Below are 72089 nucleotides of genomic sequence, written 5' to 3'. Positions count from 1 at the left end.
CTTGTCAGGCTTGAACTTGTGACTAATGGGCTCTAAGCTGTTAGCAGCCCACATTATAAATAAGTTATTGTAGTACAGAAATTACACAACAGAGGTCATAATTTTCGAACACTAGGGTTTTTGAGACCTAGAGTGGCCGCCCCCCTCTGTGTTTTCTCTCTGAAAATTCCAGCCTGTGAATTTTGAATTTGCAGTCTGGTTTAACGGATCAAATTCGTTAATTCTCTTCGTAAAAACTTCTGATAGATTTTCTAGTGTAATCTATCAGAGGGATTAAACTTCTGTTCGTGGACCTGATTGAAGAATTGTTCGTCCATCAGTTCCTGGGATATACAACAAGAGCAGAGTTATCTGTTGGTGTCCATAATCTCGTTTCGAGATTCAAGGTAAAAATTTAATTGTTATTTAATTTTTACACGCACAATTTAATCGTAAAGTTTTGATACCCATGATATGGAATCGTTCCATATAAAATTTTTAAACTTCCGCTGCACCGGGTATCAATTCTGATTGATCTGAACACCGTTTTCCAACAAAACATCTCGAAACAAACTGATAAACACTGCGTTTCATTCCCTTCCACCAGAAACGAGTACGTAGATCCTTGTACATCTTGTTGCTCCCAGGATGAATACTCAACTTAGTGCGATGCGCCTGAGACAAAATCTCCTCTCGCAACTCTTCATCCTGCGGAATCACAAGCCTACCAGACAAACACAGAAAGTCATCTGACTGATAATGAACTCCAGACGAGCTACCTCGTTAGCTAGACGAGCTAAACGCTGGATCTTTGAATCAGACATCTGATCATCTCGAATCCGTAAATACAAAGCTGGCTCAGATAATATCGCAAACATCTGGATACTTTGCATACCTTTCTTATGCTTGAAGGTATATCCTGAAGTACAACAGTCACTGATCGCACTAGACATCGAACAAGTCTGAAGTGCGGATAGTCGCACCTTGCGACTCAAAGCATCAGCGGTGAGATTAGCAGCTCCCGGATGGTAATTAATCTCACAATCATAGTCCTTAAGCAAGTCCATCCAACGTCTCTGCCTCATGTTCAACTCTGCCTGAGTGAAAAAATACTTGAGACTCTTATGGTCGGTAAAGATCTCAAATTTCTCGCCATATAGATAATGACGCCAGATCTTCAAAGCGAACACAATGATTGCTAACTTCAAATCATGGACTGGGTAGTTGTCCTCGTGAAGCTTCAGCTGTCTAGAAGCGTATGCGATCACATGCCCATTCTGAGTCAGGACACAACCTAACCCCTGAAGAGAAGCATCAGTGTACACCACATACCCTCCAGATCCTGACGGTAATGCCAACACTGGCGCAGAAGTCAACCGCCGTCGAAGCTCACAAAAATTCTCCTCACACTCGGAGGACCACTCGAAATCCACACCCTTGCGAGTAAGCTGCGTCAAAGGTCGAGCTAGCTGAGAGAAATTCAAAATAAAGCGACGATAATATCCTGCTAGACCCAGAAAGCTACGGATCTCAGCAACCGTCGTCGGACGCGACCAATTAAGCACCGCCTCAATCTTGCTTGGATCAACATAAATCCCCTCCCTGGATATGATATGGCCAAGAAAGACCACTCGATCCATCCAGAACTCACACTTGTTCAGCTTGGCGTACAACTGTTCATCTCGAAGAGTCTACAGTACCAACCGCAAGTGAGAAACATGATCTTCCGTATTACGCGAATACACCAAGATGTCGTCAATGAAGACCTCGACAAACTTGTCTAAATACTCCCTGAAGACACGGTTCATCAGATCCATGAACATAGCCGGCGCATTAGTCAAACCAAATGGCATCACTAGGAACTCGTAATGCCCATAGCGAGTACGAAATGCAGTCTTGGCTTTGTCCTGATCACGGACTCTCAACTGATGATACCCAGATCTCAAGTCAATCTTGGAGTAAACTGACGTGTCCTGCAGCTGATCAAACAAGTCATCAATACGAGGCAACAGATACTTGTTCTTCATTGTGACTCGATTCAGCTGCCGATATTCAATGCACAGCCGCATCGACCCATCCTTCTTCTTTACAAAAAGAACAGGAGCTCCCCAAGGAGATACACTAGGATGAATGTACCCCTTGTCCAAAAGATCCTGTAGCTGATTCTTCAATTCACGCATCTCTGACGGAGCCAGATGATACGGTGCTCGATAAATAGGTGAAGTACCTGGCATCAACTCTATGCCAAACTCGACTTCCCTAGCAGGAGGAAAACCCGGAATCTCATCAGGAAAAACATCTGGGAATTCATCTACAACAGGAATACTCTCTATCCCAATGCTCTCAGTGGACAAATCAACTGCATAGATAAGGTAGCCTTCCCCGCCAGACTCTAGAGCTCGACAGGCTCTCAAAGCTGATACCAAAGGCATCGGGGGTTGCGCTCCCTCACCATAGAAAAACTAGCTATCACTCCCCTCCGGATGAAAGCGTACTAATCTCTTATAGCAGTCCACTGAAGCTTGATAGGTAGTCAACATATCTATTCCCAGAATGCAATCAAAGTCATCCATTGCCAGGACCATGAGATTCGCTAACAAAATGTTCCCTTCGAACTCTAAAGGGCAACCCATCACTAGACTCTTAGCCAAAGCAGATTGGCCCGTCGGAGTAGAAACAGACATCACTACGTCTAGTGCAATGCATGGTAAATTATGCCTCTTAACAAAACATGCAGAAATGAAGGAATGAGATGCACCAGTGTCAATAAGTACAAGAGCAGGTATACCATAAAGCATAAATGTACCTGCGATAAATTTCTCATTCTCCTCCACTGCCTGATCATGTCTCAGGGTAAACACCTGGCCAGAAGCTCGTGGCCTCAAATGAGAACTCCCAGCAGGCTGTCCCTGCGTTCTCTGCTGAACGGTAGCCTGAGAACCAGATCCTGAACCAGAACCAGAACCTCCTCCCCCAGATAGTGGACAATCCCTCCGGATATGACTAGTCTCTCCACAACGGAAACAAGCTCCAGAAGCTCTATGGCAACGGTCGGTCGGATGGTTTTTCCCACAATGATCACACTTGTCCTTCTTACCAAAATGGACAACACCTCCAGAACCAGAGGAAGAAGTAGATCCAGACTTCTTGAAAGATTGGGCACGGGGACCCAAAGAACTAGCAGGCCTCGACTGAGGGAAAGACCTGTTCCGTCGAATGCTGTCCTCCGCCTGGTGACAACGGCTCACCAAACCCTTGTAGGACATGTCGTCGCCAACCGCCACACAGTCATGGATCTCAGGGTTAAGGCCCTGAAGGACAATAGATTATACTTCATCCCAGAGCTGTCAGCAATCTCGGGGCAATAGGATAGCAGTTCAAAGAACTTCTGCTGATACTCATCAATAGACATGGCCCCCTGTCGCAGACTCAGTAGCTCGCCCGCCTTCGACTGACGGAGTGCAGGAGGAAAATACAGCTTCTGAAAAGCTGTGTGGAACTCGACCCAGGTGGCCACTCCTCTCGTCGTAATAAAGGGTAAATAAGTAAAACCTCCACCACCTACGGGCTCGCCCATCCAGAAGATAGCCAAGGGTCTCCATCTTCTGCTCCTCGGTGCATTGGAAAGTCTGAAAAGTCGTCTCCATGTGGTCTAACCAGTTCTCCGCATCCTCCGGAAACTCACCTCCAACCAAGGGCTTAGGCCCTGTCTGCAAGAATCGACGTATACTGAAACTGTCCTCATCTCGATGACGATGGCGGCGTTCCCGACGAGGCTCCCGGTCGGCATCACCCCAACGCCCACCAATACTGCCATGAGAACTCTGGACGTCACGATCTGCCATCTACAAAATTAATGTAGAATCTAAATCCCAAGAATACTTTGCACGCTCTGATACCATAAATGTAGTGACCCTTACCTGGATCACCTACTAAACAGAACTTAGGCATGCAATTAACTTATTTAAACGGATATCAGAATAAACTGCGGAAATCATAAACATTATACAATCCCAAGTAAAGGAATCTGTAAATACCCAAATATTATACAACCAGATCGAACAACTGTATCATAACAACAGAAATAAAAACCTAGGCGAAGCTCCAGCTGACCAACCACTGCCTAGCCTCTCTTGGATCCACCCGCCTCATCTAATCACAAACCTGCCCCATGGAATAGGGTGTCCAGAAATATAGGGTACGAGACGTGAGCATAAAACGTTCAGTACGAGAGTATGAGTATACATGCATGCAAAGTGAACTCCCTATAAACTCGAGGTCAAGGATCAGATAACAGAGACAGACCGGGCCCTGGTATGTAGCACGCTGTGCCGTCGCTTCAGGAGGTGGCTACCATACCATAATACCAGTGGATATGCCGGACCCAAATCGGTGGAAGTCCAACCACTAACAGGATAAGGAAAAACCCTACTAACAGACATCTCGAAGGAGATAGCTCAGTATGCAAATGAATGCAGCATAAATCAATGACATATAAACCATGCAGTCACATAATACATGCATACTCAGTCAGGATATCTCGAACAGTACTTTCGTACCTCAAATCAGTGCAAGCTCTACCAACTCTAGGTCCACGCCTATAGTCTGCTCTACACTGCCAAATGATACTACTATCATTAAAGTGCTCTAAAAGCCTTAACTAAGCTATTGCATACTCCTAAATATTTATAGGAAGCAAAAGCTATACCTTCGTCCGTCGTTAGCCCTTTGATGTCGATGCCTCCAGAACTTGGGCACAACTCCGCTACGACTATCGAATGCCTCGACGACTCTCGGGTCAAGCCTAGGAAGGCTAGAACAACTCGAATACGACTAGAGTAGAGAGGAAATCTGGAATTGGCAATTGAAAATGAATTCTCGGCCTTCTATTTATAGACAACAATCGGAGCCTTCGATCCTCGATCGAAATGTCCAAACCTCGATCGGAACGTCCGATCCTGCCATCGGAGCTTCCGAAGATCCTGATCTGCCACGTATCAAAATATCACTTGTTGACTTCGTATAGGGGTGATCGGAGCTTCTGATCCTGATCGAAGCTTCCGATCCAACCACACGTCATGCCTGACGTAATACCATCGGAGCTTCCGATCCTGTTCGGAGCTTCCGAACTCACCTTCGGAGCTTCCGAACTCTTCCCAAGAATAATGATTAATTCCTTAATTACTGATTTTGGCTACGGGCTACTACATTCTCCCCCACTTAAGATATTTCGTCCTCGAAATCAGATCTTAAGTACTGAATGTAATACAGAAATCAGAAACATTCTTTATTCCAGTTAAACGCTTACAGAGTTTACAACTGAATACAACTTAAGAATGAAATCAAAACAACTCAGGATGGTCTTCACACATCCTGTCCTCAAGCTCCCAAGTAGCTTTCTCAGTGCCTCGGCGTTGCCACTGAACTAAAACCAGAGGAATGACTTTGTTCCGCAAAACCTTATCCTTATAATCTAGGATACGAATAGGTTTCTCAACATAAGTCAAATCCTTGCTTACCTGAACCTCAGACCGCTGCAGAATATGAGACTCATCCACCACATACTGTCGCAACAGAGATACGTGGAACACGTCGTGAATATTGGAAATATGCGGTGGAAAAGCTAGTCGATAAGCCAAATCACCAATGCTCTCCAAGATCTCAAACGGACCGATAAACCTGGGAGACAACTTGCCCTTAAGGCCAAATCTGAGAATCTTGAGGAAAGGTGACACTCTCAGAAACACTTTCTCCCCGACATCGAACTGCAAAGGCCTACGCTTAGTGTTAGCATAGCTGGCCTGACGATACTGTGCAATCTTAATCCGTTTCTTGATCTGATCAACAATGTCTATCGCATGTTGGATAAACTCCGGTCCCTCAGCCTGTCTCTCCCCCACTTCTTCCCAGAAGAGTGGAGTACGACAACGTCGCCCGTACAACGCCTCAAAAGGTTCCATCCCAATACTAGTATGATAGTTGTTGTTGTACGCAAACTCGATCAATGGCAAATGATCCTGCCAGGCTGAACCAAAATCCATGACGCACGCTCTAAGCATATCTTCCAAAGTACGGATAGTGCGCTCTGACTGACCATCAGTCTCCGGATGATAGGCAGTACTCAAACTGAGAGTAGTACCCATCGCACGCTGAACACTCCCCCAGAATCTAGAAGTAAACCTGGGGTCCCGATCGCTGACAATGCTCACAGGCACTCCATGAAGTCGAACGATCTCCTGAATGTACAATCGAGCCATACGATCCACATTGTACTCCCGGCTATAGGCAATGAAATGCGCTAACTTGGTGAGTCGGTCCACCATAACCCAGATAGCATCACAGTTCATCGGGGATAACGGCAAATGGGTCATAAAGTCCATTGTGATAAACTCCCATTTCCATTCAGGAATAGGCAGACTGTTGATAAGTGCATTTTGTATGCATTATTTCATGTTATTTTTATGTCAATTTTGTGTGCATTCATATTATTTTTATGTGTTTTTATGTGTTTTAGTGCATGTGTGTGTATTTCACTCCTTGGGTTAATTTTGTAGGAAAATGAATTTTTGAAGAGTGAATTACGGAGCAGCCTTGATCTAAAAATCATATTTAATTTTAGATAGATTGAAATCCAATCTCCACCGTTCAAATTAAAGTTAAAGATGTTTTGAAGTTGCTGTCCAAATTTCGGCTCAATCCTACGGCTAGATCTCAAGAGAGGAATTTTTGAAAATTATCGCTCGGCAAAGATTTTTTGTACTGCGCGCGCACGAGAATCAAGCTCGCGCGCGTCCGAGTCCGACGTACAGGCCTCTGTTTTTATGTGCTGCGCGCATGCGCGCGCATGTTCGGGGGTCATATGTGTTCCGAAAAATCCTTGTTTTGAGAGGAAATTAACTGATAGGCGTTCCGGACCATATATATACAAGATATAACATATTTTTGAGGGTTCGGAGGCTCCAGAGCGCAGACAACGCAAGAGGAGGCGGCTACAAGGCTTGGGAGAGAAGATTTTTCTTTTCTTTTCTTTTCTTCTTCTTATTTTTATTTTTGAATTATTATTTTTAATTATTGAGTAGTTTATTTTCAACCAAGACGGCGTGATTGGGCCGAACAAATTCATGTAGAAAACTTGGATGTTTGTTTGGGATTTTTTAGAGTTGATTTTATTTTATTGATTGTCAGATTTATATTTGTCTTGTGAATAGTCTGATCAACTGTTTGCTTGCATGTTAATCAATTCCAAATCGACAGAGGAGGTTTTGATTTTGATCACTCTGATAATTAACATATTGTAAAACCGACTAGAAATAGAATTCGGTTTCAGTGCGCGGTTTAGGTGTAAACTGAATTTTCACAAATATTTAATGCATTCAAATTTGATTAGAATTACAATATTTGAATAGGTTTGATTGTTCTAGAAATAGACCTTTGAACAAATTAGGAGAATTCCCGTGAATTAAAATTAAATCTGAGTCCTGAATCGACTATATGTTACGTGATTTGTTCGGTACCTACGTGTGTCTTGGTTGTCTTTAGTTTAATTATTTTTATCTTTAGTTATTTTTATTCTTATTTCTTAATCAGTTTTTATTTTATATTCTTATCTTATTTAATTCAAAATCCTTCTATTATTTTGTCTAGATTAAGTAAAATAATTAATTCTTGAGAATTGACTGCAGTCCCTGTGAGATCGATACTTGGACTCTCTGTCCACTTTACTATTACTTGACCTGGTACGCTTGCCAGTAGATTTATATCACACCGATTTAGCCGGTCAACTGTGAAGCAATCCTCCAAGTCATTGGTGCTCTGCCTTGACCTGTTGACACACCAAACATCTCGAAACAAACTGATAAACACTGCGTTTCATTCCCTTCCACCAGAAACGAGTACGTAAATCATTGTACATCTTGTTGCTCCCAGGATGAATACTCAACTTAGTGCGATGCGCCTGAGACAAAATCTCCTCTCGCAACTCTTCATCCTGCGGAATCACAAGCCTACCAGACAAACACAGAAAGCCATCTGACTGATAATGAAATCCAGACGAGCTACCCTCGTTAGCTAGACGAGCTAAACGCTGGGTCTTTGAATCAGACATCTGAGCATCTTGATTCCGTGAATACAAAGCTGGCTCAGATAATATCGCAAACATCTGGATACTCTGCATACCTTTCTTATGCTTGAAGGTATATCCTGAAGTACAACAGTCACTGATTGCACTAGACATCGAACAAGTCTGAAGTGCGGATAGTCGCACCTTGCGACTCAAAGCATCAGCGGTGAGATTAGAAGCTCCCGGATGGTACTTAATCTCGCAATCATAGTCCTTAAGCAAGTCCATCCAACGTCTCTGCCTCATGTTCTACTCCGCCTGAGTGAACAAATAATTGAGACTCTTATGGTCGGTGAAGATCTCAAATTTCTCGCCATACAGATAATGACGCCACATCTTCAAAGCGAACACAATGGCTACTACCTCCAAATCATGGACTGGGTAGTTGTCCTCGTGAAGCTTCAGCTGTCTAGAAGCGTATGCGATCACATGCCCATTCTGAGTCAGGACACAACCTAACCCCTGAAGAGAAGCATCAGTGTACACCACATACCCTCCAGATCCTGACGGTAATGCCAACACTGGTGCAAAAGTCAACCGCCGTCTAAGCTCACAAAAATTCTCCTCACACTCGGAGGACCACTCGAAATCCACACCCTTGCGGGTAAGCTGCGTCAAAGGTCGAGCTAGCTGAGAGAAATTCAAAATGAAGCGACGATAATATCCTGCTAGACCCAGATAGCTACGGATCTCAGCAACCGTCGTCGGACGCGACCAATTAAGCACCGCCTCAATCTTGCTTGGATCAACAGAAATCCCCTCCCTGGATATGATATGGCCAAGAAAGACCACTCGATCCATCCAGAACTCACACTTGCTCAGCTTGGCGTACAACTGCTCATCTCGAAGAGTCTGCAGTACCAACCGCAAGTGAGAAACATGCTCTTCCGTATTACGCGAATACACCAAGATGTCGTCAATGAAGACCACGACAAACTTGTCCAAATACTCCCTGAAGACACGGTTCATCAGATCCATGAACATAGCCGGCGCATTAGTCAAACCAAATGGCATCACTAGGAACTCGTAATGCCCATAGCGAGTACGGAATGCAGTCTTGGCTATGTCCTAATCACGGACTCTCAATTGATGATACCCAGATCTCAAGTCAATCTTGGAGTAAACTGGCGTGCCCTGCAGCTGATCAAACAAGTCATCAATACGAGGCAACGGATACTTGTTCTTCACAGTGACTCGATTCAGCTGCCGATAGATAATGCACAGCCGCATCGACCCATCCTTCTTCTTTACAAAAAGAACGGGAGCTCCCCAAGGAGATACACTAGGACGAATGTACCCCTTTTCCAAAAGATCCTGTAGCTGATTCTTCAATTCACGCATCTCTGACGGAGCCAGACGATACGGTGCTCAAGAAATAGGTGAAGTACCCGACATCAACTCTATGCCAAACTTGACTTCCCTAGCAGGAGGAAAACCCAGAATCTCATCAAGAAAAACATCTGAGAATTCATCTACAACAGGAATACTCTCTATCCCAATGCTCTCAGCGGACAAATCAACTGCATAGATAAGGTAGCCTTCCCCGCCAGACTCTAGAGCTCGACAGGCTCTCAAAGCTGATACCAAAGGCATCGGGGGTCGCGCTCCCTCACCATAGAAAAACAAGCTATCACTCCCCTCCGGATGAAAGCGTACTAATCTTTGATAGCAGTCCACTGAATCTCGATAGGTAGTCAACATATATTCCCAGAATGCAATCAAAGTCGTCCATCGCCAGGACCATGAGATTCGCTAACAGAATGTTCCCTTCGAACTCTAAAGGGCAACCCATCGCTAGACGCTTAGCCAAAGCAGATTGTCCCATCGGAGTAGAAACAGACATCACTACGTCTAGTGCAATGCATGGTAACTTATGTCTCTTATCAAAACGTGCAGAAATAAAGGAATGAGATGCACCAGTGTCAATAAGTACAAGAGCAGGTATACCATAAAGCAGAAATGTACATGCGATGACTTTCTCATTCTCCTCCACTGCCTGATCATGTCTCAGGGCAAACACCTGGCCAGAAGCTTGTGGCCTCAAATGTGAACTCCCAGCAGGCTGTCCCTGCGTCCTCTGCTGAACGGTAGCCTGAGAACCAGATCCTGAACCAGAACCAGAACCTCCTCCCCCAGATAGTGGACAATCCCTCCGGATATGACCAGTATCTCCACAACGAAAACAAGCTCCAGAAGCTCTACGACAACGGTCGGTCGGATGGTTCTTCCCACAATGATCACACTTGTCCTTCTTACCAAAATGGACAATACCTCCAGAACCAGAGGAAGAAGTAGATCCAGACTTCTTGAAAGATTGGGCACGGGGACCCAAAGAACTAGCAGGCCTCGACTGAGGGAAAGACCTGTTCCGCCGAATGCTGTCCTCTGCCTGGTGACAATGGCTCACCAAACCCTCGTAGGACATGTCGTCGCCAACCACCACACGGTCATGGATCTCAGGGTTAAGGCCCTGAAGGAACAGATTATACTTCATCCCAGAGCTGTCAGCAATCTCGGGGCAATAGGATAGTAGATCAAAGAACTTCTGCTGATACTCATAGATAGACATGGCCCCCTGTCGAAGACTCAGTAGCTCGCCCGCCTTCGACTGATGGAGTGCAAGAGGAAAATACAGCTTCTGTAAATCTGTGCGGAACTCGGCCCAGGTGGCCACTCCTCTCGTCGCAATAAAGGGTGCAGAAGTAAACCTCCACCACCTACGGGCTCGCCCATCCAGAAGATAGCCAAGGGTCTCCATCTTCTGCTCCTCGGTGCATTGGAAAGTCTGAAAAGTCGTCTCCATGCGGTCTAACCAGTTCTCCGCATCCTCTGGAGACTCACCTCCAACCAAGGGCTTAGGCCCTGTCTGCAAGAATCGACGTATACTGAAACGGTCCTCATCTCGATGATGGCGGCATTCCCGACGAGGCTCCCGGTCGGCATCACCCCAACGCCCACCAATACTGCCATGAGAATTCTGGTCGTCACGATCTGCCATCTACAAAATTAATGTAGAATCTAAATCCCAAGAATACTTTGCATGCACTGATACCATAAATGTAGTGACCCTTACCTGGATCACCTACTAAACAGAACTTAGGCATGCAATTAACTTATTTAAATGGATATCAGAATAAACTGCGGAAATCATAAACATTATACAATCCCAAGTAAAGGAATCTGTAGATACCCAAATATTATACAACCAGATCGAACAACTGTATCATAACAACAGAAATAAAAACCTAGGCGAAGCTCCAGCTGACCAACCACTGCCTAGCCTCTCTTGGATCCACCCGCCTTATCTAATCACAAACCTGCCCCATGGAATAGGGTGTCCAGAAATATAGGGTACGAGACGTGAGCATAAAACGCTCAGTACGAGAGTATGAGTATACATGCATGCAAAGTGAACTCCCTATAAACTCGAGGTCAAGGATCAAATAACAAAGACAGACCAGGCCCTGGTATGTAGCACGCTATGTCGTCGCTTCAGGAGGTGGCTACCATACCATAATACCAGTGGATATGCCGGACCCAAATCGATGGAAGTCCAACCACTAACAAGATAGGGAAAAACCCTACTAACAGACATCTCGAAGGAGATAGCTCAGTATGCAAATGAATGCAGCATAAATCAATGACATATAAACCATGCAGTCACATAATACATGCATACTCAGTCAGGATATCTCGAACAGTACTTTCGTACCTCAAATCAGTGCAAGCTCTTCCAACTCTAGGTCCACGCCTATAGTCTGCTCTACTCTGCCAAATGATACTACTATCATTAAAGTGCTCTAAAAGCCTTAACTAAGCTATTGCATACTCCTAAATATTTATAGGAAGCAAAAGCTATACCTTCGTCCGTCGTTAGCCCTTTGATGTCGATGCCTCCAGAACTTGGGCACAACTCCGCTACGACTATCGAACGCCTCGACGACTCCCGGGTCAAGCCTAGGAAGGCTAGAACAACTCGAATACGACTAGAGTAGAGAGGAAATCCGGAATTGGCAATTGAAAATGAATTCTCAGCCTTCTATTTATAGACAACGATCGGAGCCTCCAATCCTCGATCGGAACGTCCGAACATCTATCGGAACGTCCGATCCTGCCATCAGAGCTTCTGAAGATCTTGATCTGCCACGTGTCAAAATATCAATTGTTGACTTCGGATAGGGGTGATCGGAGCTTCCGATCCAACCACACGTCATGCCTGACGTAATACCATCGGAGCTTCCGATCCTGCATCGGAGCTTCCGATCCTGTTCGGAGCTTCCGAACTCACCTTCGGAGCTTCCGAACTCTTCCCAAGAATAATGATTAATTCTTTAATTACTGATTTTGGTTACGGGCTACAACATTTTAGTTGAATAACTTATCTCTTGTTTAAAGAAATGATTTATATATTATCAATTTTGTTGATCAAATATTTTATCCTAACAACTTTTGTGTTTGAATTTTTTGGTAGGATTTCTAAAAAGATCTATTTAAGAAGACTATCCTACAGAACGAGAGGGTGGGCAACGAAGCGAGATAAACACAGAGAGAATAGTTCAGAATATATTTGAGAGTTGATCGAGATTTTTTTTTTCTGAAGAAACTTTATTGCCGATCGTTGCCGAATAACCGTGTTGCTGTAAAGTGTTGGAAACACTTGAAGAATCACGCGAGTGAAGTGTTGATTAGAAAGTGGTTCCTTGGTTTTTGTTTTTCGGCACATGCGCTAAACATCATATTGGTTTTTATATTCTAGTTTCTACTAGTTTTTATGATGTTCTTTATTTTCTCAATTTTTTGAGAAAAGTAGGTTTTCATATATGTTCACTAGTTGGTTTTTGTAAATTGGTTTGCTTTTCTAGTGATCATTTTGTCATGAGGCACCGCACAAGTATTAATTACTTATGCATAAATATCTGTGTTGTTTATTTAATGTTTAATTATTCCGCTGCATAAGTGTTTTTTGAAGTGTTGACAACACTAAAATAACACTACCTCTGAAATTTTATATCTGGTATTTCGGTAATTGAAACGTCAAATCCTTTCAAGTGGTATCAGAGACCAACACTTGAAGATACTAAGTGAGATTCTGGTTTTTGTGTTTGATTCAGTTTATTATGGAAATACCATATTCCGGCACTACTCAACGACCACCAACCTTGGATGGATCCAATTATGCTATTTGAAAAGTTAGGATGCGAGTCTACATAAAATCCATTGATGAAAAAGCTTGGCACCGAGTGCTACAAGGCTGGAGTCCACCCAGAAGAACTGATGGAGAATGAGATTTTCTCCTCAAACCAGAAATAGATTGGAATGCTGAAGAAACAGTAGCTTCAAACATGAATAACAAAGCCCTTAATTCTATATTTACTTCTCTTGATTCTAATATGTTTGCACTAGTGACTAACTGTGTTTGTGCTAAACAGGCTTGGGAAAAACTTCAAATGCACCGTGAAGGATTTGAAAGTGTGCACCGAACCAAAAGAAGGATTCTCACTACTCAGTTTGAAAATTTGAGAATGGAGGAAAGTGAGACAATTGATGAATATGAACGCCGCTTGAGGAAGATTGAAAATGAGGAAATCGATCTAGGAGATGCTATATCAAATGAACGCCTTGTAAGCAAAGTGTTGCGATCACTGCCCGAAAGATTTCAAATGAAGATATGTGCTATTGATGAATCTAAGGATACATCAATTCTGAGTTTGGATGAATTGATGAGTTCACTGCGAACGTATGAGTTAGATATGAATATGGGGAGAAAGGACAAAGGTAAGTCTATTGCTCTACAAGTTTCTAACGACTCATACAATGATTTTGTTGATCTGACGCAGGAAGTAAATGAGTCTGACTTAGGAGATGAATCCATTGACTTGCTTACCAAACAATTTGGTAACTACTTAAAGAGAATGAGGGACTCAAAGAAACCTGGACAGAAATCTAAAGCTCCAATCACTCCTGCTGTTGGAAGACCCTTAAGAATTGGTGGACCAGAACAGAACACCACCCCATCTAAGAGTCAATTTTGAACACACAGTGAAGGAAAAACGTTGGCTATATCAAAGAGGATTGATTCTGTGAAGTGTCATGTATGCACAGGTTTTGGTCACTATGCGAATGAGTGTCCAACCAGAATGCGAATGAGTGTCCAACCAGAATTCGAAGAGGAATGAATGATTCCTTAAGCGATGATGAAGTTGAAGAGGGTATAGAACTAAAGAAACTCAAAATGCACAAACTGTTCTGATGCAAAAGAAAAGCAGTGTTGTTGCCAGTGTTGCAACACTTAGCCACAACACTCACAGAAAATAGAAGTGCTGGAATGCATCGGTAACTGAAGAATTGAATAATCAAGATGCTGATGAGGATGAGCTTTCTCTATAAAATGTCCAGAAGATGTATGAAGAATTGTTTGCTAATTGGGTGACAAGGAACAAGTCAAATTCTGCTCTATCAAAGGAGAACAGTGAACTGAAAGCAGCAGTGGCTAGACTTGAAGTTTTTCTAAGCAATAAAGATTTGGAGTTGTACAGAATAAAAGAGGAACTTGGAAAAGTTACAGCTACACTTGTCATGTTCAACTCAAGCAAAGTCAAACTGAAATCAATGCTAATGATAGGACAGAATGATAGAACTGGACTAGGATTTGAGAACAACAAGTTTGAAGTGGGAGAGTCATCGAAAACTGTGTTTGTCAAGGAGAACAATAGCTCTGCTAGTATTCCAAGTGAATCTCCTAAGCCAAAACCAATTCCATTGAAAGTATAAGTTCCTGCTCAGAGGACCAAGCATAGGAAGCATCGGTACATCTGTCACTACTGTCAAAAACCAAGTCACATAAAACCTTACTGTTTTAAGCTCAGGTATGATTATATGTACTCGAATACCAGGCAAGTGTTGTCACCAGTGTTGCCAACACTGCACCAGAACACTGCCAGGAAGAAAAATACGGAGAAAAATATTTGGGTTCCAAAAGCTAAATCTAATTGTAATGTTGTTTATGCTACCTTGAAAACTAATGTTGCAGGGTATTGGTATTTTGACAATGGGAGTTTGTTGGAGAACGCGGCGATCAGATCAATCAGAATTGATACCCGGTGCAGCGGAAGTTTAAAAATTTTATATGGAACGATTCCATAATGGGTATCAAAACTTAACGATTAAATTGTGTGTGTAAAAATTAAATAACAATTATAAATTTTTACCTCCAATCTCGAATCGAGATTATGGACACCAACAGATTGCTCTGCTCTTGTTGTATATCCCTGGAACTGATGGACGAACTGTTCTTCAATCAGGTCCACGAACGGATATTTAATCCCTCTGATAGATTGCACTAGAAAATCTATCAGAAGTTTCTACGAAGAGAATTAACGAATTTGATCCGTTAAACCAGACTGTAATTCAAAATTCACAGACTGGATTTTACCGAGCAGAGGGGAGGGGGGCGGCCACTGTCAGAGAAAAATACTAGGTTTTTCGAAAATTTGTGACCTGTTGTGTCTAACTTCTGTACTGCAATAACTTATTTATAATGTAGGCCGCTAACAGCTTAGGGCCAATTAGTCATAAGTTCAAGCCCGACAAGCAAAGCCCGCATGTTCAGAAATTAATATAAAATTCATCATGACTCCGATTGATAAACCGATTTCACCAATGTGCACAAAAACCATTTCTGCACCCTTTAAAGTCAAGATAAATTTTTCTGAATCCGAATTCAGTGATTTCCAAAAATGCACATCCCTATGTCATTTTAGGAAATCTTACTCCTCTACTCTTAAATAAGAATTTCAACTTCTTTGTTCATTAAATTTAACTCTTTAAATTTAACTATCTCAACGGGGATTAAAAATCCATTACTCTGTGTGACCCTCAATGGTTCAGGGATACAGCTAGCCGTGGGCTCACAACTCCTTGTGACTCGGAAAAACAATTTCCGACTTGCCCATCGAATCATGGTAAGAGCGCCTAGCAACATCGCCCCATGATTCCCTAGGTATCACTGATAGTGCCTGCAAGAACCAATAGATTTTGGTTAGCGTACAGTACGTTCCCTTCATCCATATATCCCGATCGAATCAACAACCATTGGTAAATCGAGAGTCGTTCGAGATTCGATAAATATGCAATACATCTTGAAGATCAAATAGTGACATCGCATGTGTTACTAAGAAACCATTTCTTAAAACACATCATGTACTCTGGCCAGAGATTCGTCACACTAATATCTCCTCAGATCGCATAGGATATCCACACTCGCAAGTATGTGGTGAATCCTTGACAACAAAGCATCGACTCCTATATGTGTTGTAACTGTACCCAATCCCGACACCTGATGACCTCAATAGAGTCGGTAAACGAGTCAAAGCACAGTACTAGCATATAGAGTCTCAATGATGTTTCAAGTAGTAAGGACTAATGGTGTACAACCAAAACCGCGGACTTTATCCACTCGATAAGTGATAACCACTTGGAAAGTCCGGATAGGGTAGTTCGATCATTCATCATATGAATATCCATTTGCATGCTTCGAACATCTCTATGTTCCCTACCAATGAAACGTGGTACTCTGCATCGCAAATGCTAGTCTCAAACTCGAGCGATCCTTATCCTTATTATCGGACGGCTCAATCGACTAGGAACAGTTTAGAATATACAGTGACTATAAGATGTGTTTCATGATAGACATCCCCATGTTCAACCACATCTTACATACACTATAGTATATTCAAGGTCTTTATCAAAACAACAATAGTATATCACAATATAACAATATGAAGAAAGATAAAGTCATTGCCATTAATAAAAGTGTAAATTATCTTAAACAAAAGATTGTTTATACAAAGAGTCATCAAAGCCCTTAACCACAAGTTGGCTCACCGGGCACCTACTCTTTCAATCTCCCACTTGCCCTAAAGCCAACTAGTCATACTACGTAGACCCATTGCTTCGCGATGTTTGTCAAATAATGGTCCTGGCAAGGGCTTAGTAAGTGGATCAGCGATATTGTCTGCAGAGGCCACTCTTTCGACAGTGATGTCTCCTCTTTCTACAATCTCCCGGATGATATGGTATTTCCTCAGTACGTGTTTGGATCTTTGATGAGACCTTGGTTCCTTTGCCTGAGCAACGGCACCCGTGTTGTCACAGTACACCGGGACTGGACCAACAACTTCAGGAATGACGCCCAACTCTTGGACGAAATTCCTCATCCAAACGGCCTCTTTAGCAGCAGCTGATGCTGCAATGTATTCTGCCTCAGTGGTGGAATCCGCTGTGGTGTCCTGCTTGGAACTCTTCCAAGAGACAGCACCGCCATTGAGCATGAACACAAATCCATAGGTTGACTTCGAGTCATCCACGTCACTTTGGAAGCTAGAGTCGGTATAGCCTTCCAATTTTAGTTCTCTTCCTCCATATACCATGAACATATTCTTAGTCCTTCGTAAGTACTTAAGAATGTCCTTCACGGCTTTCCAATGCATTTGACCGGGATTAGCTTGATATCTGCTCGTGACACTCAGAGCAAATGCTACATCCGGTCTGGTAGATATCATCCCATATATGATACTACCTATGGCTGATGCATATGGTACATGTGTCATTTTCTCTATCTCTTCATCAGTCTTGGGACACATAGACTTGGATAGAGAAACTCCATGACACATGGGTAGATGTCCTCTATTGGACCCATCCATTGAAAACCGTTTCAATATGGTGTCGATGTAGGTTGATTGAGTGAGTCCTATCATTCTCTTAGATCTATCTCTATAGATCTGTATCCCTAGAATATAGGATGTCTCACCCAAATCCTTCATCGAGAATCTACCTGATAACCATATCTTTGTTGACTGCAACATCCCTACGTCATTCCCAATGAGTAGGATGTCATCAACATAAAGTACTAAGAATGTCACAGCATCCTTAACTACTTTCTTGTACACGCATGGTTCCTCCGGGTTCTTGATGAAACCAAAATCCTTTATTTTTTCATCAAATTTCTGGTTCCAACTTCTTGATGCTTGTTTTAGACCATAAATTGATCTCTGAAGTTTGCATACCTTATGCTCGCTTCCCATGGATGTGTACCCCTCAGGCTGCTTCATATAGATTTCTTCCTTAATGTCTCCATTAAGAAAAGCAGTCTTCACATCCATTTGCCATATCTCATAGTCATACCAAGCAGCTATGGCAATAAGGATTCTTATGGACTTGAACATTGCAACTGGTGAAAAGGTTTCATCATAGTCAACTTCTTGTCTTTGAGTATAACCTTTCGCCACCAATCGCGCCTTGTAGGTCAATACCTTACCATCAGGCCCAAGCTTTCTCTTGTAGATCCATTTACACCCTATTGGAACAATTCCATCGGGAGGATCTACTAAAGACCAAACTTGGTTTGTATGCATCGAATCTATTTCCGACTGCATAGCTTCAAGCCATAAATTTGAATCCGCATCAGAAATTGCTTCCTTGAAGTTTCTTGGATCACATCCAACATCGGGTTCATCTTGATCCACTTCAAGAAGAAGACCATATCGAATAGGAGGTCTAGAAGTCCTCTCGGATCTTCTAGGTACAGGCGTGTCTATCAATGGTTCCTGAGGTGTAGGATCGTTATTTTGTATTTCGGGTTTTTCTCGAATTTCTTCGAGTTCCATGATCTCGCCTTTCTTATCCAATAAGAACTCCTTCTCCAAGAAGGTGGCATTCCTTGAAACAAACACCTTTGTTTCAGCAGGATAATAGAAATAATATCCGATTGAATTCTTCGGATACCCTACAAAATAACATAAGGTGGATCGACTATCCAACTTATCTCCCACTGTCTGCTTCACGTAAGCAGGACATCCCCAAATCCTCAAGTACGAATACTTAGGAGCTTTGCCATTCCATAACTCGTATGGTGTTTTGTCCACTGCTTTAGTGTGGACGTTGTTCAACAACAATACCGCCGTTTCAAGCGCATAGCCCCAAAACGAAGGTGGAAGCTTAGTGAAGCTCATCATGGATCGAACCATGTCCAACAAAGTTCGATTACGACGCTCCGATACACCATTCAGCTGTGGTGTCATAGCATGAGTCCACTGAGAGAGAATCCCATTCTCTTTCAGATAGTCCAAAAACTCGGTACTTAAGTATTCTCCACCTCGATCCGATCGAAGTGCTTTAATACTTTTACCTAGCTTGTTTTCTACTTCAGCCTTGAATTCTTTGAACTTTTCAAATGCTTCAGACTTATATTTCATTAAATATAAATACCCATACCTAGAATAATCATCAGTAAAGGTAATGAAGTAGGTGTGGCCATATTGAGTACCAATTCTAAATGGTCCACAAACATCTGTATGGATCAAATCCAACAGATTTTGACTACGCTCAGGTTTCCCCTTAAAAGGAGATTTAGTCATTTTTCCTTTCAGGCAGGATTTACAAGTAGGTAGAGAGTTAATATCAGACATATCAAACATGCCCTCTCCCACTAGCTTGTTCATCCTCCTTGAGAAAATATGACCTAGCCTAGCATGCCAAAGGTTTGCCGGGTTTTGACTATCGATTTTCCTTTTGTTTGTTGTTACCGGTTTATCAACATAATTTATTGGAACGTCTTTTAATTTTAAGTTATATAGATCATTTTCAAGTTGTATATTTCCAATCAAACATTCATTATTGTAAATATTGCAAATCCCATTCACAAAATTGCAAGAAAAACCATCTCTATCAAGCATAAAAATAGAAATAATGTTTTTGACCAAATCCGGAACATACAAAACATCTCTCAAAAATAACTTAAAATTGTTTTCCAAAATTAAATAAATGTCTCCTATCGCTTTGGCTTCGACTCTTGAACCATTCCCGAGTCTCAGTTGGGTCTCACCCATCCTTAGCTTATTACTTCTTGTCATCATTTGCAACTCATTGTAAATGTGAGATCTATATCTGGTACCCAATACCCAAGAAGTAGTATTAAGTGAAACATTTATTTCAATATAGAACATACCCTTCGCAGTTCGCAACTGCTCGAGGTATTCCTTGCAGTTACGTTTCCAATGACCGGGTTTCTTGCAGTGATGGCAAACTTGTTTAGACTTGTCCAATTTTGCATGTAACATTTGGCCTTGAGATCATGGTCCAACCATTTCTCTAGTTCGGCCAACCTTTCGGAAGTTACATCAGTCGGGGCTGTTTTCGGAGAAGCCTTTTCTAACACTTAAAAAATCTTTTTCGAACTTAGGACAATCTTAACTTATGGAATCATCCTGTATTGTTTGCGCCAGTAAGTTTGTTTTGTTGGAGAATTGAAATATGTGGATTACGAAGATTCATCATAATGATATACTGAGATGAAACAGACAATTATCTATGATTGTTTAATTATTTTACTAAGACATAAAATAGGCAAAATTTATTTTATGAATCTCACTCCCACTATTTTAATGATTTTACTACCCTCTAGTGAAAACGGGAAACTATTTTCCTTAGTGGGAACATGGAGTCCAATTGACAAACTATGGTCCCGAATAATATCAGCCAACCATAATTTTCAAAAGGTAGAGCCCAATTGCTTCCAAAGCAACCTCCACGTTTTTACCTCATGTCCAATAAGGGCCCAATAATATGACGCCGTTTATTGTGACATGTCAAGATGACCCATCAATATTAAGTTGTGATGAACGGTCGCCATGTGGATCCCCCAATAATATGAGCCGATCCCATGGGAGTTCCACCCAACTTACAACATGTGTCGATCTAATGTACAGCTTTCCGACGAACGGGCCCCCCCAATAATATGAGCCGGACCGTATCCGCGGGTAGCATCTCATACATTGATCGTTGATGGAAGGTAGGAACATTTAAACAATATTTAAATTTCTTTTATTTATCTTGATATCAATTTTAAATCATATTTAAAATGAGGGATTTTAATTTTGAAAATTTGTCTCATCATTTTAAAATTTTGTATGCTTGCCGGATTCACACAATTTTGTCTAAAACATGCATACAACTATAATATCATATATTATATAGGATGATCGATTCCATTTCTAATCGACCCGTGGTTGCCAATCACGAGTCTTAGTCCAATCCTAGGTAATATGCAGGTATGCAATGCAATCCTATTACATTGTGCTTCCAATTTACATTTCTTCTGTCTTTATTGTCTGCTGGGCCCACCTCCGTCTTCAAATCTTCATCTCCCACTAAATCTAATGTATTTACAATAAATAACAATGACAAGTAGGGGATACACTTTTAAGGGGTGGAAACGGGCCATAAACCAAACCCACTTTTATTACGTATGACAATTCATATTGGGCCATAAACCAGGCCCATTAATAAATCCAACAACAATAAAAACAAATGTAAATTCCTAACATACACCTACAAAATTGGTCATGGCAATCGATCATCCTTATCCAATAACATTTAATTCAAAATTAATTTATTGGATAACATGCAATGGCAATTTAAATTTAAAAGGATAAAATCATATTCCATATATAAAATTTTATTTTACATACAAAATCATATTTTATCTTTCTATCAAATAAAATCATATTTTATCTATAAAATCCAATTTTATACATAAAATCATATTTTACTAAATATATCCATAAGATCATATCATATCATCAATTGTACCAAAAATAATTAATTTCAAAATTCAATTTAACGGATAAAATATTTAAATTTTCCAAAAATTCAAATTTATCCAAAAATCAATTTTAAAATTTTCGGACTCGAACAATTCGATCCGACGCCTCGTGGACCAATCAAAAACGATTTTCGATCGGACCAAAAATAGAATTTTAACATATTAAAATTTTAATTTAAAAATTAAAAATAAGCGCCCCAAAGGGGCTCAGTAGGGCAGCGACCATCGCTGCACCCCCCCCCCCCTCCCCGGGCAGCGATCCAATCGCTGCCCGGGTTTTGCCCGAAAAAAAATTTTTATTTTTAAAATATTTATTTTGTTTCAAAAACCGAGGCTTAAAAATTTTTGTACAATCGATTAATTTAATCGCTTGATCTGAGCAACCTGTCTCTGATACCACTGTTGGAGAACGCGGCGATCAGATCAATCAGAATTGATACCCGTTGCAGCGGAAGTTTAAAAATTTTATATGGAACGATTCCATAATGGGTATCAAAACTTAACGATTAAATTGTGTGTGTAAAAATTAAATAACAATTATAAATTTTTACCTCCAATCTCGAATCGAGATTATGGACACCAACAGATTGCTCTGCTCTTGTTGTATATCCCTGGAACTGATGGACGAACTGTTCTTCAATCAGGTCCACGAACGGATATTTAATCCCTCTGATAGATTGCACTAAAAAATCTATCAGAAGTTTCTACGAAGAGAATTAACGAATTTGATCCGTTAAAACAGACTGTAATTCAAAATTCACAGACTGGATTTTACCGAGCAGAGGGGAGGGGGGCGGCCACTGTCAGAGAAAAATACTAGGTTTTTCGAAAATTTGTGACCTGTTGTGTCTAATTTCTGTACTGCAATAACTTATTTATAATGTAGGCCGCTAACAGCTTAGGGCCCATTAGTCATAAGTTCAAGCCCGACAAGCAAAGCCCGCATGTTCAGAATTAATATAAAATTCATCATGACTCCGATTGATAAACCGATTTCACCAATGTGCACAGAAACCATTTCTGCACCCTTTAAAGTCAAGATAAATTTTTTTGAATCCGAATTCAGTAATTTCCAAAAATGCCCATCCCTGTCATTTTAGGAAATCTTACTCCTCTACTCTTAAATAAGAAGTCCAACTTCTTTGTTCACTAAATTTAACTCTTTAAATTTAACTATCTCAACGGGGATTAAAAATCCATTACTCTGTGTGACCCTTAATTGTTCAGGGATACAGCTAGCCGTGGGCTCACAACTCCTTGTGACTCGGAACAACAATTTCCGACTTGCCCATCGAATCATGGTAAGAGCGCCTAGAAACATCGCCCCATGATTCCCTAGGTATCACTGATAGTGCCTGCAAGAACCAATAGATTTTGGTTAGCGTACAGTACGGTCCCTTCATCCATATATCCCGATCGAATCAACAACCATTGGTAAATCAAGAGTCGTTCGAGATTCGATAACTATGCAATACATCTTGAAGATCAAATAGTGACATCGCATGTGTTACTAAGAAACCATTTCTTAAAACACATCATGTACTCTGGCCAGAGATTCGTCACACTAATATCTCCTCAGATCGCATAGGATATCCACACTCGCAAGTATGTGGTGAATCCTTGACAACAAAGCATCGACTCCTATATGTGTTGTAACTGTACCCAATCCCGACACCTGATGACTCCAATAGAGTCGATAAACGAGTCAAAGCACAGTACTAGCATATAGAGTCTCAATGATGTTTCAAGTAGTAAGGACTAATGGTGTACAACCAAAACCGCGGACTTTATCCACTCGATAAGTGATAACCACTTGGAAAGTCCGGAAAGGGTAGTTCGATCATTCATCATATGAATATCCATTTGCATGCTTCGAACATCTCTATGTTCCCTACCAATGAAACGTGGTACTCTGCATCGCAAATGCTAGTCTCAAACTCGAGCGATCCTTATCCTTATTATCGGACGGCTCAATCGATTAGGAACAGTTTAGAATATACAGTGACTATAAGATGTGTTTCATGATAGACATCCCCATGTTCTACCACATCTTACATACACTATAGTATATTCAAGGTCTTTATCAAAACAACAATAGTATATCACAATATAACAATATGAAGAAATATAAAGTCATTGCCATTAATAAAAGTGTAAATTATCTTAAACAAAAGATTGTTTATACAAAGAGTCATCAAAGCCCTTAGCCACAAGTTGGCTCACCGGGCACCTACTCTTTCAGAGTTCTCGTCACATGACATGATCGAAGAAGTATCTTGTTGATTATGTTGAAGAAGATAAAGGAAAAGTGACATATGGAGGAAGAGATAATGGAAATATTGTTGGTAGAGGCACATTGAACGTAGAAGGACTGCCCAAGCTTCACAATGTTCTACATGTTGAAGGATTGAATGCTAATCTTATTAGTATTAGTCAACTTTGTGATGATGATCTTTATGTTAAATTCAATAAAACTCTTTGTGAAGTTTTTGATAAGAATAATTTTTGTATTTTGACAGGCACCAGATCATCGGACAATTGTTATCAACTTGGAGAGGATATTTCTTGCTAGCTCACCAAAGAGAAGGTTGACTAACAAAAGATGATTGGGTTAATATGCATGAGTTATGTGTACTCACAGGTAAGTCACTCCTATTTTCATCTGTAATATTGTGCCAAATAAAACACCTATGGATTCGAATGAAAAACTGTGTGAGGACAATGTTGTAGGCTGTGTTGACAACACTGGATACTGCAAGATTACTGGTTGTATTTTGTGTTTGAATGTTAGTCATCTTGATGTTATGCTCAGTATGTGTTTATGTGCAAGTTTTTATTGTGATAATTCAAGAGAAATTGACATTTTCAAAGATCCCATCTTGACACTCTCGCACAAAACACGTTGACATTGGAAATCACTTGATTCAAGATTTAGTAGAGAAAGGTGTGATCCGAATGGATTTTGTTGGAACTAATAACCAACTGGCAGTTATATTCACAAATATTTTAGATTTAGAGAGATTTTCAAATCTTTGGAGTTCTATCAACATGTTTGCATTAAAATCATTTGTTGGTATTGTCGCCGGTGTTACAACATCATAGACAACACTGTTATTTTTCTTTTCATGCATGTTTAGGATTTTAAGCATTTTGCATTCACTTTGTGATGTGTAGTGTTTTAATCTCTGTTACAGTGATTCGACTAATGCAAAGTTTTTCAGCAAATTTTTTATTGAAACACACTGGCCCTTGAAAATCGAACTCTGACTAAACCACAAAGTAGTTGAGGGATGTACATGTATTCCATGTTCTTGTCCCATGTGAAAGGTGGTTTCGCAAATTCAGTTTTCAGCTTTTTAATAAGTTTGATGACCAATGTCATATATAAAAACTTTGTAAATCATCAGAGGAAAATGAAAAAAGCTACCTAATTGAGTCCAATGAAGACTTTTCTTTTAGTGTGAAGGCTACCACTTCTGGAAATTTTTTGAAATCAAGGGTAATCAAGTGTGTAAATCTCAAATAATTTTTGAAAAACTATGGTGTTGTTGATGATATTGTCAATACGAGAGACAACACTACACTTGTGAAGATATCATGTGCATGTGGTTGCATTTTATTTTTATGTTACATTCTGTTTTTAGGCATAAAATAAGACATGCATATGCATTCAAAATTGTGAATATTTTATGTTCAGTGTTTGAGGTTCTAAACAAACAAAATTTGGTGAAATACTCTATTTACTGAAAATTGAATTTTTGTGATTGACAATGATTGAGTGGAGTTGAGCCGATGTGGAGTTACTCATGGGAATATTTGGCTGCTATTAATCTCGGATTATCATATTTGGGTTGGTTTTTATTTTCTTAAATTCATAAGTTTTACCCATTAGATTTGTTCTTGTTGATAACTTTTTGCATGGATCGTTTAGAAGGTGAAAGGTTGATAATGGAATTATTTTTTTAAATGAATGATTTTTTCACCCCATATTTTGCACAAAATTGATTAACATCACATTTATTGTTTTGTGTTGTTCAATTTGCTCTCTAACTCCCTGCTCAATATTTTTTTTACTGGACGCATTGATGATGTTGCTCCTTGTGCTATAGCATCGAAAGGTTCCTACCCTCGTCTATGGGATTCTGGAATCACATGGTTTTACTTGAAACATTATGAGTCTTTGTCTCTGGTTGGTGAAGAATTGAAGCTTGCTTATATTTTGCAAAAATGAAAGAGGAATGTAGACCTAACTTGGTCTGCATTAGGTGTTGAGTCGTGTGTTGCCAACACGATATGTCAACACTGGTGAAGCAATGCGCTACACTGCTCCCGTCACTCATTGTGTACTATGAAGCCTTACTGGCTGAGTATTGTTTGTTATTTGGACTGAAAGTTTCTGGACAAAAAGGGGGAGTGGTGACAAAGACAAATACTGCAAGTACTTTTGGAGCATATGAAATTGATGAAACCGAATAATCGTAATATGGATTTGTTTTTCTTATTGGTTTTCTTGTTTGCTCTGATTATTGATATAAGTGTTTTGCTCTGAAGTCTTATTTTCTTACATGATAAGTTGCATAAGTTCTTAGATATGCTTTTCTGCTACTTGTTGCTCTAATCTATTGAGTGTTGAGAGTAAGTGTTGCCAACATTACTCCACAACACTTAGTGCTGATGTGATTAAATTCAGGATGAGCATTAGTTATCTAACTCAGGGGAGTTATTTGCACTTGTGTGTTTTGTCCATAAAGGCAAAAAGGGGGAATTTGAAAGAACGTGTATATCACATTATTCTCTAATTGAGAATTTTAGAATTTTGCCTTTCTTTGACATGTGTATATATTGATCTCATGAGTTTAAATTAATCTTATCATATTTATCTTATCGTGTATATTTTAGATGAATAACTTATCTCTTATTAAAAGAAATGAGTTATATCTTATCAAGTCTGTTGATCAAATATTTTATCCTAACAACTTTTGTGTTTGAATTTTTTGGTCGAATTTCTAAAAAGATCTATTTAAGAAGACTATCCTACAGAACGAGAGGGAGGGAAACGAAGCGAGATCAACACAGAGACAAAAGTTTTGAATATATTTGAGAGTTGATCGAGATTTTTTTTCTGAAGAAACTTTATTTTCGATCCTTGCCAAATAACCGTGTTGCCGTTAAGTGTTGGAAACACTTGAAGAATCACGCGAGTGAAGTGTTGATTCGAAAGTGGTTCCTTGGTTTTTGTTTTTCGGCACATGCGTTAAACATCATATTGGTTTTTCTATTCTAGTTTCTACTAGTTTTTATGATGTTCTTTATTTTCTCAATTTGTTGAGAAAAGTAGGTTTTCATATATGTTCACTAGTAGGTTTTTGTAAACTGGTTTGTTTTTCTAGTGATCATTTTGTCATGAGGCACCGCACAAGTATTAATTACTTGTGCATAAATATCTGTGTTGTTTATTTTATGTTTAATTATTTCTCTGCATAAGTGTTTTTTTAAGTGTTGACAATACAAAAATAACACTACCTTTGAAATTTTATATCTGGTATTTCTGTAATTGAGACGTCAAATCCTTTCACAGTTCAACTTAGTAGTGATGTTATGTCATTCTTTGTCAAGAAATCTGGCAAGTTCATGAGAAATAATCACAAGAATTTCCAGAACACAAACATATCTATATTACAACGAAAAAAGCCTACCAATGATGATCAAGCTATAACTGTGGTAATAAAGGACACTTCATAGCTGAATGCACAAAACCAAAGAAGGACGAAAGGAAGACATCTCACAAAAAGATATCTAGAGAAGAAAGAAACAACTTCAGAAGAAAGAAGGAGCAAAACACACTGATAGCTGAAGAAAGTAACAACAAATGGGCTGAGTCAGATACAGAGTCATCATGTTCAGAAACTTCTTCAAGTGAAGTGATGATGAAGCAATCAAATGTTTGATGGTAGGAGATGATTTAGAAATACCAGATGATGGCGAGGTATTTGATTTTATTTTGGATGAATTACTAGAGAAGACCTTATCACTACTTTAATTGAAATGGTAATTGAGTATCGAAGATTATCTCATGAGTTTGAGGAAGTCAAAGCAAATGGAAAGAGCACAACAGATAAATCAGAACAAATGGACTGATCTACCGAGTCTTTTGAATCAGACAGTCTAAAGGATCAAATAAATATGTTAATGACCGAAAACACAAACATGAGAAGTGAACTCCAAGTTGTTCTATCTGATAATCAAAGGTTGACAAACTTAGTAAACGTACACTTGGAACAAGTCTTCCGTTTCATTGCATAAACTGACTGGAATGCAGAAGAAAGTTAATGATAAAACTAGCCTAGGCTTCAACATGAATGACATTGGTTCATCTGAAACAAATACTTAGTCGTGTCTAGACAAGAACAATTCAAAATATATGAAATTTGTCAGATCCAGTATGATATATGAACATGAAGTTCCTGTTAGACCTCCAATAATTCAACAGAGCAAATTTTTTCATAAAGGTTTGGGATATGTTGAACCTAAAAGTTCACAGTCTAGAATGACTAAGACCAGACCAGATAGGCTTTGATATGGTCAAACCAGACATAATTTTATGACGGTAAAACATATACCATATTTCAAAAACAAGCCTACTCAAAAGAAGTATTGGAAACCTAACATGAAGAATAAGTCTGACGGTTATACTAGGCACACACAACATAATGCACGAAAGATATCAGCTAGATCACTTACTCTTGGGGATTTGTAAAATGGAAAATCTATAAAGATAATTCAAGTATGGATTCCCAAGGGATTAATCCATTTTGGACCAAGTAGGTATGGGTACCAAAGTTATTTTTATCTTTGGTTTCAGGATAAGAGAAGTGAGTTGTTAAATCAATCAGTCTGGTACTTGTACAGTGGATGTTCAAGATATATGACTGGAGAAATCAAGTTGCTATCTGAATTCTCACATGGTTCAGGACCCAAAATCATATTTGGAGATACTCAAAGGGTATTACTATGAGTAAGGGTAAGCTTATCCATGGTAACATTGTTATTAAAGATGTTCTATAAGTAGAAAATTTAAAATATAATTTGACTAGCATAAGTCAATTATGTGATTATAATTATTGTGTGGAATTTCATAAACATACTTTAACTGTTAAAGATCTATCTGGACTAACAATTATGACAGGTGACAAAAGTGGAAACACTTATCGAGTCAACTGGTCTACACAACCTAGTGACACCATTTGTCTGGTTGCCTCAAATATGAAGAAGAACTGGTTGTGTAACACCCGGTATTTTTAATACGTAAATTTGCATGCATAATTAGGAAATTTATTTATTTAAAATTTTAGAGTTATGGGTTAAATAATTATGTGAAATTATTTGTGCATGTTTTAAGTTATTTTTAAGCATTTAACCCATAATTAGTGATTTTCACGATTTATGGAAATTAATTGTTTTGATCGCGTAGACGGGACCGTGGACGGATGAGATGACAACTTTCTATCCAATTTATTTCATGAGCATTTTTAGAGCCCAAAAATATTATTTTGAGTTTTATTTCCTCAAAATTTTTAGTATTAAATTTTATATGATTTTAGGAGTCCATTTTTATTCAAAATAAGCCAAAATAATGACTTTTTATTATCTTTAAAATTACCTGAATTATTTATTTCGAGATTTTTAAATTAGTTATCAGATTTTAATTATTAGTTAGAGCTTTTATTATATATTTCATAATTAAAAATCCATATTAATATTTTATTATCCTAAAAACCTATTTTTAAATTAAAACCTTACCCTAAACCTACCCAACCCTCACGCCTCCAAGCTCTCAGCCGACATCTCCCCCTCTCCTTCATCTTCTTCATCGATCAGAAATCTCCAAGGCTCCATAGCCCATTTTCTTCGAAGTTTCAAGGTTGCTCGTCGTCCCGTCGTCCCGGATTCGTTCTACACGCTCCTATCTCTTCTTTTAACAGTGCAAGGCATGATTCTTTCTCTAATTTTTGTGCCATGTCAGTGCTTATGCATGTGTGTGTGTATGTATCATTTTTTTTTATTCAAGAAATTTCAGAAAAAAATTGAGAAGGGTTGAATGTATGCACTTGTTCACGTTTTTGGGAATCATGTTCACGTTTTTGGTTAAGGGGCGTGCATGGCTGCTGGTCAGGGCTATCAAGGGGTTCGTCGGGGTCCTTAGGCTAGCTTGGCTTGGTCGGTCATGGGCTAGATAGAGGCTTGGGCGAGCTGGTGCATGAAGTAGCCATGGGGTGAGCAGGTTAGGATTTCTGGAAGGAGGGTTCGGCCTTGGGCTAGGGTGAAGGGTTGAGGCCGAGCTAGGACAGGTTCGAACCGCCCAGACGTGGGCTACATCTGGGCGGCGGCGCTCCGGCCAGGGGCGGCCGGAGCAGGCCGGCAGCAGCCAAGGAGTGGCTGCTGCTCACGGCCGCAGCAGGAACTAGGAAGGGGCGACGGGTTTTAGGGTTTCAGTGGTGGTTCCGGGTCGGGTTGGTGGTCTGAGTCAAGTCAGTGGGTCTTGGGTTATGTTAGTTGGGTTCGGATCCGGGTTAAGTTAGTCGGGCTCGGATATTTTATTTTTAAGTTAATTGTTAAGTTAAAGTGTTTTAGTTGGGCTAAATAGATTAATTAAATTAATGGGCTACATTTAAATTTATTAATGGGCTTGAATAATTATTTTAAGTTAGCCTAATAATTTTTATGGGCTTGGGAGCCCATGAAAATTATTGGGCCAGTCTTTGGGCTTTCGGGCCCATTGGGCCAGAATAGGTGGTTTTTGGGCCAGGAATGTTTTAATGGGCTTGAATTTATTAATTGGGCCTAGAAATGTATTTTTGGGTTTAAGTGTATTAATGGGCCAGTCTCAGTGTTAATGGGCCAGAATTTAAGAAAAAGGGCTTGAGTGTTAGGGCCAGCAGTTCAGTACAACCCATGAGAAATTGCATGTGTCCTGAATATATATTTAATTATTTTTATGCATGGAAGTTATTTTTAATATTTATATGTTAGTATGAAATTAAATTAAATATATATGAAGGACACATATTTTATTTAAGTACATGCATTCATGAAATAATTTTTATGCATGATTTGATGTTTAAGGTTGAGCAAAAGAAAATAATTTTTATGTTGGAAGTTGAAGTAGTGTGACAATTTGAGGGGGATTTGTCCCCATATGTGAACTATTGAAGGGCAGTTTACTGCCAATTTAAGAGGTGATTCGTCGCCGCCACGTACGTTGGTTTACCACGCTGATCAGTATTTAATGTATGTATGGTTACACTATGGATACAACCTTTAGATGTTAGAAAATACTTTGCTCAACATTGTTTATGTATTATTATGATATTTAAGTTTAATTTAAGTTATGTTATGTCATGATATTCTTTTACGCATGCTCATTCATGTATATGTTATGTATTAGTATTAAAGTGATTTAAATTATTTTAAACCCTTGTTATGTTAGCATGTTGGGCCTCTAGGCTCACTACACTGATATGGTGCAGGTGAGTACGTAGAGGAGGACGTAGTACCCACCGGCGGCGAGGACCTATGAGCGGACATGCAGTAACCCCGTGACCGTTGTCTGAGTCTATGTCATGTTATGAATATTTTTATCAGTGTTATACATTTTATTTAAATATTTTCAGTGCATGCAAATTTTATTTATTCCGCTTATGTCAGTATTTTATTTGTCAGTATTCTATTAAATGTTAGACTCAGATATTTAATTTATTAAAGTTTGCATTTTTATTTAAGTTATTTATTTTTAAATCTATTTATTCTGTGCATATATGTATGGGCATGTATGTACATATTATTATTTAGTAAGTATAAAAAAAATAAAATTCCGCATATTTATTTATTTATATTTAGAGAGTTGGGGTCGTTTCAGTTGGTATCAAAGCACGGTCCTTGGAGGGGTCATTACTGCTATGCGAGCTCAGAAATCCACGCTACCGGTCTGTAAGTTTTAAGTGTTTATAGCATGATTTACTTTTAAGAATTTAAGTTAGCATTAATGTTAAAACACTTAGTTATGCATGGCGATTTACGTAAAGAAATATGTGGTGGTGCAGAATGCCTCCGAGACCTATGAACAAACGTGGGGAATCTCCACCTCCACCTCCACCTCCACCTCCGCAGAACCCACTTGCAGCATTGGAGCAGGCCAATGCTAATATGATGGCAGGGATTACTGCTCTGCTGGAGCAGCAGGCTACACGTCCTAGACTGTCTCACGAGGAGGACGTAGCTGAGCGGTTCCAGAAGAAGGGGCCGAAGGAGTTCACTGGTACCACCGATCCATTGGTGGCTGAGGGGTGGATTCGTTCTTTGGAGTCCATCTTTGCATACATGGGGATTACTGACGCCGACAGGGTGAACTGTGCAACGTATATGATGAGGGGAGATGCAGCTCTTTGGTGGGAGGGTGCTGCCAGGGGAGTACATCTTCCTACATTGACTTGGGTGGAGTTTAGGCGTATCTTCTACGCCAAGTATTTCACGGAGGATGTGCGCAGTCGCATGATCCAGGAGTTTATGAGTCTCCGACTGGGGGACAGGTCAGTGGTTGAGTATGTGAGACAGTTCGAGAGGGGATGTCATTTTGTGCCTCTGATTGCAGACAGTCCACCGGAGAAGATGAGGTAGTTTGTGGAGGGACTGAAGGCGGATATTAAGCATGACGTACGTATGATGGACGTCGCTACATATGAGGCGGCAGTTAGTAGAGCACTGAGGTCAGAGAAGGGTAGGAGAGAGATACAGCGAGAGCTGCAGGGGAAGAGACAGAATCAGTCTGGATTTCAGCGACCATCTTCGCAGCCTCCTGCAAAGAAGCAGCATACTGGGCCGTCTAAGGGCCCGAACCAGCAGTAGAGGCCACAACAGCCTAGGGGCAGGGCCCCTAATACTGGAGGTTTTCCTACTTGCCCGAAGTGTCAGAAGATGCATTTGGGACCTTGTCTTTTGGGAGCAGGAGTTTGTTTCCACTGTAGAGAGCCGGGGCACCAGATAGCTAGTTGCCCGAGGAAGAAGAACACTGCGGGTAGAGTGTTCGTTATGCAGGCAGAGGAAGCAGACCCAGACACCTCCTTGATCACCGGTATATCTTACCCCTAGTATTTTATAATTTCTTCCTTTGGTTAAGAATTTTGTTTTTCTTGTGAAATTGTTGTTATTTGGGTTACCTATCTGCATGTTAGAATAAGAAGCATGTTTGACTTGTGACTAGAATTAAGGGTTATTAGTGACTTATCTTTGGGGGAAAGTTTAGTAGTGGTATGAAATTGTTGGGATTCTTCTGCGTGCAGGGAGAATTTTAGTTGGAGGCAACTCTACGTTTGCGTTGCTAGATTCAGGGGCTATGCATTCGTTTATCTCCCTGGAGTTTATCAAACGGATAGGCATCACACCCGAGATTGTTGACAGTGGTTATGATGTCACTATGCCATCAGGACAGATTATTTCTACCTCTAGTGTCATTCGAGAACTGGAGTTGGAGCTTCAGGGGCACTCTATTCGCGCAGAAGTGGTGGTTTTGTCGTTGAGTGGATTTGATTTGATATTGGGTATGGACTGGTTGACAGTCAATGGAGCTTCGATTGATTTTCGTCGGAGGACAGTGTCAGTGAAACCGCCGGGAGGCGACCCGTTTACTTTTCATGCATCTCAGAGCAGTGATATTCCTCAGGTGATATCTCTTATTCAGGCGAGGAAGTTGTTGAAACGGGGTTGCCAAGGTTTTCTAGCAAGTATTGTCACGGCCTCAGAATCACCTAGCAGATCATTATCAGAGATAGAGGTGGTTCGTGACTTTCCGGACGTCTTCCCGGAGGATGTTGCAGGAATTCCACCAGTGAGAGATGTGGAGTTCAGCATCGACTTAGTGCCAGACACCGTGCCTATCTCTAAGGCACTATACAGACTTGCTCCTACAGAGATGAAAGAGTTGAAGGAGCAGATACAGGAATTATTAGAGAAAGGCTTTGTTCGTCCTAGCTTTTCTCCATGGGGAGCTCCAGTGTTATTTGTGAAGAAGAATGATGGTAGTATGAGACTGTGCATCGATTATCGAGAGCTCAACAGGGTCACAGTGAAGAATAAGTACCCACTACCGAGGATAGAGGACTTATTTGATCAGTTGCAGGGAGCTTCAGTGTTCTCCAAGATCGACCTGCGATCTGGTTATCATCAGCTGCGAGTTAGAGAGGCAGATGTGTCCAAGACTGCTTTTCGGACACGTTATGGGCATTACGAGTTCTTAGTGATGCCATTTGGGATGACCAATGCTCCAGCGATTTTCATGGATCTCATGAACCGGGTATTTCAGCCGTATCTTGATCAGTTCATCATAGTCTTCATTGATGATATCTTGATCTACTCTAGGAGCGTTGAGGAGCATAGGCAGCATCTACAGACAGCCTTGCAGACTTTGAGGGAGCATCGTTTGTATGCCAAGTTCAGCAAGTGCGAGTTTTGGCTCGAGCAGGTGGCATTTCTTGGCCACATTATTTCGAGAGATGGGATTGCAGTGGATCAGTCGAAGGTTGAGGCAGTGCAGAAATGGGGTATTCCGAAGAATGCTTCGGAGATTCGCAGTTTCTTGGGTTTGGCAGGATACTATAGGAAGTTAATCAAGGGTTTTTCCTCTATTGCAGTACCCTTGACTTCCTTAACCAAGAAGAACGCGAAGTTTATTTGGAGTTCAGACTGTCAGAGGAGCTTCGATCAGCTGAAGGAAGCACTCACTACTGCACCGGTTTTAGCGATGGCAGTACCACACAAGGAGTTAGTGGTGTACACCGATGCGTCTAAGCTAGGTTTAGGCGCAGTACTTATGCAGTGTGGTAAGGTTATTGCTTATGCATCGAGGCAGTTGAAGATTCATGAGCAGAACTACCCGACACATGACTTGGAGTTAGCGGCAGTGGTCTTCGCTTTGAAAATCTGGAGGCACTATCTGTATGGAGAGAAGTGCAAGATTTTCACGGATCACAAGAGTCTCAAGTACTTCTTCACTCAGAAGGAGTTGAACATGAGGCAACGGAGATGGTTGGAGTTGGTGAAGGATTATGACTGTGACATTAGCTACCATCCAGGTAAAGCTAATGTAGTAGTCGATGCTTTGAGTCGGAAGTCATCAATGGTATCGTGTTTGTCAGCGCAGTTACCACTGCAGAGTGAGATTCAGAGGTTTGAGTTGGAGATTTACTTGAGTGGTCATGCACCGAGCTTGTCAGTATTGACGGTGCAGCCGATTCTACGGGATCGGATCAGAGAGGGACAGCCTACTAATGAGGAGTTGCAGCGTTGGAGACAGAGAGATGAGGCCAAGGGTGGTCTTCTGTATACAGTTGTGGATGGCATTGTTCAGTACCGTGGTAGGATGTGGGTACCGAACTTCGATCAGTTGAGAGCTGAGATTCTAGCAGAGGCTCACACATCTCCGTACTCCATTCACCCCGGAAGTACAAAGATGTACCGAGATTTGCAGCTATTGTATTGGTGGCCCGGGATGAAGAGAGACATCGGGAGAGTTGTGTCAGAGTGCTTGACTTGTCAGCAGGTCAAGGCCGAGCATCAGTGTCCAGCAGGACTTCTTAGACCTCTTCCTATTCCGGAATGTAAATGGGATAATATTACGATGAACTTTGTAGTTGGCTTACCGAGGAGTGCCAGAGGTTGCACAGCTATTTGGGTGATCGTGGATAGACTCACCAAGTCAGCTCATTTCTTACCGGTGAGGACTACTTACTCGTTGACACAGTATGCAGAGCTTTACATCAAGGAGATTGTTAGACTGCATGGCATACTAGTGTCGATAGTATCAGACAGAGATCCGATATTTACGTCTGCGTTTTGGAAGAGTTTGCACACTGCATTGGGGACTAGACTTTTGTTCAGTACAGCGTTCCATCCCCAGACAGATGGTCAGTCTGAGAGAGTGATCCAGGTTCTCGAGGATCTACTGAGAGCTTGTGTCATCGACTTTCAGGGCTCGTGGGAGACTAGACTGCCATTAGTGGAGTTTACCTATAACAACAATTTTCAGTCGTCTATAGGTATGGCTCCTTATGCAGCATTGTACGGGAGGAGGTGCAGATCTCTTGTGCATTGGGATGAGGTCGGTGAGAGGATTTTACTTGGTCCTGAGATTGTGCAGCATACAGCTGATATTGTGACATAGATTCGGGATCGCATGAGGACTGCTCAGAGTCGTCAGAAGAGTTATGCAGATACTCGACGACGAGATTTGGAGTTTGCTGTAGGTGATCACGTATTCCTGAAGGTGTCACCTATGAAGGGAGTAGTGCGATTTGGCCGGAGAAGCAAGCTTAATCCGAGATATATAGGGCCATTCGAGATCTTGGAGAGAGTTGGCACGTTGGCCTACCGTCTAGCTCTACCACCAGGGCTAGCGGCAGTGCACAATGTATTCCATGTATCCATGCTTCAGAGATACATCTCGAACCCGTCACATGTGTTGGATTTTGAGCCTCTTCAGTTGACACCGGAGTTAGCATTTGAGGAGGGGCCTATACGGATTTTGGCTAGGGAGGAGCGCAGATTGAGGACGCGGGTCATACCGATGGTCAGAGTCCAGTGGCTGAATCACTCGGAGGAGGAAGCTACTTGGGAGACCGAGGCAGACATGAGAACTCGCTACCCGGAGTTGTTCGGGTAAGTACTTTAATTTTGAGGACGAAATCCAATTTAAGGGGGGGGAGAATTGTAACACCCGATATTTTTAATACGTAAATTCGCATGCATAATTAGGAAATTTATTTATTTAAAATTTTAGAGTTATGGGTTAAATAATTATGTGAAATTATTTGTGCATGTTTTAAGTTATTTTTAAGCATTTAACCCATAATTAGTGATTTTCACGATTTATGAAAATTAATTGTTTTGATCGCGTAGACGGGACCGTGGACGGACAAGATGACAACTTTCTATCCAATTTATTTCATGAGCATTTTTAGAGCCCAAAAAAATTATATTGAGTTTTATTTCCTCAAAATTTTTAGTATTTAATTTTATATGATTTTAGGAGTCCATTTTTATTCAAAATAAGCCAAAATAATGACTTTTTATTATCTTTAAAATCCCCTTAATTATTTATTTCGAGATTTTTAAATTAGTTATCAGATTTTAATTATTAGTTAGAGCTTTTATTATATATTTCATAATTAAAAATCCATATTAATATTTTATTATCCTAAAAACCTATTTTTAAATTAAAACCTTACCCTAAACCTACCCAACCCTCACGCCTCCAAGCTCTCAGCCGACATCTCCCCCTCTCCTTCATCTTCTTCATCGATCAGAAATCTCCAAGGCTCCATAGCCGATTTTCTTCGAAGTTTCAAGGTTGCTCGTCGTCCCGTCGTCCCGGATTCGTTCTACACGCTCCTATCTCTTCTTTTAACGGTGCAAGGCATGATTCTTTCTCTAATTTTTGTGCCATGTCAGTGCTTATGCGTGTGTGTGTATGTATGTATCGTTTTTTTTTATTCAAGAATTTTAGAAAAAAAAAATCGAGAAGGGTTGAATGTATGCACTTGTTCACGTTTTTGGGAATCATGTTCACGTTTTTGGTTAAGGGGCGTGCATGGCTACTGGTCAGGGCTGTCAAGGGGTTTGTTGGGGTCCTTAGGCTAGCTTGGCTCGGTCGGTCATGGGCTAGATAGAGGCTTGGGCGAGCTGGTGCATGAAGTAGCCATGGGGTGCGCAGGTTAGGGTTTCTGGAAGGAGGGTTCGGCCTTGGGCTAGGGTGAAGGGTTGAGGCCGAGCTAGGGCAGGTTCGAACCGCCCAGACGTGGGCTACGTCTGGGCTGCGGCGCTCCGGCCAGGGGCGGCCGGAGCAGGCCGGCAGCAGCCAAGGAGTGGCTGCTGCTCACTGCCGCAGCAGGAACTAGGAAGGGGCGACGGGTTTTAGGGTTTCAATGGTGGGTCCGGGTCGGGTTGGTTGTCCGGGTCAAGTCAGTGGGTCTTGGGTTATGTTAGTTGGGTCCGGGTCCGGGTTAAGTTAGTCGGGCTCGGGTATTTTATTTTTAAGTTAATTATTAAGTTAAAGTGTTTTAGTTGGGCTAAATAGATTAATTAAATTAATGGGCTAAATTTATTAATGGGCTTGAATAATTATTTTAAGTTAGCCTAATAATTTTTATGGGTTTGGGAGCCCATGAAAATTATTGGGCCATTCTTTGGGCTTTCGGGCCCATTGGGCCAGAATAGGTGGTTTTTGGGCCAGGAATGTTTTAATGGGCTTGAATTTATTAATTGGGCCTAGAAATGTATTTTTGGGTTTAAGTGTATTAATGGGCCAGTCTCAGTGTTAATGGGCCAGAATTTAAGAAAAAGGGTTTGAGTGTTAGGGCCAGCAGTTCAGTACAAACCATGAGAAATTGCATGTGTCCTGAATATATATTTAATTATTTTTATGCATGGAAGTTATTTTTAATATTTATATGTTAGTATGAAATTAAAGTAAATATATATGAAGGACACACATTTTATTTAAGTACATGCATTCATGAAATAATTTTTATGCATGATTTGATGTTTAAGGTTGAGCAAAAGAAAATAATTTTTATGTTGGAAGTTGAAGTAGTGTGACAATTTGAGGGGGATTCGTCCCCATGTGTGAACTATTGAAGGGCAGTTTACTGCCAATTTAAGAGGTGATTCGTCACCGCCACGTACGTTGGTTTACCACGCTGATCAGTATTTAATATATGTATGGTTACACTATGGATACAACCTTTCGATGTTAGAAAATACTTTGCTCAACATTGTTTATGTATTATTATGATATTTAAGTTTAATTTAAGTTATGTTATGTCATGATATTCTTTTAGGCATGCTCATTCATGTATATGTTATGTATTATCATTAAAGTGATTTAAATTATTTTAAACCCTTGTTATGTTAGCATGTTGGGCCTCTAGGCTCACTACACTGATATGGTGCAGGTGAGTACGTAGAGGAGGACGTAGTACCCACCGGCGGCGAGGACCTATGAGCGGACATGCAGTAACCCCGTGACTGTTGTTGAGTCTATGTCATGTTATGAATATTTTTATCAGTGTTATACATTTTATTTAAATATTTTCAGTTCATGCAAATTTTATTTATTCCGCTTATGTCAGTATTTTATTTGTCAGTATTCTATTAAATGTTAGACTCAGATATTTAATTTATTAAAGTTTGCATTTTAATTTAAGTTATTTATTTTTAAATCTATTTATTTTGTGCATATATGTATGGGCATGTATGTACATATTATTATTTAGTAAGTATAAAAAAAAAAAAAAATTCCGCATATTTATTTATTTATATTTAGAGAGTTAGGGTCGTTTCAGGTTGTGGCACAAAAGATTAAATCATTTGAAATTAAAAGTTATTGCCAATCTGAGCAAAAATGATTTGGTTACTGGTCTGCCTAAGATTGAGTTTTCAAAAGATAGATCTACACTGCTTGCCAGCTAAGTAAGAAAGTCAGATCAACTTTCAAAAACAAGGGTAGTAACTCTTCTTCCAGAAGTTTGAATTACTGAACATGGATCTTTTTGGTCCGATACCTATAATGTGCTTAGGGAGAATGAAGTACACCTTGGTTATTGTTGATGGTTTTTCAAGATTTACTTGGGTGATTTTTCTCAAATAAAAAGACCAAACTGCCACCCAATTGATCAAAATTTTTCAACGATTTCAAAATGAAAAATCTCAAAATATTGACAAAATTCGAAGCGATAGAGGAACTGAGTTTTCAAATCAAACTCTGTCTACTTATTTGAAAAATCATGGGATCAAGCATGAGTTTTCTGCAGCTAGAACACCTCAACAAAATGGTGTTGCAAAAAGGAGAAATCGTACTCTTAAAGAAACTTCTAGAACAATGCTTAGTGTCTCTGACATTTCTTAAAAATTTTGGGCAGAAGCTGTAAATACAACATATTATACTCAGAACAGATCAATGATTAGTAAAAAACATAGAAAAACCCCTTATGAGATCTGGTATGGAAAGGTTCCTATGATATCATATTTCAAAATCTTTGGATGTCGATGTTTTATACATAACAATGGTAAGACTCATCTGACTGCACTGGATGCCAGATTGGACTCTGGTCTGTTTCTTGGATATTTAACTGTTAGCAAGGCTTATAGAGTGTTCAATACTAAAACACTAACAGTTGAAGTATCAATTCATGTCGTATTTGATGAAACAAATAGTACTAACGAATCTTCAAGAATACAGAGGATGATGAAGAAATTCAGATTAGAAGAAACAGAGAAACTCCTTGTGAACCAGAACATCCCGCTAAGACAGTTGTGTTTGAAGAAAATCATCAACCAGAGATATCAGAAGAAAATTTGCATAATGATGATATTGCTCCTGATCCAGAACAAACAGAGGATCCAGTTCAACCAGATCAACCTAATCTAATCGATCAACTTGGACCAAATTACAAATGGACCAAGACTCATCCACCAAGTTTGGTAATAGGTAATCCATCTGCACATTTGAGAACCAGAGGTCAGATGATTAATGAGTTTATACATGCTGCTTTCATTTCTCAATTAGAGACTAATAAAATAGAAGAAGATTTGACTGATAGTAACTGGATAAATGCTATGCATGAAGAAATTAATCAAATTGAGCGTAATTTAGTTTGTCACTTAGTACTTACACATTCTGATTAATCTGTGATAGGAACTCGATGGGTATTTAGAAACAAACTCAATGAGGATGACATTGTTGTTAGAAACATGGCCAGATTAGTAGCACAAGGTTACAGACAAGAAAAGGGCATAAACTTTGATGAAACATTTTCACCAGTAGCAAGACTTGAGGCTATCAAAATATTTCTTGCTTATGTTGCTTTCAAAGATTTTAAAATATTTCAGATGGATGCCAAAAGTGTCTTTCTAAATAGTCGGTTGCAAGAGGAAGTGTATGTTGAACAACCCACTGTCTTTCTAAAGCCCTTTATGGGTTGAAACAAGAACCAAGGGCCTGGTATGACACTCTGTCCCAATTTCTCATTGATCATGGATTTATCATTGGGACTGTTGATAAACCTTTATTTAAGTTTACTAAAGGTGATCATACATTATTAGTACAGATTTATGTAGATATTATCTTTGGGTCAACTAACTTCAAACTTAGTGAGAAATTTTCTTAGCTAATGCAAGAAAAATTTGAAATGAGCATGATGTGAGAGTTAACATTCTTTCTGGGATTGCAAGTCAGACAGATGGACAAGGGTATATTGTGACGCCTAAAATCCAATGTAATAAATCGCGTGAATTAATTTAATAAATATTAGGATTTTTATTTTTAAGTTTAATTGATTTAAATTCTTTATCTGGATTATGTGCTATTAAAATATTTTATTATTCGATTAAATGATTTTATTTTACTAATTATTTAATTAATTTTTTTAATTGTTTAAGTTTATCTGTCTAAATAATTTTATTGTACAAGTTAAATTGTGTTAATATTTTAAAGGTTTAGGTTTTGCTTATTAAAATGATTTTTGATTTTAATGGTTTAGTTTATTCTTTTAAATGATTTTAATTTTTTAGCTTATTTGGTTAAATTTTTTCGAGTGTCCAATTTATTTATTTTAATTAGCCTTAGTTTAGAGGTTAGTTATTTTAAATTATTTTAAATGTCCAAATTATTTATTTAAATATTTTTAATTGTCCAAATAATTTTAAAGATTTTTACATCCGTTTGTGTATTTATTTAAATTGAATTTTAAACGTTAGCATAGTTTGTTTAAATTATTTTAAATCGCTTTTCTTGATAGTTAAATATTTTGCTCGTTGTCGTGACATCGAAATATTTAAAGTGTTTAAATTCTTGGATTTTTTTAAGCTTGTATTTTAATTAGTGCAATTTAAATTTCCTAAATCCTAGTTCCTAAGTTTAGGTAGTGTTTTAGAGGTGTGTAGTATTTTCCTTTTTATTTAATAGACCCTCATACACTCAATTTAAATTATATAACCCTAATCCCCAATTTATACTCTAAAAACACACACACACTACCTCCCCAAACACACACACACACACCGCACGATACAAACCAAGAAAGTCCCCTGCTTCATCTCCTTCAAAGAAATCCATCGCCCTTCTTCACTTAAGCTCCCATTTTTCATTTCTTCTCCGACAATCGTTCCATAGCTAGCTGGTCGTGATTCTTCCCTAGCTCGATTATACCTCAAGCGAGCAACCCCATTTTTCTTTTCCAGCTCGATCGGCCTTTTAACTCTTAGAGCTCTTGTTCTTCGATTTTTGAAGCTTTAGGCAAGGATATGATTTATTGTTTCTCCATGTAGTTTATTATATATTGTGGGTTGCATTTCATAACATTGTTTCGAAAATTTTTCCCTGCCCTGTGCGAAGACTTCGTGGATGCCCTGCTCTCGGCTTTTAATTTTTTTTTTTATTGTTGGAAAAATTTCGTATATTATCCTTGATGATTATTGATGCCATGATTTTGGGTTGTTGAAGTTTGAAGTGAGTTCATGTTTTGGATTCAAAATTTCCAGAAGTTCTTTTAAAGCATGGTTCGAACACTTTTAAGAAATGTACTTGATTTGTGTTCGATTTATTTGTTTTGCTGTTTGTGTTTATTTGGTTGGTGATTTAGGAGTTACCATGGATGATTTGTAGTTCACATGGTAGCGACTAGGATGACTCGAAATGTGGCATGAGCAGATTTCTGAGAGTGAAGGGGGCTGTTCGGAAGCCGTTTTAAAGCAGGGTCTGAAATCGGGTTTTTGGTTAAGCGCTCGGGTTCGGAAATGGTCTAGAATGTTGGGAATACGTTGGATCAAGCGGAAATCAATTCGGTTAATTTTAGGTCGAGTTTTAGATTTTTAGTGGATAAGACGCATAAATGTAATTGAGAATAAGTGGCTGCTGTCCGGAAACCACTCTTTTGAAAAATGATCGCTTAGGAAATAAATTCCGAGGATGACTTCCCTACTTAGTTCTAAGTGTCGTGGAGTCGTGGTTTCAAGCGGAATCCTTTTTGGTTAAGAAACGAGCAAATTATAAATTTTTCGGGCTAACCGCTTAGGTTAGTCGTAAGTGCAAATTATGGGTTAAATCTTCCATCCTTTGGTTTAGTTCCTAAATCACCATCCTGATCATCCATGTGTGAGTCATATGCATGATTATTGATTAGCATATACATGTACGTCATATTTACATATGCATGCTAAGTCTCAAATTTAATAAAGGAAAGAAATATTTTTGAACGAAGTGAGATGGTTGTGACTACATATTCATGTGTTCGTGTGGGGCTGAAAGATGTTTTGGCCTCCCTTACCAATTCATTATGAGTTTCCTTATCTTAGCATGTGTTCGTGTGGGGCCGGAGCTATTCTGGTCTCCCTTACCAATAGGGCAAGTACGGGTTGGGTTTCATCTCGACCTCCTTGCGGCATTGTGCACTATAGCCATGATCATGATCGCAATCACAGAGTCACAATCAAGGGTCTAAGTTCACAGTTACAGTTACAGTTACAGTTACAGTTACAAATTCAGATAAAATTATGCAGTTTCATTGATTATGTTGACTTAGCCATGCATATGTTTCATTTCATGTTCTCTCATTCATTTTGAAGTTTATTTACTTGTTTAAAGTAAGGGCACAAAACAAAGGTATTTTTAGTATCAGTTATTTTTAATCTGTGTATGCTTGTATTTACGTAGTACTCGTTATCCCCCCCATATTCTTGCTGAGTCTTTTAAACTCACTACACTTATGTTTTCAGGTGAGGAGTATTTCTTAGAGATTGAGGGGCAAGACTATCGAGCGGACTGCGATACGGGCACGACACATTCCCTTCGATCTTATTGAGGTCTTTGGATTCTCTCATTGCAATAGTTTTAAAATCTCATTCACGAGGCAAGGCTCTCATAAGTTTCAGAACCACTTCTCTGTTGTTGTAGCTTTTGTCCAAGGCATTCAACTCAATTATTATGACGTTAAATCTTTCATCGAATTCATTCATTGTTTCTCTGGGCTTCATTTTGATACTGTCGAACTTATGGATGTCCACCATGAGTTTGTTTTTCTTTGTCTGGTCATTCTCTTCACACAATTGTGTTAATTTTTCCCATATCTCATTCGTCGTGGTGCATGTTTTGATATTGCTGAACATATTCTTATTCAAAGTTTTATATATTATGTCTTTTGCCACATTGCCCAAATTTGATTTCTTTTTTTCCTCACTTTTCTATTCTGATATGGGTTTCTCAATCATTTGAGGTACACCTTTCGTGACAGCAACTGCAATATTTGCTTTCATGATCTTCATTGGTCCATCTGTAATGATGTACCACATATCATAATCTTGAGCAGATAAATGTGCCTGCATACAAATTTTCCAGCCATCATAATATTCTTTTGAGAATATAGGAATTTTGTTAAATGATGACATAGGTTTATCAAGAGCAGTTCAAATTTTAAGCAAATAACCCGCTCTGATACCACTTGTTAAGATCGTGAGCGTGTGTGCAGAGGAGGGGTGAATACACACTTCAAAATATTTTCGCAAACTTGTGCTAAATTATTAGCTCGAACTTAAAAGTATTTTTGCTTAAAATTATTTTTGCTTAAAAGTATTTTGCTCGAAAGAACTGATCTGATTAGGCAAAATATATCTTCCTTGAAAAATTGAGCTGGATAGCTAAGACATATCAAATAAGTAAGAGCAGTAAATAAAGATAAGGAACACAAGATTTTTATGGAAGTTCGAAGCTACAACTTCTACGTCTCCTCTTCTTCTGTTTTCAGAATGATTTCACTAGAAGAGTTTGATTTACACAACAACTTGTACAAATCTGATCCAATCAACCTTTGAAAGGAACTTCTAGTTTCAACTTCTCAAATCAGATGAAACTCTGATTGAGTTACAACTTAGATTCAGTAAGAAATATGCTTCAATAAGCTGGTCTGATGATCATTGAATGATCTCAATCAATTCATCTGACATAAGCAGTAAGCTTGAATTCAATGTTTTGATCTTTGATCTGATTGTTGTCTGACTGTGTGATCTTAAAATACTCTGATGAAAACTTAATAATCCTTTAATTCAGAATTGCGAGAGCAAGAGTTGTGAATTTCTGAATGTCATCAACTATTTATAGGTGATCTTCTTCAACATTCAAAAAAACAAAAAAATAGCCGGTAGAATGTTTGTTTTGGAATTGTCCAACACTTGAATCAAAAGATGACACGTGTCCTCGTACATTTCCAAATATAGTAGAATATTTGAATCAATGTTGAGTACACAGGATAACGTATATATTTATATCACCAACAACTTATTTTGTCCTTTAATCTAACAACTTGGATTGATATTGAACTGAGCGGATTTGATCTGGTCTGGATCTGATCTATCCTGTCTTTTATCTAGTCTCATTAATTTACCGAGTACTTCTGCTGAGTCTGGATCAAATAACTTTGATCTGGTCTTATTGATTTGTCGAATACTTCAGCCGAGTCTAGACAAATTGTCTTGTTATTAGATCGATTTGAGCTTATATAATTTGTTCTTAGTTTTGATTTATATCATCTGATTGACTTGTTTATTATCACCAAAATTTAGATGTATTCTTCAACATGTTATTATATTGATTTAATAATTATAATTACTCAATTAGTTAGTATGAATGTTTGACTAATTAATTAAAATACAAATATAATAAATTTATATTTTATTATATTTTCTAGTAAAAATATATGTTTATAATTTTACAACAATAATAATATATAAAACTACACAAAAAAAATTAAATAATCTTTGAAAATTACATTGAGAAACAGAGGATCAACAATCCTAGTAGACAAAAATGAAAATTCTCATCATTTGTTAGATCAATGATATTTGAGGCACTTGTGGGTGAGTTGTTTAGGAAAAAAATTTATGTCCATTAGGCTTAAACTAAAACTACAAAGAAGGGAAGCTTGTTTTAGAAAATTTTAGAGTGGACGTCGATGCGAGTTTCGATGCTCATAAGGGACGTTTCGCCATAGGTGCTATCATTTGAGACCACAAAAGGGATATTAGTGTGGCAACAGCCAATGGCGGATCCTTGATTTTTAGTCTATCCGAGCTAAAATTTTAAGCTCTCGTATCCTTTATTATTTTGAATTAACCTATCCGGGCTAACACCAAATTAATCCAAAATTATTCAAAATTTTTATATACAAAAATAAAAAAATTCGGGCCACTTGGGCTAAAGCCCAGGTGCCTATCAACGTGGATCCGCCATTGACATTAGTGCTTAAAATCCGTAATCCAGGTTCAGTGTTCGGGGCAGAATTAATGGCTATTTGGCAGGGATTACTAATGTTTAAGCGGTTCAACATCGCCCATTGTCGAGTGTTTTCTGACTCATTGAGTGCGATCCAAGCAGTGATGGCATCAACAAAGTACTTAGATTCGTAAGGCAACTTAATTGCAAATATTAAAGATCTATTTCTAGATCAAGATTTTGAGGGAATTCAACATGTCCGCCGCCATGGTGTTACAGCAGCACACAGGCTTTCATTTTCTGCTTTTAATTATTCTACTGATGTTATTTGGAAGAGTAGCTCTGGTTTCCCTTCTTGGATTCAAGAAGTTGTAAATCTTGATCTTTTGGAATGAAATGAAAGAAAATTTTAGGAGCTTAAAAATATTTTATAAGCTTCTAGAGCTTAAAAGTTGTTTTAAAAGCTTATAAACTGTCAGGTTTTATTTTAAACATAAGATGTTAAAGTGTTTAAATGAATTTATTTTTAACAACTTAAAGATGTTGATGTGTTTGGTATTATAAGATTTTTTTATTGTCAAAATTACCAAAAAAAATATAATAATATGAAAGTAATGTAAATAGTTATATAAATATATATATGTATGTATAAAAAATATTTTTTGAATTTTTTCACAAATTTTAAACATATATTAAAACATAAAACTATTTATATTTTAATTTAAAAAAATAGATGAATTAAATTATTTAAATTAATGGATAGGGGCCATCGTGTTTATTTATAAAATATATAACGATAATATGAAAAAATAAAATATATAAAATATCTTTTCTACAAAAGTTAGTGTGACTTATTTTTTAAAAAAACAACTTATTTTAACATCTTATAAATATTTTCGAAAAAGTATTACCAAATAAATTTAAAAAGCTCTGCTTATACGATTTAAACCACCTAAACTACATTGTTTAGATAGACTCTCAAATCCAAGTTTTCTACTTAATAATTTACAAAATAAATGATTCAAAATAAATATACCCAATTCTAAACTAAACACATGGACTAAAAAAATTAATTAATTGAAGTAATAAAACAAATTGAAATCAACCAATGATAATTTTTTATTAGATCATGTATAAAAAATAATATTTGATATTTAATATATCATTATCCAATATATTAACTATCATAACATTTTCATAACCCAATTGAGAATAAAATTTATATTCAAAAATCAAAATAATATACACATAAAACTAATCAATCAAGATATATAAAATTAATTAATTAATTTAGCAAATAAACCAGCCCTAGAATTGAATCCCACCTTTTTCTTTTAGCGGCGCAAGCTCTATCATTTTCCTTTCAAGCTCGAACTGGTACGTTGGTTTTTCCATACGCCTAAACTCATACCGGCGATTTTAAAGTTTTTAAAGTTTTCGATTTGTACAGATCTACATATAAGATTTAACTGTTCGGATTTGGCGAGATGATATCAATTTCGACTTGTTCATATTTTTGCAGAGTATTTTTATACATTATTTGTTTTTTTTAAGATTTAATATCAATTTTCTATTTCGGATTTGGCTAAATCATAAATCATGAGTTGGTTGAATTTGCTAAAGAATTCAATATCTGTTAATGATCTTGAATCATTCATAATGGGAAAGATTTATTTGTTGCTAGTTGCTATTGAAAAGGTAACAACACTTTAATTCTCACTATGTTTTATTTGAATTTGATAGACTGATTAAGTAGTTGACCTGATAAAATAATTTAATATGCGTTGATGATTTCAAGTCATTTTTTTTATATCTGGTTAGTAAGCTTTTCTCATAGATTACTGAATTCAATTAGTTCTTTTAGTTAGAGCTACATTAGTTAGATATTTCACATAGATTAGCTAATTCAATATTTACTTTGGTTAGAGCTACTTTAGTTAGATTTTTACATAGATTAGATAACTTATCACTTTAAATCTTTCTGTAATGTTTTGTTTAATTTAATTTTAATCTTTTACTTCAGTAATTCAAATCGCATCATCTAATTACGACGGTTTCTGAGTCTTTCAATCACAAAAGTTATTTATGCTGCAGAGATAACTCATATAACATGATGAATCTATCATTGTTATTTTTGTTATTATGCCAGATAGATAACTCATATAACATGATGATTGATGAATATATCTATGTTATTTTTGGATAAGTATCTATTTCATATTTGTTTTTCATTTGTATATTAATTTGTTTTTTATATAGATGTCTCCAAGCTAATGCAATATCGGTTAAAGGAGACATTCATACCCATTCATTTGCATTTGGGGCTTTGTATAAAGGAGACAATACATAGCATGAAATGATAATAAAACAGTTGGAGGTTTGTTCTCAGATCAGTTCTTTCGAAGAACTTACAAAATAAGGTATGTTTCAACATACTATTCCATACAAAATCTAAATTAGAAGTATGAGGTTGTTAAAGATTACCGTTTGTTTGGGTCTTGCTTTTATGCCGCTTGCCACTTGCCGCCGAGAACCGTAGATTTTGTCGCTTCATTGTTGTTTTGAGCATTTGAAATCTTGCAGTCTTTGATTTATTAGAATAATTGCTCTGTCAATGTTGTTGTATCGATGTCGCAGAATCGGAGATCATAAAAAATGCGTTCTAAACTGAAATACATACAAATAAAAAATTAAAAGTATGAGGCGAAAGATTACCGTTTGTTTGGGTCTTACTTTTATGCCGCTTGCCACTAAGAACCGTAGATTTTGTTGCTTCATTGTTGTTTTGAGCATTCGACATCTTGCGGTATTTGATTTATTAAAATAAATAATTGCTCTGCCAATGTTGCAGCATTGGTGTCGGAGAATCGGAGATCATAAAAATTGCATTCTAAACTGAAATCCCCTTTATTCCCAGTGCCATTTTGAAGGTGGAACATCACTAATAACGCTGAATGTAGCGATTTTTGTATTCTGGTTGTATTCTGATTGAAAAGTGATAATTTGGTTGTATTGGTGGAGTATTATTGACGGATGTGTTGATTTATGATGCAATATTACTCATATAAATATGCTTTACCATAATTGTAATTAAATATGATGATAGAAACGATGCAAAGTTTAAATGTGGTTTTTATTTTCAAGAAGGGTTTTTAAATTCAAATTTGAAATCTGATATTTTGAAGAGTAATTTGAAAAGTTAAATCAAATGTGTATCAATCTGATATCGACCTTTTTAAGTAAATTAATTTAGGCGGGAAATTGCTAAAAATAGCAGACAACTCGGCTTATATATATATATATATACACATATATATTTATATTTATAGATTTGGTTTTAAAATGTAAATGGTTGACAATGATTTTGCAGGATGCTGCTTTTGCTCTGGCATCTGGATCTCAAGATACAAGGCTCGGTCTAAATATATTCCCTCTTCTTGGTTGTTTCAACCAAAAATTCAGCCATTATTGGTTGAGGAAACGCTTGGATGTATTGATTCAACGAAGTGCGGGTTTCTTCTCTATTGGTGTCACCATCATGGCCCTTCACCACTTCCACACCAAGAACACAAAGAGTACATTCAGAACCTTACAATTTTTTTCGTTCATCTCCCATTTCTCAACCTCATTCCTCGTGACCAAAATACCCAAGAAATTCAAGAAGAAACGCAAGCAAAATGAGAGCCCACGAACTAAACTTGTTCAAAGCCAACCTAATATCCTTCCTCATTTCGAAAACATCCTTCTGAGAGACGCCCACTTCAGGTTCCTCACTAGAACTAAAGATTACCTCTCTAAACAGCCCCATCATGTCCTCCTTCTAGATGAAGCTGGAAAACTCCACCAGCAGCTTGGATTCCCTCGTGGTCGCAAAGTTTTGAAGTCCATTCAGCGCCACCCTCTCATTTTCGAAACATATCGGCATACCGACAACAAAATGTGGTTTGGGTTTACCGATTTCATGGATGATTTGTTGTCTACTGAACATGGTTTAGTAAATGAATTAGAGCAACAAAGGGTAGATATTGTGAGGAAGCTACTAATGATGTCCTCAAATAGGAGGATCCCTTTGAGTAAAATTTATCACAATAGGCATCTGTTTGGCATCCCTGAAGATTTTAGGGATAGGATAGTGAAGTATTCTGATCATTTTAGAGTTGTGGTCGAGGATGATGGAAAGAGGATCCTTGAGCTATTGCGTTGGGATGACTCATTAGCAGTCAGTTTTTTGGAAAAGAAATTTCTAGTTGACGAGGAAAAAGTTAAAAAGGCATTTAAATTTTCGATCAAACATGGGAGGGCGTTGGAGTTGGATCTTGAGACTCAGAGAAAGTTAAACATGTTAAACACGTTACCTTTAGTGTCACCGTATTCTAATGGGAGTAAGTTGGATTTATGGACATTGGAAGCAGAGAAGTATAGATTGGGAATCATTCATGAGTTTTTGAGTTTGACATTGGAGAAAAGGGCATACATACATAACATAGTGGGGTTCAAGGAGGAGTTTAGTTTAACAAAGCATATATATCAGATGCTTCAGAAACAGAGGCAGACCTTCTATTTGGCTGGTACTGAGATGAATTGGTGTGTGTTTTTGAAGGATGCTTATACTGAAGGTGGAAAGTTGATCGATAAAGACCCACAGGTTTTGTTTAACGAAAAACTTTATCAATATGCGGACATGAAAGAACTGGATGCTGATAAAGATATACAAGAAAGAAGCAGATATTGTGATGGCGATGGCATTGCAGGAATGCTGGAGTAGCGGCATCCTCTGTGCTGCTTCAATCGAGATGGCTCTCGGCCTCGCACAAAAACCAAGAGCGTGGATGCATGCAAGAGATGTTTGGACAGTCCCCATGTCCTTGCAGCTGTGGGAAAGTTATTTTGGCATGACAGAAAAGTTGACAAAGCAAGGTCTGGGTTCAACCGAGCAGTTTTACTCATGATATTGGGGATTTTTGGGCTTGTACTATAAATTTGAACTCCAGCATGGTACAGGAGTATCAGAGGGATGTGTTGAGCAGATATATCGCAGCAGAGCCGAAACATGGTGAGAAATGGCAAGCCATATCAAAGTCCGTGGAGAAATTTCATCTGCTGACTGAGTCCATCTTGAAGAGTGTCGTGGTTTCTGTAGGAAAGGAAGAGAATTTAGGTGAGAATGGCAAGAACTTTTTCTTGGTAATTTTCGAATCCTTTAAGCTCTTACACTTGGGTAAGTTGATATATTTATGTGAACTCTCAACTACTTGTGATTTTTTTTCCAGTTCGATATTGTGTTACTTCAAGTTATTGGTTGGTTTTTATTTATCTTGTTGAAACGTTACACAATTTTTTTTCTTATTTCTGTTGCTGGATAACATAGCTCATGCTTGTTCAAATTATTCCCCTTAGGCCCTGTTTGCTGCCTACTCCAGTTTCAATGCCGTATTATTTTTAGTTCATGTAGGATTTTAGATCTGCCCCTACTTTCCCTTCAGATAGACAATCCGTGTTTTACGAATGAGGAAGACCAGTGCAAATAATCATGGTCGTTTACATTTACTGAAAGCGTGAAAAAATACTTTATTTGTGGGATACGAAGACAAATAGATATCAGTGGGAGAATTAGTGTTATTCGAATGAAGTTTTGCTGATACGGTTGTCAAACTAGCAGATTCTGTCCTGAATTATATTCGTATATTGTGAAGCACTTAGAAAAGCGCTGAAATCTTGTTTTGGGTAACCTTTGTCACAAGTATATGCTTTTGCTCTGTTAATCTCAATGCAGACAATGTAGTATAGGTAAATTAATCAAATTGTCCAGATTCCTAGTGTAATCGTGATTGCGAAGAATGGAGTGATGGTTCAAGGTTTAGTTCCTTCTGGTTGTATGGACTGCTTACCAAATAATGTCCTAGTTGTTTCACTTACTTTGCATTGTTTCCTTACTAATAAGTTGTTTCCTGGATTTTTGTCGTCTTAATATAATTTCTCCTCGTAAATTTCATGCTTGCTTAGTGCCACTTGAAAACAAAAAATGAGTTGATTGATCACAATATAAAATGATTTGTATGTGTGTTTCTAATCTTCCATTGGTATTATCGTATCTTATCGAAAATTGCCCCTTACACTGTAGTTTTTGCAGGATACATAGCAAGAATGAATGAGAGAAGGATAGAGGGTGGGTATCCTGCTGCACACGACCGTTCTAGCGCGCTATCAACCGGGCAATCTCATGGGTCTTAAATTGATTCCTTGCACCGGAAGAGGAAAATCTTGAAACTGATTTGTCTAAATTATATGTGACTGAAAATTTGCGAGTTAAATGATGCCATTGTGATTTTAGTCATAAATGATACTAAAAGTTATACAGACAATTGATTATGGTTGACAGATTGTAGATTAACATTACTAGTATATTTGATTTCCGGCTAATGGCGTAGGTTGTTTATTCTGAGGTTTCGGAATGAAGCACCATGATATTCACATAAATTTAGATGGTCATTTTTTAAGTAAATACACTTCCAGAACTCATGCCGCCCTTCGATTAGTCGTTCATGGGTTTACTCAGAAATCCCATTTTTTAATCAACCAAACAATAATGTTTGTTAAACAAGTAATCCACAACTTTGGCTCAAGTTGGCTAGCTCATTTGGTTTTGTTACGTTTATGAAAAATAAAAAATGTTAAACTAACAATTAAGGAAGAAAAAATTACGGGAGTTTGAGTTCATTATTAAAAATGATTAATCAATATGTGACTTATAGGCACTTTGGTACATGTCTGTGTTATGATTGCGATGGAATAGTAAAATATTGACTTTGTTTATATGATGACCAAAATCCCTGAATTAATTATTAGAGTATCCATAAAACTAACAAATCTATTTTATATCATGGTCCATAATATTTGTAATAGAACTTAATTGTAATACATTATATTTTATCAATTTTCAGTTTTATCTCATTCCATACAAAAATATAAATAAATCGAATTCTATTTTTGATCAAATTTTGCCAAGTGTTATTAATTTTGTGAAGCACATCTTGATCTGTCACATTTTTTAAAATCATATCTCTTTTTTTAATCTAAATATCAAACGTTAATGAAAAATACAAAAGGTAAGACAGACACTCAAATTGTTGTAAAACTTAATTCGGTAGGACAACTTGATGGAGAAAGTCATAATATCACCTCTGTAATGGTTCGTGCAAGATTACAAAAGGTTCAATGGTTGTTGCACATGGCAATATAACTAGAACTCTGTATATGACTTCCAATTGCATAGATATAATTGTTGTTATTGATACTTGTTCCAAGTCAGATTTATCTCATTGCAGCCTTGGAAATATGACTGCAAGGGGGATGAAAGATGATTTTTTCGAATGGTAAAATACCAAAATTGAAATCTATTGATCTCCAGTCATGTGAGATTTGTGTTCTCGGAAATCAGAAAAAATCCTGTTTCTCTAAATATGAAAAGGATATTAGAGAAGGAAAATTAGAGTGGTGCATATTGATGTTAGATAGCCTTCACCTATGAAATCTCTTGGAATATTTAGTTATTATGTGACGTTCATTGATTATTATACCAGGAATGTATGTTTTATTTTTTGAAAAATAAATATGGTTGTTGGAATATGTTATGTGTGTGTAGAGGGAGGATGAATATACACTATTAAAATAGTTTAAAGATTTTGCAAGTACAACAAATAGTCTTGTTAGGGTTAGCAAAACAAGACTAGTTTTATCGGCCTTAAAAATTATTTGGACCACAAAAACAGTGTCGATAAAAGGTCCAATAGTTTTTATGACTCTATACTCAGCAAGCATAAATAACAACATGAAGTAGTAGTTAATTAAGTAACACAATAGTTATGGATGTTCAAAGGTGACTCCTTCTACGTATCCCTTTCTTCCACTTAGGAAGAAATTCTAGAAGACTTTGACTTATATAACCCTTGTATACAATCTTCTCCAATAATAGAACTTATCTCCTGCTTAAACTGGAATTCATAGTGCTCAACAAGTTAAGACAACACGTCTTAAGCACAAGTAAGATAAATGAGTGAATCCACATATTCAAACTGGTGAGCAAATCATTCAATAGTTCCAACTGAGCAGTTGATAAATTGACTTGAAGCCCTTGATGATCCTTAATGATATGATAGTTAGACTTGTGTGTGTGGGCAATTGAGAAAAGTGGATGTAGATTTTATAAGTGCTCAAAGGATGCAAGCTTGTGAAAATGCATGTAGTTTCCGTAAAATCAAAAATCACTTTGCATCCTCTATTTATAGGCATCAATTCCAACGTTCTAATGCACTCTTCATTTAATACTTGAAGTAAAGATGTCTCATTTCATCTTAGCTCCTTGTACTTTCTCAATAAATGCGAGGCAAGACTCTTTCCCAAAATGGGTGAGAGCAGTTGCTGCAAATACTAAAGTGGACTGTCCGCATGTACCATTTTAGGAAAAATTTTGAATGCCTAAAACAAACATATACTGAGAACAATGCAGCGCATGAAACTAATTTTTTGAGCTAAGACTAAAGGTTCAAAGCAGGGAGTATGAGTTGACGATAGAAAAATCTCGGTTTCATGTGATCGAAGAACCTCTTTTGGTTCTTCGGATGGATTATATTATTTGAAAACATTAGTTTATCCTTTATAAGTTAAGATACGAAGTTATTTTATAACTAATTTCCAAATGACTATTTATGATCAAGTCCTTAAAATAATTTTAAAATAACATTGTTATTATTATCGAATATTTATTATTTAAAATTAAGAAATAACATTAGCAATAATAATTATATTAATAGTAATAAAAACAGTAAGTATTATAAAAATAAAAAATTGATAGAGAAAAATAAATTACCAGAGCAAGTACGTGCATCACATAAGATTTCGAGCCTGCAATTTACTTCGGTTGCCTGTATCTTTGCCCGAAAAGCTCTCGGCGTTCTTGTTTTCCTTGTACTTGGTTGTCGTGACCTTCCAATCTTCACTATCCCACACAACAGTCCACTTCACCCATTGTTCTTCACTGGTGGTCTCAGGATGCTTCTTCTTCGTGCGCCATTTGTGGATAGTTTGACGGCGAAAAGTTCTTTTGTATTAGTATACCAAACCTTCCTGATCTCATTCTCATCTTTTTCATCGTATCTATAGTTCTTTTGCACAATTCAAGAAACATATGTTTGAAAGGAAAATGTAGAACACATAATGATGTGATAAAAAGTTATATGGTTAGTTATGGTGCATGTTTTCTCTCAATATCATTTCACACAGTCTCTCTCTTTGTACCCAATGATTTTAAAACCAAATATAATAATGAATAAGTATTGTAACAAAAACATGGCTGATATATATTCATGTGCTTGTATTAATCATTTCATGATATCGTACGTTCAACAGGAGGATGTGAGCCATGAGATTGTACTCATCATGGATGAGAGCTGACTAATTTTCAAGAGCCAGCAGTTCAATATTTAATGGATCATTCACACATCAACGTTGAATCCTTCCCATTCTTCAGCTTAGCCTCTTTCGTTGTAGATATTTGCTTATGTACATAGTTATCGTGGGTTAATATGTATAACAATCTTTTGTATTCCATAATATGAGTAGATGTGTTGTTGTTGTTGTGAGGATCGTTACAATTGAGTCTCAAACTCGAGACTTTGCCCTCAGATTTTGGTGCCGAATGACCTTCAAGTCATCGATGATTAAATGTTTTGTTTTATATTGCGATGGTTTGAATTTGTAGAGAGATGATTCTACCATATATGATGAAAATTGATGTTGTCTCACATGAGTGGCATGATTCTATTAGAATTATAACTCGAATTAATGTTTCTCATGGATCGATTTTTGTGTTGTGATTTGATTTGATATCGAGAAAACTAAATTTATTGTTACTAAATATTACAACTGCGTTAAAATTACATTGCTATTCAGCCATCCAAGTTAGTTCACCGCCTTTAATGTTGTTTGTGAAAACATTATTATTAGGTATGTGAAAATAAAAAGCCCAAGAAGTAGATTGTTCATTTCTCTCTTTGACGTTCAATTTATAGATACAGTACAAAGATCAAAGAATACATCAAAATATGAATAGAAAATTTGTTACAACAAATAAATCTAATCTAGTTGATAAGATCCAAACTAAAAACAAATATTAACAAAAAAATTATATTTGAGATAGTCCAACACCCCCCTCAAGTTGGAGTTGGTACTGAAATGTCAAGGACCCCCAACTTGGGAACTAGCCGCCGATGCGCATCACCACCAAGGGGTTTTGTAAAAAAGTTTGCCAATTGGTCGCTAGAACGTAGATAGGCAGGAGCAATAAGACCAACTTGAATTTATTCTCGTACAAAATGACAATCAATTTCAATATGTTTGGTGCGTTCATGAAAGATGGGGTTCTCGGCAATGTGAATATATAGCATCTTGACTATCACAATAAACCATGGTTTCGGGCGATTGAAACCAAGATCGAAAAGGAGATATCTTAACCATTGTAATTCGGAAGTAAGTGTGATAGCGCTAAATCGTGTCACGCTCAAATTATCCGACTCAATCAGATAAACAAATAATGCAGTAGTGTGAGTAGGGATCGTTCCCACGAGGAAATGTAAATTTAATGTGTTCTAAATAAACTAAAAGGGATTTTTGAGTTTTGGAACTTAATTACTGAAATTTTAAACAATTAAAATTAAATATTATCACTATCATACAAGAATGAAAATTTAACTGGAGAAATCAATAAGAGACAAGCCTTGGTATCGGTCGACTACACCCTTGATATTCATTCATTCAATCATCGATTCCCTTAAAATAATTAATCCTATCAAATATTCATCACTTAAAATCAAATTTCTGTTTCACCTTAATCTTAGTTAATTAGACACCAGTGTTCTAGATTAACCCTTACCAATAAATTAACTCGGATTTCAGCGATCTAGATTTAAATCTAAGGTAACATTCAAATGAGTGAAACTGATGAACCTAGACAACACATGCACCAGCGGATGTATTTAGCCTAGTCAATAGTTCTTCCTACGATTTAATAAATTCAGCAGCAGAAAATATCAAACGTAGTTGCTTCGCAAATTAGTTGATTCAAACAATTACGGATTTGAATTCTAATTTAGCTATAGATTGTATAACAAAATTCTAAGATGGCCAATCCTAAAATCTCGCACACAAGCATGAAATAAAATAGACCAACTATTGATACTCAACAAGGATTAAAGCATGAAATCGAATTTCATGAATAAACAACATCAAGGGTTTGTCTTCCTCAACCAAGAATAAAAGTTTAGCTACAATGATTCATGAAAAACTCAAGAAAAATTCAAAAGAAAGAAAGAAAACATCAGAGAGAGAGTTGTAATACAAAACTTAGCCGCCAAAGAGATTGTAAAAGTCTGATAATAATATCCCAAAAACGGAATAAAAGCCTAATAAAAACTAAAGTCCAAAATAAAAGAGTTTCTAAAAATAAAAAATTCTTTCCCGAACCGACATCCATGCTCGATCCTATGAGTACATCCGATCGAGCGTATGAAAAGTTGCGAACACTTTGTTTTGCAAATTCCTCGGCCGCGCTCGATCCTATGAATTGCCCGGATCGAGCGCATGAAAAGTGGGGAGCCTACTTCCTTGAATCTTCAGATGTCGCGCTCGATCCTGTGAGTTCGTCCGATCGAGCGCATGAGCAAAAATCTGATTTCTTCTTAAAACTTGATAATTCCTACACATTAAACCCGAGAGTATGTTATGTAGCTAAATGCATGCATAAAACAAAACTAAGATAAAACATGAACAAAGACATATGAATGTATGCAAACTACTAACAAAATAACATTAAAATATGCAAACAAAATGCGACTATCAAAGTGCAGCTAGAGAACGATATTCTGCTTCTGCAGAAGAACAAGAAATTGTAGGTTGTTTCTTGGTTTTCCAAGAAATAGGACTAGAACCTAACATGGTGAAATAGCCGGTGGTGAATTGACGAGTATTCGGACAACTAGCCCAAACAAAATCAACATATCCAGCCGAAGTAAGAGACCAAGATGCAGTAAGAAATAAACCTTTACTAATCATTCCTTTAAGATAACGGAGAACCTGATTTGCAGCATCGAGATGAATAGAATGAGGGAATTTCATGAATTGAATAAGTGTGTTGACAAAAAATTGAATATCGGGTCGAGTCACTGTGAGGTATAAAAGTAGTCCCACGAGTCGACGGTAAAGTGATGGATTGGGAAGATGAGTACCAACGTTTGGTCGCAAACGAAGATGTTTTTCCATAGGGAAATCAGATGGTTGAGATCCGGCCATACCAGAATCAAATAAAATATCAAGATTGTATTTTCTTTGACACAGAAAAATCCCTTGTTTGGAACGAGATGTTTCAATACCTAAAAAATACTTACGATTGCCAAGGTGTTTGATGGAGAAAGACTAAGCGACAAATTTTTTGATATCGGAGATGGCATCATCATTGTTTCCAGTGACGATAATATCATCTACATATACCAGAATTAAAATTGAAATTTGGTCGTATATGTAGGTAAAAGGACTATAATCTAAAATAGACTGACAAAAACCACAATCAATAAGGGCGCTTGAGAATTTATAAAACCATTGACGAGAAGCCTGTTTAAGACCATATATGGATTTGTTTAATTTGCACGCACGGGTCTCACCATTATGAGAGAATCCTGGAGGAAGTTTTGTATAGACTTCTTCATTGAGATCACCTTGAAGAAACACATTGTTTACATCTAGTTGATGTAAAGACCAAATTTTTATTGCAGCAATTGAAAGAAGAAGTATAACATTGACTAATTTGGCCACAGATGCGAAAGTATCATGATAATCGATACCTTCTATTTGAATATATCCTTCGGCAACTAGACGTGCTTTTTATATATCTTTCAAAAGAAACATCTGATCGATATTTAATTTTGTAAACCCATTTACAACCAATGAGTGATTTACTTTTGGAAGTGAACATAAAGACCAAGTATTGTTTGATTCTAAAGCCTGAATTTCTTTGGCCATGGAATCACGCCATTCCGCATATTTCATGGCTTGAGAGTAAAATTTTAAAACTAGCAATAAGGCTAGTCAGAAATGCACGATGAGAATGACTTAGGTAAGATAAAGAGAAGTAATTTTCTAGCGGAAAATCAGTCGAGAATGAAATGTTATTACAAATGTAATCTTTGAGATGTGTAGGTGGACGCCTGATACGCTGGATATGGTTATTGATGATAGGAGTAGGTTCCATTGAAGGAAAATTGGTTGACCTATCAAGCTGAGTAGATCGGGGAATAGTCACTGAAGAATCGTTGGAGTGATCAATTGTATTAAGAGATAATGGGTCAATAGGAGAAACTTCAGGAGGGAAATTTATTGATTGTATATTATAATCAAAAGTTTCATCATAAACTACGTACTTCGAACAATCTATGCAATTTTTCAATGAAAAATTTCATTTCTTGTTACTACAAGACATAAATATAGTAAAATGAAAACTTTAAATTTAATGCAAATTAAAAAATGATGGAATACGAAAATATATAAAAAAATTTATCATTAATTTTGTGAAATTTAAATGTGAGTTTTGAATTATTATAGTACTAGTTATATATGTTATCACAGAGACAGACCTATTGAGTTAGCCTAGTCTAGCCCACTCAATTTTTAATAGTACTAGTTATATATTATAAAGCCCATATGAGATTTAATTAGTCTATTGAACAATGTATAATCATAATAAAGTCTAATCAAGCTTATTAGAAATTTACATAGCTCACAAAAAAAATTTATACTAATAATATAAAACTCAAGTTAGTCAATTATATATTTAAAAAAAATAAGATATTTGTTACCCCGAAAAAATATTTCAACCGGAGCCCGTTTATAATGGGTCTATCGGATATGGCCCAACATGTCAAGGTCCAGCCCAGTTTGAGATATGTTGGACTTTGATCAAGGCTGGTCATTATGGGCCGACCTGAACTGTTTCTAATGGGCCGCATGTATCTTTTTCTAGTTCAAGTAGGACTCTGATATGTATGAGATAAGCTTGTATCTTTTCAAATATTCACAAGATAGAGATAAACTTAAAAAGGATCCAATGGATGAAGAGTCCTAGTACATGACATGTTATAATTCGACTAGGTAACTTACTCTATTTTATCCCTATAAATACAGGTACTATTATGATTGTGTTTATTCATTACTCACTATTCATTATTTATCAACACTCACTCTCACTTTTACATTCACACACTCATATCTCTCAGTTTTTGCATTAATCATATCCTCTGCCTTCAAGACACTGACTTAGGCATCGGAGGGGTCACGCCGTTCATTGGTACCCGACCCGACCGGCTTCATAAAAGAGTTGGAGGATCCATTATACCAGACCGAACCCGAGGAAAAAATTGCATCACAATTTGTTGACTTTTTTAATTGTGAAATAGATAGCAAATTAAATTTAAAGGATGCAATGTGGAAAAAATTCATGAGAGTAAGTAATGATGAACAATTAACCATACCTATGTGTATCATAGGCGCTTGAGAACCATCCGATAATTGAACTGATACATTTTTATGTACTTTATAATATGAAGAAAAAAAGATAGAGATGTACATATATGATTAGAAGCACCTGAATCAATAATCCAACAAGAAGGAAAACAAGTGAGAGCTGTACCTGCCAAGTGAACTGATGATCCGCCAAATTCTTCTTTGGCGAGGAGTGCAATTATTTTATTATACTTTTCAGATGTTAAATGACTAGCGAAGGTAGCGGAAAGTGGCTCTGTTGTTGTTGGGTCCGAAAACGCAAGCAATCTTGATTTTGATTATAACAAAACTTGTCATTGTGTTTCTAACATATTTACCAAGTGTGCAGCTGATAGAAGACAAATTGGAAGTGCTAAGTTGTTGGAACACAATCTTAGCTCAACTTAGTTTCTGGCGCAGCTGATTGTTTCAAGCATAATTTATATCTCGATGGTCCAAATGACGAGCCGCCAAAACCATCACATAGCCAACACAAAAATTGACAAGTCATCTCTTATGATTTTTGGACAAATTCTTAATATATTCAGGTCAAACTGCTACCTCAATAGTGAACAAGACGAACAAGATGACAGCAGATGGAACGACAGACCAGTTCTGGTGTAATGACAATATATCTCAGCTCCGTGATCCAAATGTAATGATTCAGTATGCATTGGAAATATAAGAAGCTGATCTACAAATCACATTCACAAGTTAGAGTCTGAATCGGAGTCTATGAGGATGATAAATCAAGTTGACAAGGATGGTTCTGCACAGGTTGATAACAGAACTCGAGGATGTACATGGTCTGGTAGATTGAGCATATCTCTCTCATATAAAATCCAAAAGGAGTGATTATTGATGCGTTGGAAACACAAGAAAGAGGTCTACAACGTTTATGTTCATCAATTAGCCCAGAAATCAACGCATCAATTTCTACAAGACCTCGACTGATCAACATATCCTCGACTGATTTGAGCAGCTTTGGTATTTCTCGCATAACTTTGCATATGAACTCCAAATTGAGTGATTCATAATGCGTTGGAAAGCCAAGATGCAGGGCTACAATTTTTGTGTTTACCACTTTGCCCAGAAGTCAACACAAAAATATTTACAGGCATCTGAATAGACAATAGCAACTCAAGCGGCCGAGAAATGTCACCTGCTCTATATCAACCGACCAACTTGAAGATATCAACCGATCTAAGCATGTCAACCGACGCAAAGATATCAACCAATCCAATATTGTCACCTGATCTTGCATGTCTAATGCTCCAGATCAAGATCCAGATCTAGTCAAACGGTCAAAGCTACAGTTCAGAAAGAGAAATATGAACGCTGTGATATCAGAAACAATACACACACTACAAGAAAATCCTCAATTTACAACAGTCAATAGACAACATTTTTAAGGGAAAACTGTTGTCTTACACCTTTCGACAACATTTTTATTAAAAAATGTTGTTGTTGAGCGTTTTTTAGTATCAAAGACAACAGTATTTTAAAAACTGTTGTCTTTTACCTTTTTTTTTTAGCTACGACAACATTTTTTATACAACCTACATCAGTTTTTATATAATGTTGTTAATGAGAGTGTTTTTTGGAATTAAAGACAACATTTTTTTAAAATTGTTGCAAAAAAAATGATGTCTTTTAATTAAAATAATTTTTTTTAATTAAAATAATTTTATATAAATAAATAATATTATTTTATTCTCACATATATCCTTTTTTTTTAATCCAATGCTCAACATAGACCTGGCCAAGGGCCGGGTCAAACCCGGACCCGACCCGGAACCGGCCCGGGTCAACGGGTTTGACCCAGAACCGTGACCGGACCGGCCAGTGGCCGGTCCGATCACGGTTTTTCCTTTTGAAACCCGCCGACCCGGAGGTTCTTACCCGGGTCCGAACCGGAGGGTTGACCCGGGTCAACCCGGCGGGTCGGCCTATTTTTAAATAATATATTTATTATTTTGTTAAAATTTTAAATAATATATTTAAAATCTACACATGTTGGATTTGAACTCAAGACCAATTGATATTGAGGTATCACTCTTGCCACAAGGCCAATAGATCATTTGATATTAGATTGTGATTGAAAATAATTAAATGTAATAAAATTTATATACAAGATGTTTAAATTGAAATGTAATAGATTTTTTTATTGAGATATGTATAGTATTTACTATAAGATGTTGAAAGGTGAAATATAATATAGGGAAAATTGCATATATCACCCTTGTGAAATCTCGTGCTAGCTAATAACCCCCTGTGAAAATTTTTTAAGCTAAGAACCCCCTGTGATTCTAGATTTGTAGCATACACACCCCTTCTGGCTAAAAAATGACGAAAATGCCCTCGATTTTTATGAACTATTTAATTTATCATTTATTTTATGTAGGGGTATTTTCGTCATTTTTTAGTTGAAAAGGGTTTGTATGCTACAAATCTAGAATCATAGGGGGTTATTAGCTTAAAAAATTTTCACAGAGGGTTATTAGCTAACACGGAATTTCACAAGGGTGATATATGCAATTTCCCCTATAATATATTTTTTTATTGAATAAATTTAATAAATTTTTTATTAAAATATATATAATTTTTAATATAAGAAATGTAATATATTTTTTATTTAATAAATATAATTTTTTTTTATTGATATAGACATAGTTTTTAATATAAAATGTTGAAAGTTGAAATGTCATATATTTTTTTATTGAATAAATATAATATTAAAAGATGTTAAAAGTTTAAATGTATATATTTTTATTTAATAAATTTATATATTTTTAATTGAGATAATGAAATATTTGATAGAGTTTTTAAAAATTTAATTGTAAAATTTTTTTTAAAAAAAATTATTATTTTTTTAAAAAAGCAAGGGTTGACCCGGACCCGGAACCGGAGGTTAACCGGACCCGAACCCGGACCCAAACCGCCGGTTCACCAACCCGGACTCGAACCGGCCAAGGGTTGGTAAAATACCAACCCGGAACCGGCCCGTGGCCAGGTCTAGCTCAACATATATCGATACAAGCTTACCAACACAACGTAGATCTAATCCCCAAATTTCTTCACCACGTTTCTTCCGCTTTTTCTTCTTCTCTTCGGCAGCTTCGGCAGCGGCGTCGGTGACCGCGGCGGTGCCCTCCTTCGAGAGCCTCTTTCCTGCTTTTGTTTTCTTCTCAACTACACTTACGGCCATCCATTTGCTAGCTCTGCGACGTTCAAGAAATCGAAGGTACAATCTTTAACAATATATAGTTTAGGTGTTGACTTTCATGGATTTGGATGTGTTATGTATAGGAGCAATTTTTTAGGGTTCTTATTTTGGTATAAACAAATTTATGCGATTAATGTGTTAGGATTAATGCGTTCATCCAAATAGGATTTTTTCAAGGCTTGAGTTTTTAATCGGACCAGTATTTCTGGAATTTTTGAGTTTTTAGTTAGATTTATTTATCTATGTTATCTCAGGTTAAAGGTGGTTGGGTCATTCGAGTTAAGCTCCAGTCTCTGGTCTCTTGGCGGCGACCACCGTCTCTGTACAAACTCGATCTTGTTCCGCTCACTTTCAAGCACCGTCGCTCTAAATTCCTTTTTTTCCCTGGGGTTTTCAGGATTTTTTGCCTTTGTTACTACTGGCTAATATTATCTAGAGTTTAGTGTTTTTGTAAATATGCTTATTTTATGCGCATTTTTTAGGAAGTTGATGAGATTATAGTGGGGCTTCCTAAGTCAAGTGATGGCATGGAGACGGAGCAATCGAATAAGGTTCGTAGTTTTGCCGATAGGCTTGCATTTCGAGCAGCAAAAAGGTATAATATTCTTCTTCCGTTTTCAGTAGCACGGTATTTATCCAATGACCTAACTTTATAAGGGACTGAGGCTGTGCCGCAACATAGAGATTCAACTGGGAGTGTAGTATAGTGTTAAGAACAGGGACAAATGTATAGTTTCGGAGAAGTTTCACTTGAAATTTAATGTTTTATAGATTCACGGAGTCAACTGCCGAGCCCCCTCACCCGTTTAGATCACTATCCTAACTTGACATGTATGAATTGATTTGAGCACAACAAATTTCAAATAGCAGAGTTTTTGAAGTATGTTGATTGAATGCAGTGAATGATGCAAAGGCCTGCTTTGATGTGCTAGTTCTGCAATTTCTTGAGGCAATATTTACTCTGTAGAGTTAACATGGCAATATTTTCGGATTATAAATGAATTTTTAGTTATTGCATACACAACTTTAACTCGTTAACTTTACTGCTCCCTGGTCTGCTTTTGTATCACTGACTAAATGATTGCTAGTGTTTAATCTCAAGTCGTGCTATTTAGAACATTGTTATATCAACCATAATCCTTGATTTTGTGTCAGGGGGTGGAGGGTTTACCTTCAGGATGAGCATGGAACATCAACCGAGGTTGTTGATCATATGATTGCCCCGTAATTACCTCTTCATCTGGGTATCGCCATATTGTTTTTGCCAAGATATGTTGAATGTTTTTGCCTTAGTAGGAATTTACTTTGTAAAAGGTGATGACTTGAGTAAATCTCAACCGTTGACTTTCAAAATTGTGTGCCTGCTTAGTCTTAGAAAAGACTTAGTGGTGTGGTCGACACCAATAAGATTATCATACGAAATTTTTTTCTACTGAAATAGTGTCTTCTCTCAGAATAAATACATTTTGTTTCTCTTTCGAGATTTTGTGCTAGATTTTGCAGCACTTTTTTTTTTAAAGAGAACTAGAAGTTGCATCTACTAAATTAATCTGTATTTTATATTTGCAATTTTATTAGTAAGCGAAGAGATTCTCAATGCACTTTGAATTTAGCCCCATGCACCTCATTAAGGTGGAGCAGAAGAAGGTTTAAATTGGAGAGCAAGTAACATTTCCATGTACAAAGGGGGACTGGGAAAGAAGGGTGATTCACGCCCACAACTCGAATTTATGTCGCATGTTTATAATTATAATATTATTTTTTATGGATTTTGGTCACCTTGGAAATTAATGCTATAATTTTTGAATCCATGTAAAATCTGAATGACAGCATATCTTATCATTTGTCTTGAAATATTAGGGGTCTCAGTAAATCTGCTCGTCAGGGGAACATTGATTCCTATGCTGCTGTGGTAAGTAGTCAACAAAATGATTCTCGTTTCAGTATTATTTCATCTATATTTGTCCTTAGTTACTTCATTTATATTCCAGTTAAAGGCCATTATTTGTATAGTTTATTTCCTTTAACTAACTAACTAAAACTAGTAATATGCATACGAAATTTGTGTTTGAATGTGTTTATCTACCAAAACTATTCTTTATTTGGTGGAATATCAAGAACAAATACAACGTATGAAGCTTCCGTTAATGCTACGTGGATAATGGTTTAGGAGCGAAAAGGACTGATCTCATCATCTTGTATCATAAGGAGAAGGATGAAATTGAAATAGACAATCTTAAAGTTGGTTTCTCGGACGTGTTATCACTGAATAAATAGTTTAGGTTATCTTGATTCTACTTAAATTTAACTAAGTTGTTCGCGCACATTTGGACTAAAGTTTGAATATTGTTATACTTGAGGTTAATAGTTAAATGCAATTAGTTATGGTGCTACACAACCTCGCTCGATTTGTCAATTATTATAAGCTTTGTAGGTCCATCGGTTGTGCTCCTGAAGCTTTGTAGTTTGTACATTTTCCCCCGATTTCTCCTTCGTAAACTAAACCTTATGAGTCAACTTTGAAGCATTCGAAATAAGACTCCGGTATTTCTGAAGGCGAAAAAAGGGCTGACACGCATTTGAACTGTTACATAAAGAACTATTGTCAATATTTGTTCACCGTTTGTGACTAAACACAAATCAAAACATAGGAAAACATGCATGAAGTTAGGTGTGCCGACCTTGTGTTGCTTGTATTTCTCCCTCACTGCAACCAAAGAACTCAATGTTCTACTTGATTGCAAATCTTCACCCAGCGGTAAGCTTCCTAACCATCTTTTCGACGCCATTTTGATTTCTTTTTCTGTTGTGTTCTTCCTGAAATGTGGGGATACTTTCTTTGATCCTTATATCCAAAATACAGGTACTTAGAGCAAGTTTTGGCAGGTGAAAGGGAGAATATGAAATGTTGTAGTATTGAATAACAATTTTTTGATGACAATACATCTTATTATATGCTTTCTATGGTTTTATTAGGTGTTTTCCCAGCATTCAGTATTTCCATATTCATTCCTGGAGCATTAACTTATATTCTTATTCAGACATCATGTGAGACCTCGGTTCTAAACAACAATTAAAGGAGTAATTCAATAAGAAGCAATTAAAAGCCAAGAGCATTTTTTTTTTTAAAAAGGGACGCGCGGGCGCGCATGGCGTCCTGCCCAAGCCCTCTCGCGGGCGCGCCACCCAAGGCGCGGGCACGCCACTCGAGGCACGGGCGCGCCTGAAGCTCTGCCCAAAACTTTTGAAACGAAGTGCGGGATGCGCGGGCGCTCCACCCGAGGCGCGGGCGCGCATGGCCTGCTGAAATGGCTCAAAACAAGCATCCAAAAGTGCAATAACATAACCAAAAGAACTCTAACATGATCCAACTAATATATATCCAACAACATCGCAGTTAAATACATAAAAGTGAAGAACACGCATCGACGCTAGCTATTACAAGTCGAATACAGAATACAAGAGTTCTAACCACAAGCAAGACCACTTCCAATCCAAGTTCCAGTTCTTAACATGCTTCAAAACATAAACTAGATTGTCATGCTAACAAGACTTCTAAACCGAGTCTCACTTCTACATCATTCCCTCAAAGCTAACAATGCCTCTTCTGACTTGATCCTGCCCCACCTGTTGCCAAGTACACATACAACAATAATCATGCTTTCAAGACAACGATGAAATCCATGACAACGTAATGAGATGCATGTCTTTAAACCGGGATATCAAATCTGATAAACGAGAGATTGCTGCTGTGCTTTTGGGATCCCGAGGGTGAGATTACGTAACGACTCACCAACTCACCCAATCGAGGTGGTGCCACGTATCCCACTCCTCTAGACTTTGAGCAACTATAATGAGTATGCTAGCACTAGGCGAAACGACTACGACCTAGGCCACTCAATCATAGTTCCCAAACGTCTAAAAAAAAAGGGCGGTTCTGCCCGCTGAAAACAAGATTGGCTCAAGATGAATGCATAACAGAAACATAAAACATAGCCATATAACAAAAGCTCAATCAAAACAACAGAACACAAGTTCCTCATGCTAGAACGAGTGTAGATGCAAGTATGTGCTTTTAAGGGAAACTCGAGAACCAACTGTCCCGAGTATGCTATCCCGCTATCGATGACTGCTTTTACCTTTCAATGTTGTAGATCCAACTCCGGATAAGCTACAACAAAAGATTGTATCAACAACTATACAACCTAAACAACAAACAAAGGTTCAAGGAAATCTCTTTACCGATCTTCGTCCAACTCTTGACGAACAATGCTGTTAACACGGGCTTGACAAACTCCAAACGAATCTGTTCAAATACAAATCAAAGATCAATTACCATGATCGACTTACAAGCCAAGTTCAACAACTCAATAACGGTTCGAAATCCCCAAAACTCAAACCGACGGCATAACGGCTATAAACTGAACAAACCGACAACGCAGACAGCAGTTCAATAGCGATATCAACTCAATTCAATGCTAATACAACAACAACAAGACAAACCCAACAAATCTCAAAATCATGATTTTCAAAAATAGCTTCCAAAAATCATAACAATTCCGAACGTCGCTCTAATTCAAAACCGACAGATAATAAACGATCAGAACTCTGCCAAGAACAACATACTAGAATCTAGATCGATTCTAACAACTTCCGAAAAACAAAACATATCTGATCGGAGAAATACTTACGGTATAACGAAGCTCTCACTGCAGTGATCACTAATCTGCCTTCAGAATTAAATTTCAACGGCCGGATCGAGCTCGGACTGAAATCAGAAAGCTTGGAAGCTCAATGGGGCGTCTTCAATGGAGGATGCGTGCAAGGGGAAGGAGAGGGAGAGAATGGACCAAGTCAAACTAGACAAGATAATATATAAAATCCATTAATTGCGTTTTAGTCCCTGAAAAATCCAATTTTTGCAAAAAGGACCCTGATCAAAATCAAGTCGGCTCGCGAACTCTGCAATCTCCGATTAACTCAAATAAACTCATTTAAGATAAAAACGGGGCGGTACAATTCTACCCCACTAAGAAGAGATTTCGTCCTCGAAATCAACGAGAACCACAACTCATAAGATAGAATAAAGAACTAAAGACAGCAAGAAGAACTCACGTCATCCGAATAACTCCGGAAATCACTGTCTCATGTCAGACTCTATCTCCCAAGTCGCTTCCTCGACGCCGTGACGGCTCCACTGCACTTTCACCAACGAAATCGACTTGGTCCTGAGTTGTTTCTCATTCCGATCAAGGATTTGAATCGGTCGCTCAAAGTAGCTCAGAGTCTCGTATAACTCGGCTTCATCAGGCTGAAGGATATGAGAAGGATCTGGATGATACTTTCGCAGCATAGAGACGTGAAAAACGTCATGAATACCAGATAAAGACGGAGGAAGTGCAAGTCTGTAGGCAAGATCGCCTATCTTCTCGAGAATCTCGTACGGACCAATGAATCTCGGAGACAACTTCCCTCTCTTACCGAATCTGACAGTGCCTCTGAACGGAGAAATCTTAAGGAAAACGCGGTCTCCCTGCTCAAAACTCAGAGGTCTATGCCTGACGTTCGCCTATTTCGCCTGTCTATCTTGAGCTGACTTCATTCTGGTCTGAATGATCTTAACCTGCTCTGCCATATCTCGAAGCATATTCGGTCCCAAATCTGGTGACTAGGACAAGTCATCCCAAAACAACGGAGATCGGCATTTCTTACCGTACAATGCCTCAAAAGGCGCCATACCGATACTCGTTTGGAAGCTGTTGTTGTAAGAAAACTCGACAAGAGGCAAAGAATCCTGCCAACTAGTGCCAAAATCTAGCACTACCGCTCGCAGCATATCCTCTAACGTCTGGATAGTCCGCTCTGACTGTCCATCGGTCTGAGGATGATAAGCTGTACTCAGATGCAATCGAGTACCAAGTGCCCCCTGAATACTGTGCTAGAAGTGAGAAGTGAATCTAGGATATCTGTCTGAAACGATCGACTTCGGCACACTATGTAATCTCACAACATTGCTAACATACAACTCAGCCATCTGATCATGACGATACGTCATCCTGTACGGAATAAAACACGCAGACTTCGTCAATCGGTCGATCACTACCCAAATGACATCGCATCCTCGAACGGATCGTGGTAGCTTCGTGACGAAATCCATGGAAATGTGATCCCACTTCCATTCAGGAACAGATAGACTGTGCAACAGACCTCCTGGTCGCTTCCGTTCTGCTTTCACCTGTTGACAATTCAAACACCGAGATACAAACCTCGCTACGCCGCTCTTCATTCTCTTCCACCAGAACTGGTTCTTCAGATCGTTGTACATCTTACGACCTCCAGGATGAATACTAAACCGACTGCAATGAGCCTCTCGGAGAATACGCTGTCTCAACTCCAAAATATCAGGCACAACAATATGGTTATTCACGAACAAAACATCATCTCTAACCTGGAATTCAGACTGATGACCCGATCTGACTTTCTTTACTGAAATCTGGATGCTCGGCTCAGAATTCTGTGCTTCTCTGATTGCAACAAACAACTCTGGCTCGGCTTGAATAGCAAATACTCTGATAGTCTCCCTATCTGTTTCAAACTCTAAACCAGAAGTGCAACAATCATCGATCAACTGAGAAACACCAATAGTAGAAAGAGATAAAGAACAAAGCTTTCGGCTCAAGGCATCTGCAACTGCATTAGACTTCCCCGGATAGTACTTGATTTCACAGTCGAAATCCTTCAACAGATATAACCATCTTCTCTGTCTCATATTTAGCTCTGCCTGTGAAAACAAGTACTTAAGGCTCTTATGGTCAGAAAAGATCTCGAAAGACTCACCATAAAGATAGTGACGCCAGATCTTCAGAGCAAAGACGATCGCATCTAGTTCAAGATCATGGACCGGATGACGAGTCTCGTGCGGTTTCAGCTGCCTCGATGCATACGCTATCACATGCTTATGCTACATAAGAACACAACCCAAGCCTCGGTTAGAAGCATCACAATAGACTGTGAAACCTCCGGTACCCTTCGGAATAGAAAGAATTGGAGCACTGGTCAGTCTCCTCTTCAGATCAACAAAGCTAGCCTCACAATCTGGAGTCCAAACAAAAGGCGCATTCTTCTGAGTCAGCTGGGTAATAGGCTTGGCAATAGACGAGAAACCCTCGATGAAACTTCGGTAATAACCAGCTAAACCCATGAAGCTTCGGATCTCCGGCACTGAAGTAGGTCTAGGCCAATTCATAACCGCTTCAATCTTGCTGGGATCGACGGAAATCCCATCTTCAGAAATAATATGACCGAGAAAGACAACTCGATCTAACCAAAATTCGCATTTCGACAGCTTGGCAAACAACTGCTCAACTCGCAAAATCTGCAATACGGTCCTCAAGTGCTCTGCATGGTCTGTACGGTTCTTCGAGTAAATAAGAATATCATAGATAAAGATAATGACGAACTCATCTAAATAACGTTGAAAGATACGGTTCATCAAACCCATAAAAACCGCTGGGGCATTAGTCAAACCGAACGGCATGACTATAAACTCAAAGTGACCATACCTCGTCCTGAATGCTACCTCGTCCTGAATGCGGTCTTAGGAACGTCTTCCTCTCGCACTCTCAACTGGTGATAACCTGACCTCAGATCAATCTTAGAGTAGACAGAAGAACCCTGCAGTTGATCAAACAAGTCATCTATTCGGGGTAAAGGATACCTGTTCTTAACTGTAGCCTGATTCAATTGACGGTAGTCGATACAGAGCCGCATAGAACCATCCTTCTTCCGAACAAATAGAACAGAAGCACCCCAAGGCGATACACTAGGTCTGATGTATCCCTTGGCAATCAAATCCTCAAGCTGCTCCTTCAACTCTCTCAATTCAACAAGTGCCATACGATAAGGAGCTTTTGAAATAGGTTGAGTACCTGACACTAAGTCAATGCTGAATTCGATTTCTTGAATAGGCGGCAATCCAGGAACATCTTCCGGAAACACATCCGCAAATTCTCTAACCACCGGTAAATCTACCAAAGCTGGGCTAGATTTCAGTACATCAACCGCATACACCAAAAATCCTTCTGCACCTTTCTGTAGCAAACGAGTCATAGATAACACTGAAATCAAAGGAATTCTAGATCGAGAACCCTTACCAAAGAATTTCCACTCGTCTGCCATTTCCGGTCTGAACCTGACAACTTTCTGGAAACAATCG

The 72089-nt window shown here is 38.0% G+C and overlaps 2 protein-coding genes across 6 annotated transcripts; both read left to right on the top strand.

Moving 5' to 3' along the window:
• Positions 1-47373: 47373 nt before the first annotated feature.
• LOC140863626 (protein WHAT'S THIS FACTOR 1 homolog, chloroplastic) lies at positions 47374-52501 on the top strand. 5 transcript variants are annotated; one of them, XM_073267183.1, is made up of 4 exons: positions 47374-47442; positions 48325-48485; positions 49436-51223; positions 52187-52501. In XM_073267183.1, the coding sequence occupies exon 3, from the start codon at positions 49604-49606 to the stop codon at positions 50828-50830; it is 1227 nt and encodes a 408-aa protein (XP_073123284.1). In that variant the 5' UTR covers positions 47374-47442; positions 48325-48485; positions 49436-49603; the 3' UTR covers positions 50831-51223; positions 52187-52501. The 5 variants fall into 5 exon arrangements, with proteins under 5 accessions (XP_073123284.1, XP_073123282.1, XP_073123281.1 ...); XM_073267181.1 differs by having other exon boundaries at positions 52196-52500; XM_073267180.1 differs by having other exon boundaries at positions 49436-51249; positions 52196-52500.
• An 8374-nt stretch (positions 52502-60875) lies between these two features.
• LOC140861599 (uncharacterized) lies at positions 60876-66859 on the top strand. Its single transcript, XM_073264621.1, has 9 exons — positions 60876-60888; positions 61197-61314; positions 63662-63892; positions 64129-64207; positions 64357-64469; positions 65030-65098; positions 65735-65786; positions 66526-66632; positions 66738-66859. The coding sequence occupies exons 1-8, from the start codon at positions 60876-60878 to the stop codon at positions 66610-66612; spliced, it is 762 nt and encodes a 253-aa protein (XP_073120722.1). The 3' UTR covers positions 66613-66632; positions 66738-66859.
• Positions 66860-72089: the final 5230 nt, after the last annotated feature.

Source organism: Henckelia pumila, chromosome 4 (genome assembly GCF_033568475.1).
Source record: "Henckelia pumila isolate YLH828 chromosome 4, ASM3356847v2, whole genome shotgun sequence".
In the NCBI taxonomy this organism is placed as follows: Eukaryota; Viridiplantae; Streptophyta; class Magnoliopsida; order Lamiales; family Gesneriaceae; genus Henckelia; species Henckelia pumila.
The sequence above is the reverse complement of the archived record's forward strand: the minus strand, read 5'-3'. Positions and strand labels throughout refer to the sequence as shown.

What these genes read in the sequence shown, in the direction of transcription:
- LOC140863626 (XM_073267183.1), top strand. Translation starts at nt 49,604, where the DNA reads ATGGCCCTTCACCACTTCCACACCAAGAACACAAAGAGTACATTCAGA.
- LOC140861599 (XM_073264621.1), top strand. An exon ending in GTTGATCATATGATTGCCCC is followed by an intron (nt 65,099 to 65,734) that starts GTAATTACCTCT and finishes TTGAAATATTAG; the next exon opens with GGGTCTCAGTAAATCTGCTC. An exon ending in TTGATTCCTATGCTGCTGTG is followed by an intron (nt 65,787 to 66,525) that starts GTAAGTAGTCAA and finishes ATCAAAACATAG; the next exon opens with GAAAACATGCATGAAGTTAG.